Here is a 72,089-nt window from a genome sequence, read left to right as displayed (position 1 = left end):
TCTAATATGAGATTTAATGTTCATAGATTGCAACAATAACTTCACCTTGCTTGGTTGCTGCGGAGGGAATGGAGTATATGGTTTCTTCTCCTTAGCCTTTATTTTCCTTTGAACATTCTTCCTTGATAGTGATCTTCAAAATTATACTAATTGTCATGATGCATGCTATAAAATTGTTCAAACAATCACTTTTTACAGATAGTTTATCTGTAAAAAGAACTAAACTCCAATAATAAAGCTAACTTAACATGGTAATTGGTACTGAAAGAATTTCTTCTATAAAAGAGCTAAACTTCAACAATAAAACTAGCATACATGACAATTGGTATAGAAAGAATAATAGAAAAACTAAATCTCCAGCATGTTGCATTAAATACTAAAGGCAGTTTTCTATTGGATCAGAATTAACTTTAGAATGAAGAACCACATAACTTTATATCTGCTACTAAAAGAGCTAAAAGTGAGGTTGATGATTCTATCAGTACTAACATTCTAATTGGTGCAAAGGAAAGATAAGTAAAACAACTAACAATTAACTCTCAATAGTAGAAAGAACAAACATTCTTCCTCCAAAAGCATACGTTCACACTAACTAACAATTAACTTTTAAAAAATAAAGCAATTCATATTGTCATTTCTTTGGACATGTTTGGTTCCAAACTATAAAAATAATAATAATAATAATAAAGTTAAAACAATTAAAAATAAGACATTCATAGAATATCCATATAGAAATAATTTGAAATAACTAAAATATAAAGTGAATTACATTAAAAACAGAATGTTGCCATCAATTTGTGTGATATCTGATATTGATGACCAAATCAACAATCACCCAAAAGCAATTTTGTTCATTTTGATGAACCATCAATACATAATAGAATTTACTACTTTTCTTAAGAAATGGTTTCTTTTGGCAAAAGAACTGTAAAGAAATATACACGAAGCAATTTTACAGTCTACAACAGACATGAATTTTTAAGTTCAACATGTTGACTGTTTTCCTACCAAATACTAGAAAATAAATCCAACTAAATTGATGGGTGGGCGAACTAACAATTAGCTCCCATCAAGCATGAGTATTAATAAGGAACCAAAAGAATAGTTGACATGGCTAAATAATACCTTGTTAAAAGATAATATTTTTTCCGTTGTTCAAAATGTTTAGTAAATCAAAACAACTTTCTGTTTCATTGGTTAATGCTTCATGGTCCATGCAGAAGAAGCTCAAACATTTTAAATATTCGATGAAAAAATTTAGGGCAGACTAAATACCCTACCTAATATTTAAATATTTATTGGTTATATTCTGTAATTTTGATGCAAAAGTCAAACCACAGACTACAATAGCATATAGTAAAAACCCTAGTGAGATTCTCCCACACACAACCTAGAAACAAGTTGAATACCAGGCAGTAAATGAAATCAGGGAAACCAAGTCACAAAATCCGAAGATGGATACTCCTCGAGGGATCTGACAATACCTTATCTTTGATTCCCTGGATGCGATTGAAGACAATCGCACGGTGACCACCCTCGACGTTGTAAAGGCTATTGAGGCCAACATAGACAACGGTGCCGCCGATGAGAGCAACCTTCACCAGTGTCCCGGCAGCCCCGGCCCCAGGAACGTTAGGAACCTTCACGTTCCTAAAGTTCATGGTTTCCTCTCCTTCCCCAATCCTACAAACACAAACAAAAAAAAACCCGATCAAAACTTAAAGATCAAGTGAAGAGATGAGGATCTAACGACATTCTGAGAATTTAAGAAGACACACCGGCGACGGTAGCGACGGCGGCGACGATTTCAGCGATGAGGAAGGGCAAGATTTTGGGTTTGGGGACAGTGAATAGTCTGCTTATAGGAAACTAGGGCACGGGAGAGGGGAAAGGGCGGTGGTGACTGGGAGTAACCGGCAGCACCCTCGACGGCTGGCGATGGCTGTGGCTTCGGGAATGTGAGGGCAGCAGCGGCTGCGTCAGAGGTCAGCAATGAAGAGGAGATCGCGGTGACGGTGAGATTGGCAGGAGAAGAGAAGGAAGGGGAAAAAACATGAGATTGTTTAGATTTATATGTGTAGGTTATTAAATAAATAAACTCCCACTTTTAGGATTCAACAACATTCAATAGACAACAGTTTAATAAAACTGTTGTATATTATCACATAAAAAACACTAAAAGACAATAGTTTTTTAAAATCGTTGTCTTTGACACACATTAGACAACGGTTTTTTGAAAAACTATTGTTATTTAAAAAATATTATAGTGAACAACAACAGTTTTTATTGAAAACTGTTGTTAAATGGGAAAAAGACAACAATTTCTTGAAAAACTGTTGTCTATTAGGTGTGGTTAAATCCAAAATTTCTTGTAGTGTCGGTGAAGGATGGTGTGGAAGACATCCGAGGGATTGTTGGACGAGGAGCAACAGAGTGGAGTCGAGGGAAGCGAACTTCAAGGCAACGTGAAGAATGACACGGAGAGGAGTCGCGGGCTTGAGTGCATCTGAGGGACGAAGGCCAAGGAAGAGGGCTTCAAGAGGGTGACTTCAGAGAGAATGAGTGAAAGTGTGTAACCGGGGCAGTTGACTGCTAGAAGTTGCAGTCGACTGGTGCAGTCGACTGGGAGTGAACAGAAGCATTCTGGTAAAACTACCAGTCGACTGGTAAATGATCGTTGACAAACTGCTGGTGCTACAAAGTAGTCGTTGGCTACCTCTAATGGTAGCACCAGTCGACTGATGGTTTTTCCTGTCGACTGGTGTCGAAATGAGTTGATATGATGATGAACTCTCTCCTCTTATTTATATGAAGCTTTGGGGCTTGAAGGAGGTGACTGATTATTGTTTAATCACTCATTATCATTGTCCAAAGCTTCCAAGTCATACTCTCTTCCTCCAAAACCTAAGTTCATCTTGTAAGAGGAAGAAAGCCTTTGTGAGAGGTTGTACTCCACCAAGAAGGAGTAAGCTCTAGTCGGAGATTGCCGAGGATTGATCCACCGAAGGATCAAGGGTTCGCCCACCTCAAGGACACGCCGTGGAGTAGGAGCAAGCAATCTCCGAACCACGCAAAGGAATCGTGTTAGTGTTTGTATTCTTGCTTTTCTTTCATTATTTTAGTTTTAGTATATTCCGCTTATGCACTAACCTTGTAGAGAAGAAATCGATTTGGGGGTGACCTAGCTATCCAACCCCCCTTCAAGCCGGCTATCAATCCCTTACAAGTGGTATCAGAGTGAGGACGCCCTTCAACAGACTAATCGCCGAAAAGAACACTTCATCAAAATGGCCGATTCAAGCATCCATCCACCCAAGTTTGAAGGAGAATTCTCTTGGTGGAAGAAGAGAATTGAGGTATTTTTCGAAACCGATTTTGACATTATGCTAATCATGAAAAATGGTTTCGAAATGCCTAGGGATCAAACCAATGAGATATTAGAGAAAATAAGATGGAACAAGAAGCAAAGGGAAGAGCATCTAGAAAACTCAAAGGCCTTACATCATCTACTAAATGTCTTCCCCCAACAAGAAGTAACAAGGGTTGGAAACTACTCAAGCGCCAAGGAATTATGGGAAAGGTTAGTGGAGCTTCATGAAGGGACATCGGAAGCAAAACTAGCAAGAAAGGATCTTCTCCGAACTCAACTCAACAATATCAAACTCGAAAAAGGAGAAAAGGTATCAATACTTCATGCTAGGATTAAAGAAATTTTGAATGGACTAATAAGTGTAGGTGAGAAACTTTTAAACCGAGATATCTTGATGAAAGCCATCAATGTCTTCCCAAGAACCTCGACATGGAGCTCCATTGTAGACTCGTTCTACATTTCAAAGGACCTAGAGAAGAGCTCTCTAGATGAATTCTTTTCAACTATGGAGCTTCATGAGACACGAGTTGAAGGGCTAGATGGAGAAAGATTAAGAAGAGTAGCCCTTGCGGTAAACAAAGGAAAGGGGAAGAAGAAGAAAGCTCCATCTCAATCATCTTCCGATTCCGAGGAGTCAAGTGCCTCAATGGATAGTGATCAAGAGGCATATATGGTAAGGAAGATGAGAAAAACATTTAAATCCTTTTCTACTAACAAATCCCATGCTAGGAAAAATTCAAGAAGCAAAAGTAGGACAAGGAAGATCATTTGCTACAATTGCCAAAGAGAATGACATATAAGAGATGATTGACCTCTCTTGAAGAAGAAGGAAGGAAAGAAGAAGAAGGAGAAGAAGACAAAAGAAAAGGGGAAGAAGACTCATAATCTAAAAGCAACATGGGATGATCCATCGTCATCAGAGGAAGAAGAGCATCATGTGCCCCATTTTGCTCTAATGGGAATTGATGATGTAGCCTCCACCTCATCCGAACAAGAAGATGGAAGGAGCTCAAGTGAAGGGGGAGGTCAAACATCGGAGTCAGACTTCTCGGTAAGTGAGGTACATAATCTTCCTCCCCATGTTTTAATTAAAATTATTACAAGTACAAATGATGATTTGTTTAAGGCAAAAAGAATGAACAAATCTTTGAAAAATGATATCTGCATGCTTAAGGAAAAATTAGAATCCATGTGTTCTAAGGACAATGATATGCATGTTTCTTCTATAATTTCAAATGATTCATGTTTATTAGAAGAAAATAAGGCCTTAAGGGAAAGGGTAGAATATCTTACCAATGCCCTTAGAAAATTTGGAATTGGCTTTAAAACCCTAAATATGATTATTGGGAGCCAAATGGCAAGTTTAAGAAAAATGGATTAGGATACAATGAACCCAACAATGAAAAGACCTATCATTGTCTACTTGATAGAAAATGGATCCCCAAGGAATATTTGGTTAACCCAATTAGAAAAAATTTCTATTGGGTATTAAAATCAATCCTCAAGGGTTAGAGGATTTAGGGTCAAGTCAACCATAGAAATCATAATTCTATTTTTTTTATATATGGTTGACTTGAGACCTTAAGGGGGAGCACTTAGCCTTGATAGAAATTTATGAGGGCTAAGTAGAGGTTACCTTTATTTTATCTCACAATGACTTTTGTTATTTTCTAAACATAGATGTGAGATGATAGGATGATACAAATAATTCACTTATACTTATAGCATTTTGATGAATATGAAATATATCAATTCTAGTGATCATAGGCCAACTATGGGGAAAGTAAATGTTTAATTAATAGACATTGTGCCCATAGATCATAGTTGGATATTTTCAATGTTTTTAAAACAATTCTATATTTTACTTACTGTGGTATAGTTATTTTGAAACATATGAATTCAAAACAAGTGTTTAAATTGATACAAACTTGAGTGATTTTCAAGGTGTTTGAGTTTTTGTCAAAACTTCAAAAATATGATAAATTTTCATGAAAACATAATTTTCCTTGTTAAAGAACATTATAATAAATATGTGTTTAAAATTTCATGATTTTTTGAATTTTTTGAAATTTTTTATGCATTTCTGAAGTTGACTTCAGAATGCTGAAAATCAGTTTGGGTTTGTGCCAATCGACTGCGACAGTTAGCAGTCGACTGGTAGCTATTTTCCAGCACTATCAAGAATTGGTTTTGGGTATTTTTATGTCCACTTTGATACCTTAGTATATGTACGTGTTTGGTATGATTTTTGATGGTGTCAAAGGGGGAGAAATGGGAAGGTTTAAGTTAGAAACCTAATTATGTGCAAAACTTGAAAATTAAGGTTGAAGAGCATATGTTAAGCAGGAGCTTGGGAATTATGCTTCATGTTTACATATTACTTTTAATTTTCATATTGTTATTAATGTCTAACTTAAACATATTGCCACACATCAAAAAGGAGGAGATTGTTGATGATATCGACCTAGGTTTGATCATGGTTTTGATGTGTGTGTCAAAGAATTTAAGTTAGACTTTTATATATGTTTGATATATGTGTTTAAGTCTTGCAGGACTTGGTGAAACACACATGAGGAGCTTGGTGTAGCTATGCTTAGGAAGCTCATCCTAGGGCTCAGATCCTTGAGTCGGTAAAGGATGGTGTGGAAGACATCCGAGGGACCACTGGACGAGAAGCAACGGAGTGGAGCCAAGGGAAGCGAACTTCAAGGCAACATGAAGGATGGCACGGAGAGGAACCGCGAGCTCGGGTGCATCTGAGAGATGAAGGCCGAGGAAGAGGGCTTCAAGAGGGCGACTCCGGAGAGGATGAGTGAGAGTGTGTAACTGGGGCAGTCGGCTGCTAGAAGTTGCAGTCGACTGGTAGAGTTACCAGTCGACTGGTAAATAACCGTTGACAAACCGCTGGTGCTACAAAGTAGCCGTTGGCTACCTCCAACGGTAGCACCAGTTAACTGATGATTTTGCCAGTCGACTGGTGCCGAGATGAGTTGATATGATGATCAACTCTCTCCTCTTATTTATATGAAGCTTTGGGGCTTGAAGGAGATGACTGATTATTGTTGAATCACTCCTTGTCATTGTCCAAAGCTTCCAAGTCATACTCTCTTCCTCCAAAACCTAAGTTCATCTTGTAAGAGGAAGAGAGCTTTTATGAGAGGTTCTACTCCACCGAGAAGGAGTAAGCTCTAGCCGGAGATTGTCGGGGATTGATCCATCAAAGAATCAAGGGTTCGTCCACCTCAAGGACACGCCGTGGAGTAGGAGCAAGCAATCTCCGAACCATGTAAAGGAATCGTGTTAGCGTTTGTATTCTTGCTTTGCTTTCATTGTTTTAGTTTTAGTATATTCCGCTTGCGCACTAACCTTGTAGAGAAGAAATTGATTTGGGGGTGACCTAGCTATCCAACCCCCCTTCAAGCCGGCCACCGATCCCTTAAACAATGAAGAGGGGCACATCAAGGATGACTGCCTAAAGATGAAGAAGAAGGACAACAAGAAGGGACCAACCACAACAAAGCACAAAACCCTGAAGGCGACTTGGGACGAGTCGTCATCAGAATCAGATATGGAGGAGTACGCTGGACTTGCATTGATGGCAAGCTGCCAGGAGGAGAGCATAGATGAAGGGGGAGACTCCTCAGAAGAAAGTTATGTTGGGACCGAAATGTAGCTAGAGGGGGGGTGAATAGCTCGTCGCGTGCTTCGTGGTTGGCGTTGCTTATTTCTTCAAAGATATGCAACGGAAATGTACAAGAAACAAAATACAACGCTAACAAATGGATTTTACTTGGTATCCACCTCACAAGAGGTGACTAATCCAAGGATCCACACACTCACGCACCCTCCACTATGAAACACACTCCTCTACGATAACTATCGAAGGCGGAGAAGCCTTTACAAACTCTCAATATAAGAAGAAAGGAAAGGATATGAAATAAAAGCAAAAACTTACAATAAACCCTAACCCTAACTTCTCTTCTTGCTTTTGATCCGCCTCTTGACTTGGAAGAACCTCCAAGAATCTTCAAGAACTGGCGATCTGAACTTGAGAGAGAGTTGTGGAGTCACTGGTGAAGATCGGAGATGAATCGTGTAAGCACTGCTGAAGGAAATGCTCGCCTGCAGTTAAATACGACGCCAACGGTCGGATCCTGATCGATTGGATTGCTCCTGATCGATTGGATTGCTCCCAATCGATCGGAGAGGCTTTGGATCGATCAACCGATCGATCCAGAGTGCCTTTGTGCTCTCTGGAATAGCCTGGATCGATCGGCTGATCGATCCAGGGCTTATCGTGCACAAACAGCAGCTCCCAATCGATCCACTAATCGATTGGGACCTCTGGATCGATCCACAGATTGATCCAAAGGGGTTCTGTTCATGGGGACTCACCCGATCGATCAGCTGATCGATTGGGCATGATCCAATCGATCGGCTGATCGATCCAGATCTGCTGGATCAATCGGCTGATCAATCCAGATCTTGGTTTTTGCCCAAAAGCAAGTCTAAAGCCCCTAAACCAACATCCAGTCAACCATGACTTGTTGGTACATAAAACCTAGCATCCGGTCACCCTTGACCAGCTAGGACTCTCTCACCAAGTGTCTGGTCAATCCCTTTGACCCACTTGGACTTTTCTCCTCTTGTCAAGTATCCGGTCAATTCTTTTAACCTACTTGGACTTTCACCAGATGTCTGGTCAACTTTGACCCATCTGGATTTCCCCGTGCCTGGCTTCACTCACCAGGACTTCCCTTCTACCTAGCTTCACTCACTAGGATTTCTCTTCTGCCTGACTTCACTCACCAGGACTTTCACCTAGCTTCACTCACTAGGATTTCCTTCTGCCTGGCTTCACTCACCAGGACTTTCACCTAGCTTCACTCATTAGAATTTCTCTTCTGCCTGGCTTCACTCACCTTCACCTAGCTTCACTCACTAGGATTTCCTTCTGCCTGGCTTCACTCACCAGGACTTTCACCTAGCTTCACTCACTAGGATTCTCAATCAAGTATCTAGTCAACCTTGACCTACTTGACTCTCCTTCACAATCTCCCCACATAAACAATTGCACCTGCAATATTCATGTGTTGTCTACAAGTATTGTCAAACATCGAAACTAAATCATCAAGACTCGAGCTTGACTCACTTCAAGCCCAGTCAAACAGGTCAACCTTGACCTAGGGAATATTGCACCAACAATCTCCCCCTTTTTGATGTTTGACAATACCACATGTTAAGTTAGGAAATTAGGCTAATCTCATAGCCTCAACTCCCTTCATGCCAATATCTGAATGATGGTTCCCTCCATTCTTCTCCTTTTCTAGAGGGCAAACTCCCCCTTTAGGTACCGAAGGCCTAACTTAACCATGCATTCTCCCCCTATTGACACACATCATAAACATGCCCCCATCTTTGGGCACACATCGACCACAACCTCTCCCCCTTAAGAGTTACTTATCGTTGTTCACAACTTCACTCGTTGTGATCAACACGATAATAAAGATCTCATACCCTTCATTATCATCAATGTTTACCCTTGAGCATTAACCACTTGAACAACCCAAATGAAGGTCCCATATCCTTCATTTTTATCAAATGCTCATCAATGAGCAAACTCCACTTAAACAATGAGGATATCCACTCCCCATTAATTTCAATGCCCAACCTTGAGCATTTTCTCTAAAATAAGGTTAACCACCTCCCAAGGTGTATGAAAAAAAATAATTTTCATGTCCTTAAAGAGTAACTCCCTCTAAAGACATGGTCGTACCTTCTGTCATTGCACTAACAATGACTTGGAATCCCTAAACCTTTAGGAAGCCCAAATTTAGAAGTTTTGAGGTTCAAACATTCAATATTGAAACCAAACCTCAACCTAAACTTCAATTTAGTCTTCCCCAACCAATCCATCTTTGTTTTCAACATGAAAACACCTTTTTTATGTATACAAATGTATTTTGATGTGTTTGGAATGGTTACCTCGACTAAACCTGGTTTGGAATGCTGAAATCAGGCTTTCCCGGCCAAAATCAGCTTCCTCAATCGATTGGAGTTGGGTCCCAATCGATTGAACTACTTTGAATCGATCCACTGATCGATTCAGCCAGTCTGGATCGATTGACTGATCGATCCAGCAAGCTTCTGCTCACGAGAATAGCCTTCTCAATCGATCGGGTGATCGATTGGAGTTCTGATAGTTGCTGAAATTCCATTTCAGTCAACTTCAGAAACCCCTAGAAAAATCTACAAAAATCCAAAAATTGTGAAAATTTGTGTAGACATTATTTAGGGCATATATTATCATGGAAAAATAATTTTATAAGAAAATATTTCATATTTTCCAAGATTGACACAAACTAGAGAACTTGCAAAAACTTTAGTGTTTTCTTCTAGTTTGTGCTCAACTATTCAATGATGATTACTATCAAAAGATGATATTCATCAAGGTTTGCCAAAAGCATTTTAAAATGATTTTCAAAACCAATATCCCACCATGTTCCTTGGGCTTAATGCACATGACTTGTACATTAGCTTTCCCAATGATGGGAAAACACATACCTATGTGTTTTGATGAACTTAGAACTCAAAAGAATGCACTAAATCAACATCTTGAGTTTTGTTCATCATCCTAACATCTCACTTGTATCTAATGTGCACTAAACCACATACAAGTCACCTTATGGGTCTTTGTGAGATGTAAAGTTTGGTTTTTCCCTAATATAGGGATCGTGCATATCTATCTAGGCATTTTTGAATACTAAACATCCATCAAGGATGCTACTTGTTAATTAATACCATTAGTCCTTAATAAACAAGGAATTTAAATGATGCATGATGATGTTATGACATACATCAAAAAGAAATAATTTTTAAAAGAAAATTTCTTATAACTATATGAAGTATTGATGACATGACATGGTATTTTTGTGTTTTTCATAATAAGGCATGAGTGTAAACACAAATAAATAAATATGATGTCATGGCATTTGATGGGCAAACAAAGCATGACAAGTTAGCATAGATAAAATACCTAGATTACCTACCTAAGTATTCTTAACCCCATAGCTAATTTTAAATCTAACCTAGATTGCCCAAAGTGCTTCAAGACAATGTCAAAGTCTAAATTGACATTTCTAATTCTCTTGATTAATTTATGCCAATTGAAATTAATCATATTCCTCAAGTGTTGGCATATTTCATTTTTCCACAAGAGTAGCACTTTAAATTAAAGCCCGGATTGTCTTTTATCTCTTAAGAACATACCAAACTCTCAACTTGGTAGTTCTTATGATTTTCCTAAATTGTGCCAATTATGATTAAAATCATTATTTTCAAAATTTGGCACATTTTACTCTTCCAAGGAGTAAATGATATATTTATTTTATTTTCAAAGGTTAATAATAAACTTGAAAATGCTCCTTGAGTGTCAACTTCAACATGATTAGGTTAACTACCCTTTCACTTAGAGTTGACACTCTCTAACCCATCTATGGGGTAGAGAAGATGCTCCTAGGAACCCAAAACCTATTGGTGCTCCTTGGATGCTCTAGATACTCACTAGGGATAACCTCCCTAGATACCTTCCTAGTGACCTTGTTTGGCTTCTTAGAAGCCTTTGTCATATTTTCTAGGCCAACCCTAGGAATTGCTTCCCTTGTGACCTTCTTTATGACTTTCTTGGATTTCTTAGAAGTTTTAGTCACATTTGTTGCAAAAATACTCTTAGGGATGACCTCCCTAGTATTCTTTACTTGACCACTAGACCTAGGGTTTGTTCCATAACTATATGAAACTCTATGATAAGTAGGTACATCCTTTTTGGTTTTAGGTTTGTATCCCAAACCTCTATGACCCTTGGATGACCCTTGTTGTCCTAAACTTAGATTTTGACTCTTGGACCCTTGTGTCATATTTGTTATTTTTCGAAGAGTCCTCTCTAATTTGTCAAGTCTTGACCTCAAGACTTGATTTTCCTTCCATAATTCTTCACCCTTAGGTTTTTCACTAAAACCTTGATTTTTCTTCTTCTTAGGCAAATACCTAGAATCCTTAGGGTTCTTGCCTAAATTCCTATCTACCTTTTTAGGCCTAGGTTGAGAGGTTTTAGCATGATAAGCTACATGATTTTCCTTAATCTCATCATGCCTTCTATTTTCATGGTAAATAGCATTAAAATGATATAGATTAGAACTATCATGCTTTTTACCATTATTAAAGGGGGTAGGTTCAATGAACGATACCTTCCTTTTTACCTTGGAGGCTCCCCCTTAAATTTTGCTTCCTCCTTGAGCCTTGACCGCCTTCTTTCCCTTAGGGCATTGACTTCGGTAATGCCCCTTTTGATTGCAAGAGAAGCACACAATGTGCTTCTTGCTCTTCTTTATTTTGGGAGTGGTCTCCTTAGGCTTCTCCTTATCATTTTGTGCCATTTGGCCCTTCTTCTTGACCAATTTAGGGCATTTGCTCTTGTAATGCCCATGTTCCCTACATTCAAAGTATATGATATGATTTTTATTATTAAATGAACTATTTATACCTTCTTGTGTAGGGGTGGCTTCTTCTCCTTTGGATCTGGATGCGGAGGCTTCCTCTTGATCCGATGATGATTCTCCTCCAATAGATATGTCTTGATTTATGGAGGTGGAAGCTTCTTCATCCTCTTCTCTTCTTGACTCGGATGTGGAGACTTCTCCTTCTACTTGATCCGGTGTCACCAAAAGTTGCTCCCCCTCAATCCTAGAGGTGGAGATTTCTTCATCTTCATCTTGTACATGGAACAAGGAGTATGCTCCCTCCTTGCCTTGTTCATTGCATCCTTTTGAAGATGAAGCTTCTTCTTGGACTTCTTCTTCAGAAGTTGAGGATCTCTTAACTTCGGAGTCCTCCTCTTGGTCTTGATCCAATGAGTTACCCTCTTTGGATTCCTCTTGATTCGATACAGTAGAGGGGATCTCATAGATTGATGCCAATTTGCTCCAAAGCTCCTTGGCATCCTTGAACTCTCCAATTTTTCCAATAATGTGGTTATGCAATAGATTGACCAAGAGCTTGGTCACTTTATCATTGGACTCACATCTTTGGATTTGCTCTTGGCTCCAATTGCTTTTCTTGAGGACTTTGCCCTTTGAATTTCTTGGAGTCTCGAAGCCTTCCATTAGAGCAAACCATTGCTCTATCTCCACCATTAAGAAGTTTTCGATCCTTGATTTCCAAAGATCAAAGCTAGTAGATGTGTACGGTGGAGCCACCCTTGTGTCAAATCCAAGTCCATCTTGGAATTGCATCTTAAAGTTGAGCTTCTTGAATTCTTTGACTTTGATGAATTTGCTCCAACTTCTTCACCCTCTAGCTTTGCTTGTTTTGTTTGCCCCTTCCGGCGATGATTCCGGTGAAGAGTGGTCTTGCTCTGATACCACTTGTTGGGACCGAAATGTAGCTAGAGGGGGGGGGGGGGGGGGAATAGCTCGTCGCGTGCTTCGTGGTTGGCGTTGCTTGTTTCTTCAAAGATGTGCAGCGGAAATGTACAAGAAACAAAATACAACGCTAACAAATTAATTTTACTTGGTATCCACTTCACAAGAGGTGATTAATTCAAGGATCCACACACTCACGCACCCTCCACTATGAAACACACTCCTCTACGGTAACTACCAAAGGCGGAGAAGCCTTTACAAACTCTCAATACAAGAAGAAAGGAAAGGATATGAAATACAAGCAAAAGCTTACAATAAACCCTAACCCTAACTTCTCTTCTTGCTTTTGATCCGCCTCTTGACTTGGAAGAACCTCCAAGAATCTTCAAGAACTGGCGATCTAAACTTGAGAGAGAGCTGTGAAGTCGCTGGTGAAGATCGGAGATGAATCGTGTAAGCACTGCTGAAGGAAACGCTCGCCTGCAGCTAAATACGACGCCAACGGTCGGATCCCGATCGATTGGATTGCTCCCAATCGATCGGAGAGGCTTTGGATCGATCAACCGATCGATCCAGAGTGCCTCTGTGCTCTCTGGAATAGCCTGGATCGATCGGCTGATCGATCCAGGGCTTATCGTGCACAAACAGCAGCTCCCAATCGATCCACTAATCGATTGGGACCTCTGGATCGATCCACGGATCGATCCAAAGTGGTTCTGTTCGTGGGGACTCACCCGATCGATCAGCTAATCGATTGGGCATGATCCAATCGATCGGCTGATCGATCCAGATCTGCTGGATCAATCGGCTGATCAATCCAGATCTTGGTTTTTGCCCAAAAGAAAGTCTAAAGCCCCTTAAACCAACATCCAGTCAACAATGACTTGTTGGTACATAAAACCTAGCATCCGGTCACCCTTGACCAGCTAGGACTCTCTCACCAAGTGTCTGGTCAATCCCTTTGACCCACTTGGACTTTTCTCTTCTTGCCAAGTATCCGGTCAATCCCTTTGACCTACTTGGACTTTCACCAGATGTCTGGTCAACCTTGACCCATCTGGATTTCCCCGTGTCTGGCTTCACTCACCAGGACTTCCCTTCTACCTAGCTTCACTCACTAGGATTTCTCTTCTGCCTGGCTTCACTCACCAGGACTTTCACCTAGCTTCACTCACTAGGATTTCCTTCTGCCTGGCTTCACTCACTAGGACTTTCACCTAGCTTCACTCACTAGGATTTCTCTTCTTCCTGGCTTCACTCACCAGGACTTTCACCTAGCTTCACTCACTAGGATTTCCTTCTGCCTGGCTTCACTCACCAGGACTTTCACCTAGCTTCACTCACTAGGATTTTCAGCCAAGTATCCAGTCAACCTTGACTTACTTGACTCTCCTTCATAATCTCCCCACATAAACAATTGCACCTGCAATGTTCATGTGTTGTCTACAAGTATTGTCAAACATCGAAACCAAATCATCAAGACTCGAGCTTGACTCACTTCAAGCCCAGTCAAACAGGTCAACCTTAACCTAGGGAATATTGCACCAACAAGTTATAGCGAGAAGGAAGAAACAAACTTCAGAACAGATCTGGTAAGTGAGGTATGTTTACTACCTGGTGTCAAACATTTAGCATGTCACTTGGCATACAAAATTGATAAAGATTGAAACTCATTAAAATTAAAACAAGTGTTGTAGTAACGAGTCCCAAGTCGTATTTTTCCAAGGATAACTATTGAGTGTGTGTAAATCCTAGAATTGGTTCCAATCAAATTTTTACATCACTAAGGACAAGAATATAATCGAAGGAAACTCATTCTCAACTAAACATGATTAAACTTTTACCTCATCAAGTTCTCAACATTTAAATTCGGATATTTAAGTTTCATCTAATCAAATGAGTCAATTAATTTACCTTCCATTCAAATTCACAGTTACAAAACATTCAAGCATTCAAAGTCACAGTAGTCATTAAACTCAAAAACTAAAGTCATTTGCAAACCGAAATCAACATTGCATTCACCATTACAATCCACTTCAATACTCAACTTAATTTCCAAGTCTTCTATACTCAATCACAATCAACACTAAAACTCAAAAGCTCATTCACAATAATAATGAACAGAGGTAAACATTCAACATTTCAAATTAAGTATCCAACAATTAAACTTCATTACACTCACAACTAATCTAATGAATAGAACTAAAGGTTCTCCTAATTTCTTGAATTGCAACTCCACAACCTTGTTAAAATCAGAACACCTAATTTAAATCAAAGTCTAAATTGTAACTAAGTTAGTAGCTAAACATGGTTTGGATTGCAAACGTTCAAATGAAAACAAACTTGCAAATAAGAAATAAGAAATCAGACACAGAATTGTATATAAATATTAAACTCAAACAAAATGAAATGGCAAGAAAATACATCAGATCATTAGATCTGAGCATATTCATGGATAATTCAAAAGCAAAATGCAAGTGAAGTAAACAAGAAAACGTTCCTTATCCACAGATCCTTGCCGCAAGCTTCTTCTCCCTGCTGTCACTACAGAATTGCCTCTGAGAATACCCTTCGGGCAATTGACTTGAATCTCGAACTACCAGCTAATCCACCCGGATGTTCATAGCCTCTGAGAACGCCCTTCGAGCTCACACCCGAGTGGAATCCTCAACGCACAAGGAAACAAAGCATGAATTCTAGATTTACGCACGCCACTCGATTGATCAGATCGGCTGGAGTCGCTGATGGAATGAAGAACGGAAATGCGATCGGAGCTTCTGGGAACCACCCTTCGAGGTCTGTTGGCTGATGAAAATCTAGATCTGGGAATGCCTCTTGCCTGGATTGCGAACTGGGATAGAGCTCAACTTCATGGATTGGGGAACACCCTCTGCCGCTCTCTGTGTCCTCGGACGGAGAACGTTGGAGCTCAAGAATCACCGCCGATGAAGAATGCTAGCATCCGGATCTGGAATGGAGAACGGGAACCTTGGCGTCGCGGAGAAGAAGAAGAAGGAACAGTGATAGCGAAAACGCCAAGTCCAAGTCACTGTAGCTTCTCGTGAGGCTTTTAAATCCTCCTCAAATCTGATCCAACGGTCTAGAACAATCCGGGGCTCGATCAATGGCTGGATTGTCTCGGGTCTAGATCAAAATTCCTGGATCTTCATCAATAGATGTGATCTGCTTCTCATTAGGTCGGATGGTTCAGATCTTCAATGGATGGTGTAGATCTCTCCGATCTTCAATGGACGATCCAAATCGCTCCCAAGCTTGATCGCTTCGTTTAGCCCTAGATTTGAACCCAAGTGTGGTATGATCTTATCGGGTCCAAGACCCTTTTGATGCCTACAAAATAATAATCAAATATTAGCATCAAATACCATGATAACATGCTAATTTACAATTAGGTCCAAGATCACATGCAATTTATGAAATATAGAGTAAACATGAATTTAAGCTATGATAGACCATTAAAAACATGCATTATGAATCAAAATAATGTAGCAAAATCATGATTATCACTACCCCTAACCAGTTATATTCAGGTATTAAATCCATGACCAGATCGCTATGTAAACTAAAAATAAAAAATATTAATTTGAAAAAAGAAGTTTTTGAATTAGGAGCAATCCTAGCAAATACATGCCCCATAAAAATGGATGATAAATTGAAAGATGAAAATAAAAAATTGAACGACCAAATTGAAAAATCAAGAAACTTTGCATATGATAATCAAAATACTTGGAAAATTTATAGAAACCTAAATTGGTATCTTAAATAATATAAGGGTCAAATTAGAAGAATATCATAGAATTACTCTCCTAAAACTTTTTTGATAAATCGGTAGAAAGGAATCTGTTTTGGGTTTCAAAGACATGTTTAAATTAAAATTATCTTTTTGTGCATGACTTGTTTTAAGTTAGACCTAGGGATTTTAGAAAGAAAATTAAATATTTAATGTCTTTAAGAGACTTTGTCTAGAAGTGGTTGTTGTTCCAATAATTAAGAAGGTCTAGTGCCTCGCCACATCCTGAAAGTCAATTACTGAAATGAATTTTAATTGACTAACTATTAAGCATTTAAGTATTATAAAACTATCTAATACTTTCAAATAAATTGTGTTACAAAATTTCTGATTGAAATTAGTCTGATCTTAATTTTTCGGAGAAAAAAGAGTTCGATTTAAAAATATTTTTTTCAAAATTTGATTTTTTTGAAATTTACATTTTTCTAATTTTTTGGATAATTTGTCAATTTAGACTTTGTTTCCCTTAGATTTTTTTTTAGGACTTATTTTCAAGTCATTTTAAAGTACTCCATTTTTAATGTGATCAAGGGAGAGAATTAAAGGTAAAGTCTAGGGGGAGGTAGGTTTTTTTAAAACAAATGCAAAATTCATTACTATTTTTGTTTGGTTTACCCTAACTTAACTTGGGGTTGCTCACATCAATAAGGGGGGATTATAAGTACCCCGTGGAAGTTTTAATGTAATTAAACCAAGACAAGTTAGATCCTATTATGTTTTGATGTCCTGTGTCTAAGTGTGCAGAAATTTAGGAGCACAGGAGGTTGAGCGAAAGATGCAGCTAGCGAGAAGGACAGTACGGGAGAGAGTCAACGGGCTCGGTGCGTCCAAGAGACGAGGTGTTGCGGAAAAGTACACTGACAGATGAGAAGGAGACGCGCGACATTTCTGAGGGACGAGAAGCCAGAGCGGAAGGTTGCTCGAGAAAATCGGAAGATGAGTTCTGGTGAGTCCGATTTCGGATGGCTGAAATCACCTAAGTGAGCAGAATTAGAGCGGAAGACCCAGACCAAAAAGTCAACAGTATGTTGACTTTTTGGTTCCGGGCACCTGGAGTTGAAAACTTAGCCAAACGCGACATGGCGCCAGCTGTTACAACGGGGATAAAATTTTATCGCCCTCCAGGCGCTTGGAACCCTTCCAGGCACCCCGAACAGGGCTATAAATATAACCTTGATCGCAGTAGTCTAGAATCACTTGTATACGAGTTTGTTTAAGTGTTCTACTACCTTTTGTGCTTCCAACGTTTGTAAGAGGCTTCTCCGCCTATGACGAAAGGAGAATTTGAGTAGTGCTTCGGAGTCTTGGATTAACAACCTTCTCGATTGTAACCAAGTAAAAATCGGTAGCATCTTTATTTTTTTAATTTATCAATTCTTTTTATACAAGTGTCTTATTATTTCAAAAGATCGAGAAAGGTTCTATTTTTATTTTTGAAGGGCAATTATCCTCTCTTACCGACCACATGAGTTATAATAATTAGTATCAGAGCGAGGTCGTTTTTCATCGGACTAACCGTCAAAAGAAGTACGAGCTAAAGTCATGATCCAAGATCGAATCATATGGGTGAAACCTTGAATGAAGTAGGGAGGCTTTAGTATGTCAGTGACCTGATGCTTGATGAGAAACCTTGAGTAGGTCAAGAGTGACCCGATGCTCAAGGAGAGGCCCTGAGCAAAGTCAAAAGTGACCCGATATTTGAGGGGGATCCTGTGGTCCTTTGTTTGAGGAGGGGAGATTGTTGGGGTTGCAAAGTCCCATATTAAAAATATATGAAAAATATCATGAATTTATAAGAAAAAATATATCTCCATTGACATGAAATTTTTTGGATAGAACTCAAGAGTAAAAGAATTTAGGTCAAAAGTGAATAATATCTTCTTTAGAGATATCTAAATTTCGTTAGATCCTTGATTTATATTTAGGATAGTTGTTTAATTAATAAACTTTTCTTTAAAAAAATTTCTCTAAAACAGTGTGGTATATATAGATGTTTGTTTTTTAATATTCTATTGAATCAATAAATTTTTAGAAAATTATTTTTTACGTTCGTGTCTGAATCAAATCAAGGATTCAATAGTTGGCTGCGTGAAAAACCTTTGAGATTTCTTGCCTTTAGAATCATTATACACTCTCATTTGTAATGTTTAGATTCAGTTGTTTTAGCAAAAACTAGTAAATTAGACCTCTAGTATTCCTTGTTGACCTTTCGTGAGTTCCCTATTCAAAATAAGAACCAAACAAAATTAGACCTCTAGTATTCCTTGTTAAATCATTATACACTCTCATTTGTAATTTTGTTTATGACTTTCAATTAGATTAGGTTTACCAAACAATTTTGACCATAAATGCTAGATGATGCTTCTAAAATTAATCACACAAAAACATAAAAAAAAAAAACTTGTTTTTTAAATGTCAACTAATCCAAATCCATTTAACAAATTTGACCAAAACCAAAACCAAAACCTAAATCTTATTTTACAAAACTAATTAATTTAAATTGTAATTTAAATCAAATTTATGATCTTTTAATTTTTCTCTTCTGAAGAAAGAAAGCATAGATTTACTTAAGATTAGACCATGCGCTCCATTGCTTGGACATAGAGAGCACGACTAATATCCGATAAAATATATGTTAAAGCGCAGGAAGAAAATTTCTTCTAAATTCAAGAGAGGATTTGATATTCCATCCGAAATAAGGAACTATAAAGGAACTATTAATATTTGATATCTGATCTCCGATTGAATTATATATATTAAAGATATTTTGTTTCTAAACTTATTAATTATTTTTGTTGATGTTAAAAATTAGGTTATATAGATATTTAAATTTTTGTTAATTATATTTTATTTTTTAATGTGTTGTTAATTCGTATTAGTATATTTGATCTTTTAATAGGTATAGGTACCAACATGAATATCATATAGGTATGTAAACAGAGGATATAAAATTCGATTTAAATCCTACTCATTATAATGCTCAGGTTTACTGATCCTATCAAATACGGCACTAACTAAAATGCTTCTCTAATTTATAATTTAATCTTCTTTAATAATTAAACTGGATCACAACTATCTGCATTTGAATGAGGATACCTAATCTTTTGTCTCCAGATTTATACCGACTTTGAATGAGGACTCAACAGCTGTTGCATTTGGTCATTAATTCGTCTCTTGTGCCAATATCTATCTATCTATCCGTTGACCGAGAACTCATTAGCAACCTGGGCTCCTATTTTTTATTTTATTTTTCTCTCAGGATTGATTGACGTAGTTAGCTCATACAAAAATATTGGTGTCAACAAATTCAGGATCAATTCTCAGTAGCTTCGAAATGTCCCGATTAATTAAGTTGGCTCAATCTCTTTTTTTATACGCCGCTGAGCGAAACTCTTTATTATTTATCTATCTCTTAAAAAAATGGGACCATCTTGGAAGCCGTCGAGACGACAATTTCATTTTTCTGCCGCCCATCAATCCCTTGACCATGGACTCATAAGCAAGCTGGGCTCCGGTTTTTTGGCTGCAGTCTCCAAAAGCGTTTTTCCTTTGTTTTTGTTCCCGGTCAAAAGTCCGATCTGCGGCGACAGTTCCATGCCGCATTATTTTCCAAGCAAAGATGCCATTTTTCAGGCTGAGCAGTAGTCAAACCCTATGTTAATGAGCTAGCCGCGCACGAAGGCCATGCCCCAGTGCTCTAGGGCTGTTACAGTAAACCCGTGGCAAACGGTAAAATACTAAAATCATCGTCTCAGCAGTCTTTCTGAGACGGTCTGACGTATTCTAAAATGAGATAAATAATAAAGATTTATTCAGAAATTTAATCAGTACCCTGTTTATAGCGAGTCCTGCTCGGCTACCAACTATGGCTGTCATAGTGAGCGAGCAGCACCAATCTGTACGAAGTCCACATCTCTGCTCAAGCTTTGGCGCGGCATTCTAAGGAAAATGAGAGAGTCTTTGTGTTGAAAATGATAAAGTTAGAACGAGTTGAATAGTTGAATCAAAAGCTCCGAATTATAAATCTTTTTCAATTCAACCACGTATATATTATTTTCTTTCATCAAACTGTACAATTTCTAGGAAACTGTTACTAATGAAAAATAGCATCACGATGGTAAATGTGTTAAGTCGGATTAAATTTTATGATATTTAAATTTATTTTAATCTTCAATAAATTAAGTTGTTATTTAAGTTGGATTTGAATTTTTTTATAAATTTATGTTTGATTAGTTATATAGTATAAGAGTTTAGGTTCTCTTATCCACAATTTCTAAATTTTTCTTAGCCTTTTCCGTAATTTAGATGTCGGATCATCGTCTGAATCCGATCAAAATTGACTATGATCTTCCTTGAATTTACCTTCTCACTCACATTATAATTTTGATTAAACCAAACAATAAGAGGTTGCTGGCAGTTGGACTGACTGTATGGCGTTAACCAAGGGACGATCCGCCCACAAACAGAGGCCTCAAACTACTTGACTCGACCCAAACTATAACATAGGTAGAATGATAAATCTAAAAAAAATCACAATTAATTTTAATTAAATTTCAACCATAATCAAATGTACACACTATGGAATTGATCAGGAGGGGATTAGTGATTAGATGATATTATAGAGTTGAAACTTATTTAATTGGTTATTCACTTATTTGATTGTTTGAATTATAATTATTATATTTGATGATATAAATTTATTTATTTATATTGATGAAAATTGTATTGATTAATATAATTCGTATTCATAAATAATTTATAATTTTTTCCATAAATATTAACGTATAATATATATATATATATGTATATTCAAGTGTATTTTATTTTATTAATTATTAAAGTTATTTATTTAATTAAATTTATATATGATTTATTTATACTTATTTTAATCGAAAGTGAAAGAATTCTGTTACAATAAACAGAAAGTATTTATTAATGTTTGCGGTTGAGTTGGAGAGTTTTCTAAACCGGAGTATCTTTCTTCTCGTCCGCCAGACCGCTGCTCTTCCTTCTCCCTTCGCCTTCCCAACCAGCTCACATGGCCTCCCTGCCGCTGGGGCCCCATCATCCGCCGGAGCACGACGCCTTCCTTGCTGCTACCGCGCCTCCCCGGAGCTCTCAGGTGGGCGAGGGCAACGTATTGTCCTCTTGATCCTCCTTTTTTTCTTCGTCCTCCTTCGTAATTCTTCACCTTGTCTACCGTTGGGTTTCCTGCTTCCATTTGCTGCTGCTCCAGGTGATTCGAACTGTGTTCCTTGATGTGAATAATTTTTTGCTCCTTGATTTTCTTTTTCCGATCCTCCTTGGTCCATTATTTCGTAAGGCTGGAGGGTGGATCTCAGATAGATAGTCGCGTTCTTTCTGTCTTATTTGTTCTCTTAAACGGCCCCAGTTTTTTCTGGTAAATTTTTAGAGAGCGTAACTTTACTTGTTTTGTTCGATCTGTTCATCTCTTATATGTAGTTGTGCTCTACCCTTTTTCAATTTTCATGATTCTCAGCTTTTCATTAGCTTTTCTTTTTTTAAGATCTCACGGTTTTATGCATTCTAGGTTGCGGATTTCAGCTCGGGTCTTAATCAAGGAGAAATCCCCCCTTTTTTTTTGCAAGACGTTTTTTTTTGTCGGATTCCTTTTTTTTTTTTTTTGTTGCAAGACGTTTATTTTTGTCGGATTTATGTTTTAAACATTGCATACTCATTTTTCAAACTTCTTTTTCCTAGAGTCTTCAATGTCAATTACGAGATTTTATACACTCTTATGGTCCTTTTTGCGTGATATGGAGCCTTGAACCATTTGATGCCCTACCCAAGGTCTTGGTTTTGTCATTCAGATTAGGTTCATAACTTGGATTTGTTTGTGCCATTCACCAGGGATATGTTTTCTCTCAGTTTACCGAGCTTCTATGTTAGTTGCTAACTCATGCCTGATTGCAAGTATTCATGTTCCTTGAGTAACTCTAAGTATTGACCTTGATATTTATTGTTTTACAATTTTCAGTTGTTTTGCTTTTTTTGGTTTTTGTTTTTGCATACATGTTACTACCAATTATGTAAATCAAACTTCTTGTTCATAATGAATCTCAGCAACCTTCTGTTCCCGAGGGAAATGATGCAGTCACTGGTCATATCATCTCCACCACCATTGGAGGCAAGAACGGTGAACCCAAGCAGGTAAGAAGCTGCTAAGTAGTTGTGTATGGTATCCAAATTTATACCATTCTATCTTCATATTTTCAGTCCTTTTATTTGATATGCAGACCATTAGTTACATGGCAGAGCGTGTTGTGGGAACTGGCTCATTTGGTATTGTATTCCAGGTATTTTTTTTCCCATTTCCAATAATATGAGTCTCACTGGTGCTGCTTGTAACATGTTCGGATTATGGCAGGGAAAATGTTTGGAAACAGGGGAAACTGTTGCTATAAAGAAGGTTTTGCAGGAAAGTAAATATAAAAACCGTGAGTTGCAGCTGATGCGCTCAATGGATCATTCAAATGTGATATCTTTGAAGCATTGTTTTTTCTCCACCACAAGCAAAGACGAACTTTTTCTTAACCTGGTAATGGAATATGTACCAGAAACTTTATATCGGGTTCTAAGACATTACAATAGCATGAATCAAAGGATGCCACTTTTCTACGTAAAGCTATATACATATCAGGTAAATCTCCTTTCTTTTATAATTCTTGTTACACAAGCATGATGATATGTATCAACCTGTATTTTTTTTTTCAGTTATTTAGAGGTTTGGCTTATATTCATACAATTCCTGGTGTCTGTCATAGAGATGTAAAGCCACAAAATGTTTTGGTAGGTCCCTGTTCTTGCAAAAGTGCAACATTTCATCAACTTTGATTGATTCAAACTTTTGTAATAAGTTAAGCTTTCTGCAGGTAAATCCTCACACGCACCAAGTCAAGTTATGTGATTTTGGAAGTGCTAAAATTTTGGTATGTGTTATTTCGAATAAAACCATGGATGCCAGTTTTATTTATGGCCTACCTTTGTTTCTATAAAAGGGCCTGTTTGTCTTTTTCAAAGAACTAATTGGGAAAGTATTTAGCTGAAAAGATTCCTCAGCAAGGTTTTGGCATGGTTGTTTTGGAATGAAGCAATAGATGTCTGTTTTATTTCTGGCCTAATTCTTCTTTTTCATAAAAAGTCTTGCCTGTTTTAAAGAACTATTCGAGAACAATAATTATCTGTATTTAGCTGAAAGTTTCCTCAGTTAGTTGGCATCTTACTTTTGCAATTTGGGTTTCTTGCAGTGTCTCCACTGTGATTCTGTTGATTTTATCTGATCTTTGCTTGAAAGCTTTGAACATTTATACCTATAACGTCAGCTCATAGTCTATTTTGCCAATTTCTAAGACGAGAAGACTAAGAAGAGACTAAGAAGAGTTAATTTCATTTTAAAATTTTAGCAGATGTGAAGGATCATTATGGCTAGATGATGCCTCCTTCCAAACAAATAGAGAAAATCTAACAATAGTAGGCAATTCTTTCCAAATCCCAATATCTTAATGATTTATGGTCTAGTCAATGCCATTGTCCTTGTTACAATAATGCTGGTTTGTTGCCATGACTTATTTAACTTGTAGCATAAATTGAATTCGCTCATGGGATAAAGCCTGAATTCTATAATGATTAGTCGTTTGACAATAAGGTTAGTTCTTAACACATGATGATTCTGAACAATGTAAAATGTCAAAAAGAATTACTCGTTCCAATTTATTAATTAGCTGGACACTTGATTCATTCAAAGAATCTGAGAGTTTTAATGCGTCAAATATTTAGGTCAAGCTTCCATAAATTTGTCTTTTTTAGAGCTGTGGCATAGTAAAATACACTGACTGTGAGGTGTGTGTTCCATGATTGATGAGAACTATCCTATTATACAGGCTAGTGTTCCATAGTAGATCTCTCCTGGAAGTAACAAAGGACTAGGAAGATAATTGCACTAGGTGCTTATTAAGTAAATTTAGACTTTTTTTTAGAATTCTTTGACCTGAATATTACATTTGAACAATCTTTTTGTAATACTTATTTTTCTCTTTCTCCTACAAAAGGATACTGATTTTCTTGAATGATGTTGATTGGTTTTCATTATTGCCATTGGCTTTTTATAATTCATCTTGCCCTATCAGGTGAAGGGTGAACCCAACATTTCATACATTTGCTCTCGCTATTATCGTGCTCCAGAGCTTATTTTTGGTGCCATAGAGTATACTACCTCTATTGATATTTGGTCATCAGGATGTGTCCTTGCTGAGTTGCTCCTTGCTCAGGTACTACTTTTTTTTTTAAAAAAATTTCTCTTATGACTTCTTTGGTTATCCTTCAATGAGGACCCTCTATCATTGATTGCCGTACTGGGTAACAATGTAGCATAAATTTCTTTTATATATTTTCAGCCGTTGTTTCCTGGAGAAAGTGCAGTAGATCAGCTTGTCGAGATAATTAAGGTACAGTTTTGCTGCATTTATGATATTGGTTCTTGTGGTTTTAAAGAATAAGTTCACATGTCATAATTATAACTTTCCTTTTTTTTTTAGGTTCTTGGGACTCCAACTCGGGAGGAAATCCGGTGCATGAACCCTAGCTATACGGACTTTAGGTTTCCACAGATAAAAGCTCATCCATGGCATAAGGTTAGTTAATTCCACTCTTTTCATGTCAACTTCAAACCTTGAACTAGTTATGGAACTTCATAATACGTGAAAGAGGACTTGGATCTTCTATCCTGACAGTTTGATTCTCGTAGCAGTTCATATAATTTGATTGACTTCCTTAACACTCTATTTGGGAGGAGGTGAGGGAAGGGGAGGGAAAGGTAAATAAGGGGAAGGGGAGCTTTTACCTTGTTTGGGAAGGAGTGAGATAAGGAGGTGAAGAGGAAGGGTAAGCTTTAACCTTGCGAAGGGGAAAAGAGGCCGAATTCCATATGCCCCAAATCTGAGTGCAATGAAGGTGAAGGGGAACCCAAACAAAATTTATTCCAATTTTATCCTCGAGCTATCAGAGCTTGAGGAGGAGGACATGGTCGGGGCTCTCTCGGCCAGCAGTTGGAGGAGGCGGCCTTGGCAGTGAGAAGATGTCATTGGCGGCTGTTCTCCAACTGCTCAATAGGGAAGAGGGGCAGCAACAACGAAGGAGACGCGTGACGGCGTGAGCATGCTCTAGGAGGCGGTGCTCCTCGCCGCCGCGATGCCGCAACGACATCGAGTGCCTCGCACGAGCGAGGGGAGAGGAGAAAGGGGCACACCGAATTGAAGTTAGGTTTTTAATTAAAACTTTAGTTAATTATTTATAGATTTTTTCAAAGCCTAATCGAATTAATCTATATATATATATATAAAATTATTTATTTATTATATATATTTTTAACCTATTAATAATAATAATAATATTATTATTATTATTAATTGATTTAATTTATTCTAAAATACATTTTTGATGATTTATTCACTAGAGTAATTTTGTAACTTTGTTTATTTAACCTTCTCTCCCTCCCAAACGAGGGTAACATGAATACTTTACTTTCTCTCTCTTTCCATTCCTTCCCTTTCCGTTGATAAACCCTCATCCCATTGTTATATTTATTTTCTGATGCTGCTTATGGTAAATTAAGAATATCCAATTTGCCTTTCAAGATCTTGATATGGGGAGGCTGCTAAATTTAATTCCTTGACAACTATTACTAAATATTTTGTTTTTTTGGTATTATGAAATTAGTGATGAGAATTACGACCTCTAGTTTTCTACTGCATGGTTTCCAACACCCAGGTCCCGGTGCTAATTTTTCTAAATTAACTTATATAGAAACATAGAAAAAAATTATTGATTTGAATCATTGTAAAATTTGACCTTAAGTTCCAGTCAAAATGTGTACAGCACGAAAGTGCTTGTGTAGGGGAAATATTTCCTCAGCACCTTCCTTCTGTCCTGCTGTTTCTGCCCAAGGAAATGGGAGAAAACAACACCTGGGAAAGCTATTCCCTGTGTACTTTTGCTTCAGCCGGTCCTTCTGGCATAGTAATCACATTACTCTTTAGGCTTGAAAATGAAAGATGCTATACTGGGCCTTCTGTCTGTTTACTTACAAAAATTTCTTGCTATATATATATATATGTACATATATTATTTGCTTTTTTTCAGGAATCTGATAGTTTCTTTTGATTTTACAGATATTTCATAAAAGAATGCCTCCAGAGGCAATAGACCTTACATCTCGCCTTCTCCAATACTCTCCAAATTTTCGCTGTACTGCTGTAAGTTTTTCCATCAAGTGAATGATACAGTGACAGCATACAGCTACTTCATGTTTTTGTAAATTTATGTGACATATACTACTTCCCTGTACTGAAAAGTAAAAAACAAGATGGGAAAATGCTATTCACTTGTGAAGGCTTGGTTTCCTCTATGTCGGTCAATTAGTATTTAAATTCATTCTAATGTTGTCCAGTGAGTTTATTTAGTTGAATTCTTCTTTTACAGTTGGAAGCATGCGCACACCCATTTTTTGATGAACTAAGAGAACCAAATGCAAGGCTGCCAAATGGTCGACCTCTGCCTCCTCTTTTCGACTTCAAGCAGGAAGTAAGCTGAGCATCTTAAGACCGTCTGCCTGTAGTATAACAAAATGAATTTTGGGACCTAGGATGAATGCTTTGCTGGAAAGTTCTTTGCTGATTAAGATAATTTGTGTTCATCTACTCTGATTCAGCAATTTACCTCCTACCTGATTTGCTCACATTTAAAAACGAACATTAGGTTGTCTTACTTTACAGAGAAAACAACTACAAATTGCTTGGATAGGTTACATAAATTTTCTACTACCATGAACTTTATGCAAGTATATGAACTCTAGTATCCAATCTCATATGATAAAGGTATGATCTTTTGCTATTTGGATGCACATATAGTTTGCCCTTTTATCAAGTTATTAGAGCATCCATATCAAAATCCTCGTCCAAAATTTAAAATTTAGAGTAGAAGAACTACTTTATTAAATTTAGATATTTACTTTTCACTACACAATACATCAGCTCCCCTATAATTGATCATATATTTATTTTTTTATTATCTTTTCTCTTTCCTTCATATTTTTTATTATTAGATGGATGAGAGAGAAAATTTTTATTATTAGAAGGAGGAGAGAGAAATACTATTTTAATATTTAGGAATGAAATCTATTCCTTAAATTTAGAGAATTACTATTTATAAAATGTATATTTAAGAAATAGATAGGGTAGTTGATGTAGATATTTTTTTATCCAAAATGTAAAATTTAAGATAAAAGTTTAATTTAGGGTAATTCATGTACATGCTTCTTCGATCAAGAGAAGCTAGATATTGACAATTTAAATATACCTGTGTAACAAATAATAGGATTTTCTTGATAAGATTGATCGATCATTGTCTATACCATTTTTTCCACAGTTAGCAGGTGCATCCCCAGAGCTCATCCACAAGTTGATTCCTGAACATACGAGACGGTAACCTGGTCCTGGAAGCTTGCAAAATGTTCTACTTAAGATGTTATTATGAAAAGCAAGTAATCGACAATGCAGTATTCTTACCATGGTAAAGTCCGTTAAGACTTAAGAATACTCGCAGCTGCTCGGTCTTATGAAAGATTCTGATATCTTACCTTGCTTTTCATTCGTAGTCTGTACAATAGTCGTTAATACAGCGAATATGGTAATCTAGACTATGGTTCCAGCATTAGCTGGCTTGTAGATTGGTGTAAGCTTAAACCCTGTTTATTTGATAGTCTCGATTATTGGTTAAGGTTGGAGAGTCGGGTGTAATTTAAAGCTTCTTGCTTCTTTTTGGTATTGTATAAATGTATTAATGCAGTTTGAAAACATCTTTGTAAATTGTAATGCCTAGGGTTGTAAATAAATCAAGCATTCGTGAACAAACTTGATGTATGATTTGGTAAGAGTTTATTTATGTTCGTTCAATATACATAAAATTAATTAAACAAATAAGTTTGAATAGTTCGTTAAGCTAAACAAACAAGTTTAAATATATTTGTTCAGTTCATTAATGTTTGTGAACAATATTCGTGAATAATATTTATGAACAATGTTCATGAATTATATTCATTAATAAATCTCTTTTCAATATGTTAAATAAATTAAAAATTTATTTGGATAGTTAAGAAAAAATTAAAAATTTCAAAAATAAGGTTTCAAGATTTTTTAGATTTTAAAATAAAGTTTTTGGTAAATAATCCATAGGAACTTTATTATTTATCAAAAATTTATAAAAATATATTTTTGAATAGAAATTCAATGATTTTATTATTAAAGAAAATTTGGATAAGAATTTCTAATAAAAAAATTATACAAAAAATATTTTGACCAATTGTGATTCTTTTCAAAAATAAATATTCAAAAATAATTTTATTAGTTTAAAAATTAGATTGATTTTTCTATGTTTTCAAAATATAACGGTAATTTTCTAAAAAATCAAGTTTTTCAAAATACTTATTTGAAGAATTTTGAATTTTAAATTATAATTTTTTAATCAAAAATTTAAAAAATATTTTAATCGAAGAATTTTTTTGAAAAATTTAATAGTAAGAGATTTTTATCTTAGCAACAGAGGAAAAACTTTCAGAAATAAATATTAATAGTAATCATAAAACTTAATTTTACAAATAAAATTGATATTCCAAACATATAATATGCATAATCATTCGTTTAGAATAAGAGAAATTTTAGGACTCAAACTAAATTTTTACCTATAGGGTTAATAAGAAATTTCTTTGGAACATATTTTTGTGATATTTTTCTAATTTATCTCTTATGATATTTAAGATACCAATTTAGATTTCTGTAATTTTTAGTTTGATTAAGATAGGTAGAATTTTTAGATGTTTTAATTTGATCCTTCAATTTTTCATTTTCTTTCTTTAACTTATGATACATTTCTAAAGGGCAGGTTTTTGCTAAGATTGTTTTTAATTCAAAAATTTCTTTTTTCAAACTATTATTTTTTGATTTTAGCTCACATAATGATCTAGTTATAGATTTAATACCTGAATATAACTGGTTAGGGGTAGTAAACATACCTCACTTACCAGATCAACCCTGAAGTCTGTTTCTTCCTCCTTGTTGCAGCTTTCTTCTGAGGATTAAGATATGCAGAATTTATTCTCTTACGATATTTAAGATACCAATTTAGACTTCTGTAATTTTTCCAGATAGTTTGATTAAGATATGCAAAATTTTTAGATGTTTTAATTTGATCCTTCAATTTTTCATTTTCTTCCTTTAACTTATGATACATTTCTAAAGGGCAGGTTTTTGCTAAGATTATTTTTAATTCAAAATTTTCTTTTTTCAAACTATTATTTTTTGATTTTAACTTACATAATGATCTAGTCATAGATTTAATACTTGAATATAACTGGTCAGGGGTAGTAAACATACCTCACTTACTAGATCGATCTTGAAGTCTGTTTCTTCCTCCTCGTTGCAACTTTCTTCTGAGGAGCCTCTCCCTTCATCTATGCTCTCCTCCTCCTGGTGACTTGCCATTAGTGCAAGTCCAGCATACTCCTCCAAATCAGATTCTGATGACGACTCGTCCCAAGTCACCTTCAGAGTTTTGTGCTTTGTTGTACTTGGTCTCTCCTTGTTGCCCTTCTTCTTTATCTTTGGGCAGTTCTCCTTGATGTGTCTCTTTTCATTATAGTTATAGCATCTTATTTTTCTTGCTTTGCCTTTCTTTGCCTGCACTTGATTACAATTATTAGTTCTAAGAAATTTCTTAAATTTTCTTACCATATAAGTCGTGTTTCATCATCATCCAAGGAAGTGTCGGTGTCTGATTCATCCTTCATAGCTTTTAGAGTAATGTTGTTAGATTTTTCTAATTCCTTATTTTCTACACAACAAAATTCGTGAAGTTTGAAAGTTACAAATAAGGTTTCAAGAGTACTTGCCTTGAGGTCCTTAGAGATGTAGTAAGCATCTACTAACGCTGACCACTCTTGAGTTCTCAGAAAGTTGTTAAGTGCGTACCTTAAAGAGTCACGATTTGTTACCTTTTCCCCGAGGTTGTTAAGCTGAGTGATCAAGTCTTTGATTCTTGCATGGAGTTGGACTACCTTTTCTCCCTTGTTCATCCAGAGGTTCGTCAATTGGCTTCGGAGGATGTCCCGCTTTGCTTGTTTGGCTTCAAAAGTACCTTCGTGAAGCTCCATAAATTTTTTCCAGAGATCTTTGGCGGAGTCGTAGCTTCCAATCCGGCTGACCTCCTGGGGCAGAAGAACATTAAGTAGATGGAACTCTGCTTTTCTATTAGCCACGAAGTCGACTTGTTCCTTCTTCGTCCATGTGCACTCTTCTTTCTTGTCTCCGTGTTGATCCTTAGGTGCTTCAAAATGATATTTTATAATTAGTAAAATTTCAAAATCAGTCTTGAAGAATACCTCTATGTGCTTTTTCCACGTAGCAAAGTTTCCCTCAAATTTTAGTGGGTAGATGCTAGATTCGGCCATTTCTTTTACTTCGGATGACGATTAGTCCTTCTGAAGTGAGCCTGGCTATGATACCATTTGTTAGGACTCGTGCGACCGGCAAGGGGGGGGGGGGGGGGGAATTGCCTGTAAATTAAAAATAGACTCAAACAAGATTAGTAGTACAATTAAACTAAAACAATTTAACAACTAATAAAATAAAGAGGCAAAGAAAGTTACTTGGTTACAACCTAGGTGGTTGTTAATTCAAGGCAAAAAAAGGCACTAAAAATCTCCTTCAATGAATGCGGAGAAGCCTTTTACACTCGTTGAACGCTTAGAAAGTTACTAGGAAATGAATATTTGAGTTATTAAATATTTCCTAGCTCTAGGGGTCTTTTTATAGTCTGTGAAAAATTATATCCGAGGCTGGAAGGCGCATTCAATAGGCTTGAAGGCACCTCCAGCATGACAAGTCTTATCCGTGCGAAGATAAAACTCTATCTTCGCTAATGGTTACTGTTTGCCCAGTGCAAGGCGCCTTCAAAGGGTTGAAGGCGCCTTCTATAAAGGCACGAAGGCACCTTCAAGGGATTGAAGGCGCCTTCCATAAAGGCACGAAGGTGCCTTCAAGGGATTGAAGGCGTCTTCCACCAGAAAGGCGCGAGGGCGCCTCCAACATCATTGGAGGCGCCTTTAGTAGCTCCGCAACTCCCGTTTACTCTTCCACTGTGTCGATCACCTGGGTGACTTCGTCCATCCGGAATTGAGCTCACCCGGACCCATCTTCCGGCCTTCTCCTCGAGCAAGCTTTCGCTCCAGCTTCTCGTCCCTTGAAAACTCTGCACGCTCCCTTCTCGTCCGCAATGTACTCTTCCGCAGCACTTCATCCCTCAGACGTACCGAGCCGGTCGGCTCTCTCTCGTGCCTTCCTTCTTGCTAGCTGCATCTTTCGCTTGACTTCCTGTGCTCCTAAGTTCCTGCACACTTAGACACAAGACATCAAATACACATAGTACTTAACTTAAATCGGTTGACTACATCAAAAATACCTTGGGGTATTAACAATCATAGGTTATACAACACATGGGATAGTGCATGAGTTGGCAGAGTACGTGGAACAATATGATTATATACATACTAAGGAGATACGATGATGGGATATCTTTCATACCGAGATATGACGTCTAATTAATGAGAACGATATTCTTCCTTCTCTAGCAATACTATAAAAGGAGTCAGTTCTCGTGAGCAAAGTATTGGTGCAATTTGCACTAATGATCTAACTCAGGTTTTGATCAATGACAAATGGATTAAAGTTAGAATATTTGTGATCTAATTGCTTAACCAAGTGTGCAGGAGTTGACAAGTCTAAAGGACCTGACGCCAGGCTGAAATCCAGCTAGGTCAACAGGACCCAATAGTTGGTGAGAAGTCCAAATAGGATTATGGGATCTGATATCTAGCGGGAAGTCCGGTTGGGTCCGCTAGATTTAACAACCGACAGAAGTCCAGTTAGGTCTGTAGACCTGACAACTGGCGGGAACACCTGGTAGGTCAAAGACAAGTCAAGCGACTGTAGTTGGTAAGTAAGAGATAAGCAACTGGAGGAGAGATCCAGTGAGGACGCGTTCCTGGTCGAGGGAGTTGTAGGCGTTGGTCCAGCTTAGGTCTATTTGGAAAATCTAAGCTGAGACCTTAATTAGATTCTGGTCTCGAGAAGACAGAATCTAATTACTACTCCTATCTTATTATGTTGTGCAAATTCTGTTTTGTAGGATAACTATATTTTTATTTGTTTGGACTAACTCTTTTTTTGTAAGAAGGAGAAGTGCAAAAAAGGGGAGTCCGGGCGCCCGGACCAGCTTGCCGGGGCGGGTGCCTATACAAGCACCCGGGTGGTCCGGGCGCCCGCAATTGGTCCAGGCGCCCAGACTAGAAAAGTTATCCAGGAGCTAAGTTGGTGCATGCCGACTGTCCGAGCCCACATCAACGGTCCAGGCGTCCGGAGGTGGATAAAATTTTGCCAATGAAGTTTCGATAAGAGGTCACCATGTCAGCATGGTCCATGCATCCGGAGGGGTTCCAAGCACCCGAAATGGGTCTATATAAGGGCCTTTAACCAACAACTTCATAACATCAATTGCTACAACTTTCGTACTTACACGTTGCTCCAAAAAGGTTTCCGGGATACCTAAAAGCTGTATCGACAACTTGCGCTCAAGTTTTCAAAGTTGTATTACTGGTATAATTTAATTTTTGTAATTATACTTAAATTCTGTAATTGTTTCATGATTATAGTGATTGCCCAACGAAAGCATTTAGCGAGTGTGGATCTTGGAGTAGGAGTCGTCGAAGATTTCAAACCAAATAAAACCACCTGTGTTAGTATTTGCTTTTCGTCTCTGTTCTTTTCCTCTACATACTCTTTATTTTCGATTTTTGACAATCACTATTCACCCCACCCCCCTCTAGCGTCTTTATGATCCAACACAAAGGTACACATATAAACACACATGCTCAATCACATTCTCCATACATTCACTGTTCTTCAGTCTCTCCCTACCGAAGACTAACTTAAGTGTCAGAGTGGCTGAGTCAGGACACCCTTATCTACCATTTTAACTCTCATTTTCTCTTTAGACCTCATAGGTGCTCTAGTTGATTTGGCTCTCTCCTCCCTTTCCTGCATTCCTTGAAGTCCGACAACTTTGTCAACACCTCAGACAACTCAATAATGACTCATGTGTTGATGATTTTCAACCGGAACCTGCAACAGAACAAACAAGAACAGAACAGTCAATCTCAGAGATGGAGACAAACACATATTTATTGTCTTATTCCGACGAGAATTAATTGGTATCCTTGCATGTAGCTTCCTCAGGCAGTTAATACATTAAAATCTCCAAAAATTACATCATGTTTGGAGCACAAAGAGGAGTTGGTTGGGGCGATAAACAATTCATGTGGTGCCTACCTTGTGTTCTTCTCTTACATCGTGTAATTAAAAAAACATGAACACGCGATTTAAATTAAAAGAGTTCTAATGAATGAATTATAAGTAATCCATTTGATTAATTTAATGACAGACAACAACATCTTAAGCATTAGGGCATCTCTAATGGTTAGAGCTCTAAATGAACTTTTTTTCAGGATTCCAATATGCCACATCAATAATATGAAAGCTCATTGAAATATCTTCAATGGTTAAAGCTTTAAATGAGCTTTCTTATGATCTAATTCATAACATATGTTGCATGACTTCATGCATATTGCATCAAATTCGAGACAAAAGAGCAAGTTTGGATTTTCACTACTACTCTTAAACTATAAACCTCAAATCTCACCTCTACAATGGTTCAAGACTTTTTATTCAACCTTTTAGATTTTACAAACCTCTCATAAACCTTGCATTGGAAATGCCCTCAGTCGTAATGAAGTCAAAGCCCACCAAAGTGTGCGATTGATAAAGGTGCTCCCTCTCCCGGAGACACCCATGGCAGTGCCACCCGCCGACAACTATGACGAGGCTAGCCAGTGGCGCTCGATCTGGTACCTCAGGTGCGCGCTGTGGTGTTGCGGGTGTTGTGGCACCATGACCATGTGTCCTTCTCGGCCTCACCATCCTCATCCTCTCCCTCACTGTACTCAGGGTCAAGGACCCCATGCTGAGGGTCAACTGAATCTCCCTCCTCCACTTCAACGCCGTGCCTGGAGACTTTGCAAGCGACAACCTGGTGTTGCTTAATTCCATGCTGCTGCTAGTCTACCCGTCTCTCAAGAACCAACGTGGTAGCATTCGGGTTCTGCCGCAGCACCACCAACTTCTACTACGATAGGGAGACGGTGGGGGTTGCACACACATTGGTGGGGGAGGTTGGGGCGAGGCGGACCGCATCGCTGACCGTAACGGTGGATGTGATGACCGACTGAGTGGCGCGGAAGATGAACGTGACAACGGAGATGGTGGTTCGGGGAAGGTCTTCATGGAGCTCACCAGCTCCATTGATGTTGCCAGGAAGGTAAGCATGCTTGGCGTGTAGTGCATGATTGAGATTAACGTCAACTGTAGCTTGACACTGTGCACCTTCCCCATAAACCAGATCCCAGTCCACAAAAAAGTAGACTAGGGGATGGACTGGATTGTGGTCGTGATGTGATCACAATTGATTATGATTCCTCCTTATTGGATTCACTATCCTAGGTTGTAGTTTGGGTTAGTACAGGTGGCTGAAGGCCGCTCGAAGGCCGACAGCGGTGGGCAAGTGACTAGGTTGTCGGGCGCCAAGTAAGGGACGGCGGGCAGCAGGCCATTTGCCCCGACCCGATCCAAACTATAACCTGGGGGACGGTGAACTCAGAGAGGGATCACAACCAATTGCGGCCACGATCCGGACGTAATTACAAGTGGTCCATCTCATAGTGTACTTTTATGTGAACCAAGGGATCTGACCTCTTCCCCAGGCCTCGCTTACCACCAACCAATGCTCTGCAAATGTCAGTTGAAAAAAAATTACTTCCATTAATAGCAATACGACACAAACACCATTATCTCGATCTGATATATGCTCAAACTTCGTGACTGTAATTAATTAAGGGATGCATATTGGATCGAGATTGAATGATTTATTGTTAGTTTTTAGTATTTTATTTACATTTAGTTTATACCAATTAATTCTAGGATGACCGATTTAGTTTCACATAAATTTCTTATTGATTGATTCTGTTTGAATTGGAAAAAATGATGTATTGGTAGGTGATTTCGATGTTGACCATGAGAAGACTTTAAGCTAGAAGAAGAGGGCGTCGAATGATCTTGCATGCGAAAAAAAATGTATAGGGAAGAAAACGTAACAATTGAGCTAGGGATGAATCTCTAGTGAAGTGTACTTTGACTCTCAAGTCAGACAAGTGATCGAGAGGAAATAGAAGACAATGAACAGTAAAAAATGAATAATGGACTCTGAGTGTATAATCTTGCCTACCTGCACCTTTAGTAGGAAACCCCTTATATAATGTTACTTTTCCTTTATGCATGAACATCGATGTATTTCCAAAAAATGACCGACTATACTGACATTTTGACACTTTTTTGAAAATAGACTTACCACTTTTGTGTTTTGCAAGGTAGAAACTTCTATCGTATAGATTGCACAGGGAATATTTCTTTAATTTTCTGACAAACGTTACACAAAATGTCAAAAGAGAATATTAGGCTGTTGGGTTGATGGACCATTAACATGCTTTGATGGTAGGCCGAACGAGTCCCCTCTATGGTCCGATCGAACCTCGTTCGTAGATGAGGTAAGATTAGCTAAGGAATGATGACCTTCTCTAGGACTTAGCTTCTCTACTCTGTCAGTCTGATTAGGTCGTACACCTATCATATCTAATCAGACCAAAATGTCTCGGCTCTAAATTCTACTAATACAGCTCGAGGTTTTGTCAAGTCGAGGGGACTCAGGATCCAATCGGCCAAAAGGTCCAATCGACCGGAGTGCTCAGCCGACTACACAATTATGCTAATTCTGAGTATTAATCTTTTCTTAATTTTAACTATCACATCAATTGACTTTCTCGACTTCCATCTTATTCACGGTATCATTTTCCATCAGACTAAATTAGAAACGTCTCATAACCGAAAATCTATGGGTCTAGCATTTTTAAATTACCTACTTTATGGACTCGAATTTTAAGTACCTATGAGAGCACCTCCGCTGCTGTCAGAGGGCAACGATTTATTGTTAGAGCATCCACAATGGTTAGAGATATTTCAACCAAGTATTTATGGACCATACTTCTACATCACTCTTCAAATATCCCACTATTCAATATCCCAAATCTCACAATAAAATCTCCCACCAATTAAATATTTATGGGTCTCATTCATCAAATATCTACTGTCAAATATCTCTAATTTTATAATTAAATATCTCACTAATCATAATTTTTATCTAGCGTTCAAAGTTCGTCTGTTTTATTTTTTTTCCCAATTCTTGATTTGGTCAAACGTTGGATTTTGACGTTTTATTATCTAACGTTCGTTTTTTATGTTCTCTAACGTTCATTAATTTTTTTAACGTTATGTTTTCTTTAGTTTAATCAAATTTAAAAAAAAAAAATGGATAGCCCACCATTTTTATAGGCCCCACAAGAAGGACTTGTGTCCGGTGATTTTTAATCACCTAAACAATATCCCCTTTCAATAAGGGATATTTGAGAGAACAGAGATATTTAAAGAAATATTCCCTTTAAATATTTCCTATTGGTGATATCCTTAATTGTTGAATACGAGAGTTGAATCAGTAGGTGGAGATTAGTTCGAGTAGGTCACCGATTTGGACTCCTGAAGGATCAGATTTTGGAAGAAAATGGGCTGATAAGGCCCAGAAAAGGTGTACCATGAGGCCGTTAGGTCCAGAAATCAGTTGGCCTATAAAGTGCACTCGGGAACCCTAAAGCTCCTTCTCTCTTATTTCCTTCTCCTCCCCTAGCAGCCTCTTGAGAAGAAGCGGAATCGTCGCCGTCCTCGCCTCCTCCTCCTCCTAATATCTCCTTTTCTTCTCGACGGAGGATGCAATGATGAGAAATCGTCCTCAACGCAGATCGCCAGTTCGAATCCGTTTCAAACTCAGCGACATGAAGCCTTATCTGGTTCATATTCTCTGAGCTTTCTCCTGATTCCTTCCCGTTTCTGTTCTTGATTTTCGATCCACTTCCCGCTCGAAGGGATCCGAGTAGGCATCGCCTTCTCGTAGGGCGCGTTGTTTCCTAAGTTTGCCGTCGCAGAAGAAGCGAGTTTATACGGGCAGCCGTCAATCGATTCCCTGCGAGACCTGGCAACCCACGGACCCGCTTGGTTGCCCGTTCTTCTTCGCACTCGATTTTCCTTGTTTTTCCCCCTAAAGATTGATTCCGATCGCCGCGTTTTCTGGAAGTTCAATTTGTTCAGATGTTTTCTTTCTTTGTAAATAGCAAACTGCTGCTTCATCACGGTTAATGGACATAGATCTACTTCTAGTTCTACGGTCCATAGGAATTTATGAAGCATAAATCACAGTGCTCCCTCGCTATCCATCGCAGTCAAATCCATGCTGCATTTGGACGTTGGCGAGCCACATTCTCGTTGCATTTGAGCAGTGATGCAATGTGTATGAACTCAATCTCTCTTAGTAGAGTTAGAAATTGTGTTTTCCAAGATCTCTCACGGCGTCTCACAATGCTAATGCTCATCGAATTCATCATGTTTTTTTCTCCAGAAAATTCATAAATCTTTTCAGGAGTTGGAAACTTCGGATTCAGGGAGATAGTTTTTGCAGTTAAATTCTTGTAATCAATAAAGTTTAACAACGAGTATACAAAGTTTTTATACTGCTACACGGTAAGCATCTGCTAAGAAACTCCATGTGTTGCGATAGCATATCAATTTGTCTCGAATTGATAAAATTTAGGAAGAAAATCTTAGCAAATACTATGTATGGATCATGGAGTGGATATTGAAGATGGCATTGTGTTCTAACTTTTTTTTTTTATCTGAGAGTCTTGGGTATTCAAAAAGCTTTCTATTTTTTTTTAAATTATTTTTTATATCAGGTACTCCTGTCTTACAATCTTGGAGTTAGACAGACGTTGTGCTCAATTGTATTAGTAGTTCAATTGTCAGTTTTCTAAAACTCTGGGAGGTGCCCCTTAATTGACTCACAATCATTTATAAGTCTAAGCTAAGTTATGAGATTGAGCAAGTAAAAAAAAAACTTAAATTCTTTTGTAGGCAAACACACATTACTAATTCACTACAATTATTTTGGTGAGCTATAAAAAAAAATTAAAAGGTTATATTTACTATATAATGGCTCATAATTCTTGTGTCTCCAAGTTTTACTTGCTAAATGTATGTCGTTAAGCCATAAATCATATTGAATTTATTCCAGTTTCAACCAGCAAAACAAAGGAATTGCTTGCTTGACTGATATTTTAAACACATTCAAAACATGTGATTAAACTCAACTTAAAAAAAAAAGTATTGTTTCACTAAAGAAACACCTTCATTATTTATATAGGTTGTTGCTGTTCATTTTCAAGGATTGTGGTAAAAGGCGAATACGTTCGTTTTCAACGTCCTAGTCAATTCATTTTATGGTCAACATGGAGGAGATAAATCATGGGCAGTTATTAATTTTTGAAATAATGATTAACACATAAGAAAGTATTTATCTCTATTTTGTCGAAATTCGAATTCTAGATTTTATTGTGATAACACATCATCTGAGAGGATTGTTCATTCTCAAGGATGATACTAGTGGGGGTGGATTTACATGTGCTTAAATTTAATTTTAAATCTGTTTTTTTTTTTATCTATTTTGCTAAAAGGATGGCGATGCGCCTGTTGTAAGGCGAGGCAGCCTTCTGAGTGAGTGAGTGGTCACCGCATTGCTGCTGACAAGGCAGCCTTGCAAGCGGCTGTTGTATGGTGTGGCAGCCAAGCATCAATGCGACCGCTCATGAAGTGGCTGTTGTTCTGCAAGGAAGTGATGTGGCTGTCTTACGAGGAAGCCATTTAGTAAGATATATTTATAATATTTCTAGTCAATTGTGTTTCAACTTTTCCCTAGATGGAGGTGCAAGAACATTTTATGCTATTGTAAATGTTATTTGTTGTCATTTGCCATAAATTATAATAATACACAGTTTTATGTTGATTTTATGATTTATCTTATTTTATATAATTTGAGGGCAGTTTATGAAGGACGTATGGATGAGTACATTTTGTTATGAAAGATATATCCTTTTGTAATATCAAGGATGGAGCTATTACTACTAACTTGCTTGTCGGCTTTGTCTTTTAAGTTTAGTAGATTATTTTTTATGGCTATACGTACCTTTTATAGTTTCTTGTTTGATTTTCAATGGCTCTAGATAGGTCTTCTTGGTAAGTTGCTGCGGCAGACAACAATAAATTTTATATGTAACAAAGGTATGACCTTCTGTTGGGTGCGCCATAGCTAGAGTGAGTTGATAAGTTGCTGCGGCAGACAACAATAAATTTTATATGTAACAAAGGTATGATCTTCTGTTGGGTGCGCCATAGCTAGAGTGAGTTGATGCGGCTGTTCGTGAAGTGGTCGTTGCCCTTCAAGGCAGCAACGTGGTCGTCTCGCGAGGAAGCCATTTGGCTGCTATGTACAATATATTTGTAATATTTCTAGTCAATTGTGTTTTTTCCTTTTTCCTAGATGGAGGTGCATGAACATTTTCATGCTATGGTAAATGTTATTTGTTGTCATTTGCCATAAATTGTAATAGCATATTAATCCAGGAGGGATTCAAAATATTCAGATTTGTATTTTTGAGGTTTTTAAATTAGTTATTTGTTTATTAAATTTAGTTTATTTTTTATTAATTATATTTAATTTTATCTTAAAGTTTAGAGAATTAAGTATGGTTGGTTAATTTTTCGTTTAATTTTTTTTTTTGAGAACTTTAAGAGTTATATAAACATATACTTAGATGATATTTAGGACAAGTTTTTTGGATATTGAATCAATTTATTTCGTTTAAGTTATATTACAACTACATCTCTATTTTTCTTCTATTCTGACTCTTGTTTTCCTGAGAAGATTTTTAAATCTAGCTTAAGTTACTTTTTGTTTTGTTATCTCTATTATTTTTTTGTTAATCTTTCAGAAATTTCATGTCCCATAATAATATATATTACGCTCGACATCAGTTAGTATCAGAGTTCATTAAGATATAATGGATGGGCATCATGGACATGGTTGTGATTGCAATAGATAGATTCCAAATGAAGAAGTCCAGCATCGTGATCGTAACATCTAAGATGTAATGATGATTGAGGGTTTACAGAAGTAAATTGCAAAATTAACCCAACGTCTGACAACACATGATTTTGAAAATCGTGAGATCTCTGATCGTAACTCTGAGTCTACCTTTGAGAATGCATATTACTATCGTACTACGTATCGGGAATACCGTGGTCGAGAGGAACAATATGAGGACTTTGGTTTCGAGTTGATCTTCTTAATTTTTTTGGCACATTACAAGCAAAAAGATTTATTGATTGAATCAATGAAATAGAGAGGATTTTTTTAGTATAAGGAAGTATCTAATCATGTCAAAGTAAAATTTGTTGTTATCAAGTTCAAAGGCTGAGCCTTAGTATGGTGGGAGCAACTTTGGCGATCATGAGAGAGACAAGGTCCATCCAAAATTGCCGATTGGGAAAAATTGAACAAATGGATGAGAACTCATTTTCTTCCCTTTGGCTAGGCGCCAACGTTGTTCAATGATTCCATACATTGAGCCAAAGGGTTAGCATTGTCGACAACTATACAAAGGAATTTTATCAGCTTATTGTTCGGAATGATCTATCCGAGATCGATGAGCAAGCGGTAGCACGATATTTAGGGGGGTTACGACAACCCTTGCAAGATTTCCTGAGCCTCCACTCACTTTGGATTATTTTGGAGGATTATCAGTGAGCCTTGACGGTTGAAAAATAGTTAAATAGAAGACCAACAAATAGGAGTGATCAAAACAATCGAGATGTTCGCCATTAGGGGATATGCCCTTCCCAACATCCACCACAAAGTAACCCTAAGACCTCTATTAAGTGCTTTTGAAGTGGTGAAAGGGGCATCGAGCTTCATATTGTAAAAGATTCCTAAATAAAAAAAAACCTTGTTGGTTGAAGAAGACATGGAGGATGAACCTGAATAGATTGATGAGTCGATTTACGACGACGATATTGATGACAAGGTTATTTATGTCGATGATCATGAGATTCTAATCGCACACAAGAGCCTATTGGTCCCTAAGGAAGAATTAGAAGATGATTGGTTGAGAACCAACATCTTTCACACAACTTGCACGGTTATGGACAAAGTTTGCAAGATGATCATTGATAGTGGAAGTTGTGAAAACCTTGTATCTGAAAAAGCTGTTCAAAAGCTACAGTTGAAGATAGATCGTCATCCAAAATCCTACAAGTTGTTATGGCTTAGCAAAGGAAGCGAGGTAACCGTGGATAGACATTGCTTTTTTATATTTTTCTATTGGCGACAAGTATTACAACCAAACATGGAGTGATATTGTGTCACTGAATGTATATCACATACTGTTGGGGCAACCTTGACAATATGTCTGCAGCGTCATCTATAATGGACGTAAGAACACCTACACCCTCAGCATCAAAGGGTGGAACATCATATTAGTACATCGACGAGAAGGAACCCTTCAAATTTGGTAACCAATAACTCTAAACTATTTTATATTTCTAGATTTTTGAACGAGACGAAGCATGAAGATGTGGTATATGCTTTGCTTCCTTGTGAAAGCAATGTAATAGACATATATTCAGAAGTACTAGCTGAGGTGCGACAATTCCTATCCTACTTCATTGATTTGATGGGCAAATACCTTCCTCCAGGACTCCCACTTATGAGAGACGTTCAACACCATATTGACTTTGTGCTAGGGTCAAGATTGCCTAACCGACCGGTATATTGTCTTAGCCCCTAAGGATGCCAAAGAATTACAACGACAAGTTGTGGAGCTATTGAGATGAGGTTGTATTCGTGAGAGTATGAGTTCTTGTGCAATCCCTGCCCTACTCGTATTAAAGTAAGATGGTTCGTGGCGCATGTGTGTTGATAGCCGAGTTATCAATAAAATCACGGTGAAGTATAGATTTCCTATTCCTCACTTAGAATACATGTTGGATCAATTTTTCGATTCTAAGATCTTCTCCAAGAGCGATCTTAGGAGTGAATACCATCATATTTGAATCGAGCCCATAAATGAATAAAAGACCGCCTTTAAGACATAACATGGGTTAAACGAGTGGATGATCATGCCTTTCTGACTATCCAATGCACCCGACATGTTTATAAAATTTATGCATAAAGTCTTGCGACCTTTCATGAGAAGATTCATGGTTGTATACTTTGATGACATTGATAACTAGTAATTTCGATAAGGAAACTTGGTGTAACTAGGCTTGATTTGGATCTTAGTTTTGGTTTTAACGCATGTGAATGGTTTGATTTGCTAAATGGATATATTTTGGGCTATTATGTAAATTTATCTTTAATTGTACATAAATCTAAGGGTGTGAAGGTGAATTATGCAGGAAAATAATTGGAGTCATTAATTAAGATCTAAAGATACTAATTGACCAACTGGTTCCATATGATCTTAACCTTCACTCAGATTTAATCTCATTCGTTCACCTAGATCTAGGATTATCCTGGTTGTCCGATCAGATCTGAGGGGATTCAAAAGACTGGATAAGCTACAATAGAGGGGGTTTGCAATTGGGAGAGGAGAGGGAAGAGGCGACGATGAAACGATCATCAGACACCATCCTCCACCGCATTCCGTCATTAAACTCTAAGATTTAACCGCGAGAGGAGGAAGGGGTTTGCCTCCTCTAGATCTGAGTTTCAGACTACCTCTATCCATTTCTAGCCACTGGTTCATTTTCTCATCTCCGCCAGACCTACTGCCGCAAGCCGCTTCCTCGTCATCGCTAGAGCTACAAAAGCGTAAGAGGCTTCCCTACATTTTCTCCAGATCCTGTAATGCACTCCAGTCATTGAATCCAGATTCAATTATCAATTGTCATTGTGCCATTAACGATCGCAATTCTGTCAACTTGCTCTTCTCTAATCTCTTTTGGGTTGAGTTGCCTAGACGTGCTGTAAATCTTAATCTGGTTGTCAATTCCTTCATTGCTTGCTATATAGAAGATTCCATGTTAATTCTATAATTCTTGTGTGCCGATCAATCCTTGTTTCAGTTTGCTTAGTGATAAAATGTCTTCACGTTTTTGATTAGGTTTAATGGATAGCTTACCCTTGTTCAATAGATGGACCAATTAGGCTTCATTTATGTAGTTTACTTTCCTCTAGATCTGATTGTTGGTGCAATATCCCTCAGGTCAAGGTTGACATGGGTAACCAAGCTGAGTCTTGGTTTGGGTTTAGATGTTTGACAATAAGATATTGATTGAAGAAGAGTTAAGTAGGTCAAGGTTGACCGGATACTTGACTGGGAAGTCCTAACTGGGATGTTAGGCAAAATGAAAGACCTAGTGAGTGAAGCTAGGCAGTAAGAAAAGTCCTGGTGAGTGAAGCCAGGCAGAAGGAAGTCCTAGCGAGTGAAGCTAGGCAGAAGAAAAGTCCTGGTGAGTGAAGCCAGGCAGAAGGAAGTCCTAGTGAGTGAAGCTAGGCAGATGAAAATCCTGGTGAGTGAAGCTAGGTGAAAGTCCTAGTGAGTGAAGCTAGGCAGATGGAAATCCTGGTGAGTAAAGCCAGGTGAAAGTCCTAGTGAGTGAAGCTAGGCAGATGGAAAACCCTAGTGAGTGAAGCTAGGTGGAAATCCTGGTGAGTGAAGCCAGGTGAAAGTCCTAGTGAGTGAAGCTAGGCAGATGGAAAACCCTAGTGAGTGAAGCTAGGTGAAAGTCCTGGTGAGTGAAGCCAGGCAAGGGAAAATCCAGATGGATCAAGGATGATTGGACATCTGGTGTTGGGAAGTCCAAGTAGGTCAAAGGATTGACTGGATACTTGGCATGAAAGAAAAGTCCAAGTAGGTCAAAGGGATTGACCGGATACTTGGCACAGAGAAAAGTCCAAGTGGGTCAAAGGGATTGACCGGACACTTGGTAAGGAAGTCCTAGCAGGTCAAGGAAGTGACTAGATGCTAGGCATGACATACCAACAGTCAAGGTTGATCGGATGTTTGTTTGGGAGGTTTGGGACTTGGTTTTGGACAAAATCAAGTCGGATCGATCGATGGATCGATCCAGCTTCTGGATCGATCGATCGATCCGTGCCCGAACAGAGAGCCTCTGGATCGATTCGTGGATCGATCCAGAGGTCCCAATCGATCAGTGGATCGATTGGGACGCGGCTGCTTCGCGCGATAAGCGCTGGATCGATCCGTGGATCGATCCAGGCGCGTTTCCAGAGCACAGAGGCGCTCTGGATCGATCCGTGGATCGATCCAAAGCCTCCCCGATCGATTGGGAATATTCGAATCGATCGGGATCCGACCGTTGGCGTCGTTTATAGCTGCAGGCGTGTGATGGCTGCGGTATCTCTTCTCCGATTCACTCCAGATTTCTCGCCAGCTCCTCCACAGCACTCACAAAGCTCAGATCGCCAGTTCTTGAAGGATCTTGGAAGTGTTCCAAGTCAAGAGGCGGATCAAAGCCAAGAAGAGAAGCTAGGGTTAGGGTTTATACTCATTGTAAGCTTGTAAGCTTGTATTTCTTGTATCCTTTCCCTCTCTTCTTGTATTGAGTCTTGTAGGGCTTCTCCGCGCTTGGTAGTTACCATAAAGGAGAGTTTTATTTAGTGGAGGGTGTGTGTGTTGGTGTGGATCCTTGGATTAGTCACCTCTTGTGAGGTGGATACCAAGTAAACCAACCGTGTTAGCGTTGTGTGATTGTTTCTGTATTTTCCGCTGCACATCTTTGAAGGAACAAGCAACGCCGAGCAACGAGCGAACGCGACGAGCTATTCACCCCCCTCTAGCTACTTTTGGTCCTAACAAGTGGTATCAGAGCGAGGCCGCTCTTCCCCGGAATCATCGCCGGAAGGGTCAAGCATAACAAGAAAAGCTAGAGGATGAAGAAGTTGGAGCAAATTCTTCAAGTTCAAGATTTTATCAAGCTCAACTTCAAGATGCAATTCCAAGATGGACTTGGATTTGACACAAGGGTGGCTCCACCATATTCATCTACAAGCTTCGATTCTTGGAAATTAAGAATCGAAAATTTTCTTATGATGGAGATAGAGCAATGATTTGCTCTCATGGAAGGTTTTGAAGCTCCCACAAATTCCAAGGGCAAAGTACTCAAAAGGAGCAAGTGGAGCAAAGACCAAATCCAAAGATGTGAGGCCAATGACAAAGTGACCAAGCTTTTGGTCAATTTATTGCCAAGCAACATCTTGGAACAAATTGGAGAGTTTGAAGATGCCAAGGAGCTTTGGAGCAAATTGGCAAGAATTCATGAGATCCCCTCCACTGTATCAAATCAAGGAGAATCCAAAGAGGGCGACTCATTGGATCAAGACCAAGAGGAGGACTCCGAGGTTGAGAGATGCTCAACCTCCGAAGAAGAGGAAATCCAAGAAGCTTCATCCTCAAGGGAATGCACCGAAGGGAACAAGGAGGGAGCATACTTCTTGTTTCATATTCAAGATGATGAAGCCTCCACCTCTAGGATTGAGGGGGAGCAATCCTTGGTGACGCCGGATCAAGAAGAAGGAGAAGCTTCTACATCCGGGTCAAGAGACGAAGAGGAGGAAGTAGATTCTACCTCCACAAGTCAAGAAAAATCAAATGGAGGAGAATCAAGGTCCAATCAAGAGGAAGCTTCTACCTCCGGATCCAAAGAAAAAGATGCCACCCCTACAAGCAAAGGTATAAATATTTCAATTAATAATAAAAATCATATTATATGCTTTGAATGTAGGGAACATGGGCACTACAAGAGCAAGTGCCCTAAATTAGCCAAGAAGAAGGGCCAAATGGCAAAAAGGGGCAAGGAGAAGCTCAAGGAGACCACCCCCGGGACAAAGAAGAGCAAGGAGCACATTGTGTGCTTCTTGTGTCAACAAAAAGGGCATTACCGAAGTCAATGCCCCAAGGGGAAGAAGATGGTCAAGGCTCAAGGAGGCACTAGTCAAGGGGGAGCCTCCAAGGTAAAAAGGAAGGTAACTTTCATTGAGCCTATTCCCTTGCAAAATGGTAAAAAGGATGCTAGGTCAAATTTTTATCATTTTAATGCGATTTACCATAAGAATAGGAAGCATGAGGGCTTTAAGGAAAAGCATGTGGCCCTACATGCCAAAACTACTATCCCTAAGGCTAGGAATGTAGGTAAAACCTAGGCGATAACTCTAAGGATTTAAGATACAAGCCTAGAAACAAAAATGCTCATGGATCAAATACTAAGGACTTAGTGAGAGAAAATCAAGTCTTGAGGTCAAGACTTGATAAAATGGAGAAGACCCTAAAAATGATGGAAAATATCCTATTAGGGCAAAGTGAGCATAACTTAGGTTTAGGAAAATCAAAGCCATCCAATGGCCATAAAGGTTTGGGATACAAACCAAAAGCTAAGAAGGATGTGCCTAGTTATCATAGGGTTCCATATAGTTATGGAACGAACCCTAAGTCTAGAGATCAAGTCAAGGATACAAGGGAAGATATCCCTAGAAGTATCTTTGCAACCAAAGTGACTAAGACTTCTAAGAAGTCTAAGAAAGTCACGAACAAGGTTACAAGGGAGGCTATCCCTAGAATTGACCTAGAAAATGTGACCAAGGCTTCTAAGAAGCCCAACAAGGTCACTAGGAAGGTATCTAGGGAAGTTATCCCTAGTGAGTACCTAGAGCATCCAAGGAGCACCAATAGGTGTTGGGTTCCTAGGAGCATCTTCTCTACCCCATAGATGGGTTAGAGAGTGTCAACTCCGATTAGAAGGGTAGTTAACCCAACTTTGAGGAAATTGACACTCAAGGAGCATTTTCAAGGTTTTTTTTAACCTTTGAAAATGAAATGGAATTATTATTTACTCCTTGAAAGAGTAAAATGTGCCAAATTGGAGAAGTATTAATTTTATTTTAAAGTGGCACAAATTTGAGAAAACATAAGAACTACCAAGTTGGGATTTTGGTATGTTCTTAGGAAATTAAAAGCAAAACTAAGCCTTAATTTAAAAGTGCTACTCTTGTGGAAAAATCAAATATGCCAACATTTGAGGACATATTTATTTTCAATTGGCATACATTAATCAAGGAAATTAGAAATGCCAATTTAGGTTTTGGCATTCTCTTGTAGCACTTTAGGGCAATCTAGGTTTAAGTTGTAAGTTTAGCTAAGACTTTAAGGATACTTAGATAGTTAATCTAGGTATATTTTATTTATGCTAAATCTTGCCATGATTGTTTGCCCATAATATGCCATGACATCATGTCTAGTTTTGCATTCATGTTTTATTATGAAAAATCCAAAAATACCATGTCATGACATTCAGACATCATGTAGTAATAGGGTATTTTCTTTTGAAAATTATTTTCTTTTGATGTATGCCATAACATTATCATGCATTAGTTTAATTCCCTTGTAATTAAGGACAAATGACATTTAACAACCCTTATTAACAAGTGACATTCTAGGTGGATGTCTAATATTTCTAAAATGCCTAGATAGATATGCATGATCCCTAGATTAGGGCAAAAACCAAAATCTACATCTCACAAAGACTATAAGGTGACTTGTATGTGTTTTAGTGCACATTAGATACAAGTGAGATGTTAGGATGATGAACAAAACTCAACATGTTGATTTAGTGCATTCTTTTGAGTTTTAGGTTCATCAAAACACATAGTTATGTGTTTTCCCATCATTGGGAAAGCTAATGTACAAGTCATGTGCATTAAGCCCAAGGAATGTGATGGGATATTGGTTTTGAAAATGTTTTTAAAATGTTTTTGGAAAACCTTGGTGAAGGCTATCTTTTGATAGTAATCACCATTGAATAGTTAGACACAAACTTGAAGAAAACACTAAAGTTTTTGCAAGTTTTCAAGTTTGTGTCAATCTTTGAAAATATGAAGTATTTTCATAGAAAACTATTTTTCCGTGATAGTAAACGCCCTAAATAATGTCTACACGAAATTTCATAATTTTTGGATTTTTGTAGAATTTTCTAGGGGTTTCTGAAGTTGACTGAAATGGAATTTCAGCAACTATCAGAGCTTCGATCGATCCATGGATCGATTGGAGTTCCTGAATCGATCCATGGATCGATTCAAACGGCAATTCCCGCGAGCAGAAGCTCGCTGGATCGATCAGCCGATCGATCCAGGGAGTCTGAATCGATCAGTGGATCGATTCAGAAAGGTTCAATCGATTGGAACCCAACTCCAATCGATCCAAGTTGCTGATTTTGGCTGGGAAGGCTTGATTTCAGCATCTTTGAACCTATTTTAGTCTAGGTAACCATTCAAAACCCCTTAAATACATTTGTATACATACAAAGGGTGTTTTCATGTTGAAAACAAGGATGGATTGGTTAACGAAGACTAAGTAGAAGTTAAGGTTGAGGTTGTTTCAAATTTTGAATATTTGAACCTCAAAACTTCTAAATTTGGGTTTCCTAATGTTTTAGGGATTCCAAGTCATTGTTGGTGCAATGACAGAAGTTACCACCATGTCTTTAGGGGGAGAGACTCTTTAAAGACATGAAAATTATTTTTCATGAACCTTGGAAGGTGGTTAACCTTCTGTTGTGAACTTGCTCAAGGTTGAGCATTTAAACTTGAAATGGGGAGAAATGGGGAGTGGATATCCTCATTATTTCAAGTGGACACTCAAGCGGTAGATAATGCTCAAGGTTGGGCAGTTGTCTACATTGAGGGAGAAGTTAAGGATAAATGAAGGGTATGAGACCTTCATTATCGTGTTGATCACAACGAGTGATGTTGTGAACAACGATGAGCAACTCTTCAGGGGGAGAGTCTTCAACAAATGGATTTGTTGAAGTGTGCCCAGAATTGGAGCATAGGTTGATGTGTGTCCAACGATGGGTTGATGTGTGCCAATAGGGGGAGAATGTATGGTTAAGTTTAGGCTTTCATTACCTATGGGAAGGTCATAGGGGGAGAATGAAAGGACTCATGAAAGGGAGTAAGTTAGGCTTTCATTACCTAGAAGGAGTTTGCCCTCTTAGGGGGAGAATGAAGAGCTTAATTTATGCTTTCATTACCTAGTGGCATGAAGAAGGAGGCTATGGGATTAGCCTAACTTACATATGGGATTGTAAGTGTTATTGTGGTATTGTCAAACATCAAAAAGGGGGAGATTGTTGGTGCAATATCCCTCAGGTCAAGGTTGACCTGGGTAACCAAGCTGAGTCTTGGTTTGGGTTTAGATGTTTGACAATAAGATATTGATTGAAGAAGAGTCAAGTAGGTCAAGGTTGACCGGATACTTGACTGGGAAGTCCTAACTGGGATGTTAGGCAAAATGAAAGACCTAGTGAGTGAAGCTAGGCAGTAAGGAAATCCTGGTGAGTGAAGCCAGGCAGAAGGAAGTCCTAGCGAGTGAAGCTAGGCAGAAGAAAAGTCCTGGTGAGTGAAGCCAGGCAGAAGGAAGTCCTAGTGAGTGAAGCTAGGCAGATGAAAATCCTGGTGAGTGAAGCTAGGTGAAAGTCCTAGTGAGTGAAGCTAGGCAGATGGAAATCCTGGTGAGTAAAGCCAGGTGAAAGTCCTAGTGAGTGAAGCTAGGCAGATGGAAAACCTTAGTGAGTGAAGCTAGGTGGAAATCCTGGTGAGTGAAGCCAGGTGAAAGTCCTAGTGAGTGAAGCTAGGCAGATGGAAAACCCTAGTGAGTGAAGCTAAGTGAAAGTCCTGGTGAGTGAAGCCAGGCAAGGGAAAATCCAGATGGATCAAGGATGATTGGACATCTGGTGTTGGGAAGTCCAAGTAGGTCAAAGGATTGACTGGATACTTGGCATGAAAGAAAAGTCCAAGTAGGTCAAAGGGATTGACCGGATACTTGGCACAGAGAAAAGTCCAAGTGGGTCAAAGGGATTGACCGGACACTTGGTAAGGGAGTCCTAGCAGGTCAAGGGAGTGACTAGATGCTAGGCATGACATACCAACAGGTCAAGGTTGATCGGATGTTGGTTTGGGAGGTTTGGGACTTGGTTTTGGACAAAAATCAAGTGCTGGATCGATCAGTGGATCGATCCAGGCTCTGGATCGATCCAGACCTGTCCCAGCGAACAGAGAGCCTCTGGATCGATCTGTGGATCGATCCAGAGGTCCCAATCGATCAATGGATCGATTGGGACGCGGCTGCTTCGCGCGATAAGCGCTGGATCGATCCGTGGATCGATCCAGGCGCGTTTCCAGAGCACAGAGGCGCTCTGGATCGATCCGTGGATCGATCCAAAGCCTCCCCGATCGATTGGGAATATTCGAATCGATCGGGATCCGACCGTTGGCGTCGTTTATAGCTGCAGGCGTGTGATGGCTGCGGTATCTCTTCTCCGATTCACTCCAGATTTCTCGCCAGCTCCTCCACAGCACTCACAAAGCTCAGATCGCCAGTTCTTGAAGGATCTTGGAAATGTTCCAAGTCAAGAGGCGGATCAAAGCCAAGAAGAGAAGCTAGGGTTAGGGTTTATACTCATTGTAAGCTTGTAAGCTTGTATTTCTTGTATCCTTTCCCTCTCTTCTTGTATTGAGTCTTGTAGGGCTTCTCCGCCCTTGGTAGTTACCATAAAGGAGAGTTTTATTTAGTGGAGGGTGTGTGTGTTGGTGTGGATCCTTGGATTAGTCACCTCTTGTGAGGTGGATACCAAGTAAACCAACCGTGTTAGCGTTGTGTGATTGTTTCTGTATTTTCCGCTGCACATCTTTGAAGGAACAAGCAACGCCGAGCAACGAGCGAACGCGACGAGCTATTCACCCCCCTCTAGCTACTTTTGGTCCTAACACTGATGAATTCCGTTACCAAGATAATGTAGGGTACATGTTTTGTTTCTTAATTTCCAGCTTTTAGCTTTATGTTAAAGAAAATCCGGAATTAAATCACATCAATTTAGAAATCATAAGTCATTCATGAATTCATGATTGTTCTTTGGAGACAATCTGGGCCCTTCTTTATACTACGCTAGCATTGAAAAGGGTTTGGATAAATAATTGACATTTGTGAAATGACACACTAGTGTTATCAATTTTGGTGCCGTTGTCGAGGAACACATTGTGGGATTTGTGATTCTTGGATTGTTTATTTTCTGCATTTACTATTGTGATTTTATTATTTTGTTTTGTTTTTATTGTGTTGGTGTAGTGTGCAGTGTATGCCCATAACTTCTAAGGATGAATTACTTGAGTTTAATCCTAAAATTGAGAGGATGTTTCACACTTTACAAAGAGATCAAAGGACTTTGCTTAGCAGTTCTGTCATGAGATCTTCAGATTTTGTCAGTGATATGACACACAATAATAATAAAACCCTCAGGGAACTCGTAACACTAGATGAAGCATATCAATCTCTTTGCATTCAGTATCTTGAGTGGGAGGTGGATTTTGAGATGAGATCTAGGAACATTTATTTACACCCAAAGTTTCATGGTCTAGCTTGTGAAGATCCGAATAGACATTGAAGGATAAAATTTTTTTTAGATATTTTCATAATGGTATAATATTGTCCACTTTGAGCCTAAGTCCTCATGATTTTATTCTTGGGCTCTCCCCAAAAGGCCTCATTCCAATGGAGATCTTTTTCTTATAAATTCATGATCTTTCCCATGTGTTTTCAATGTGGGACTATATTTGCAAGCTTGCAACCGCAACAATCCTCCCCTCAAACAAAGGACCACATGATCCCTCTTAAGTATTGGGTCACTTTTGACCTGCTTAGAGTCTCTCCTCGAGTATCGAGTCACCTTGACTTGCTTAGGACCTCCCCTTACTTTGTTCAAGGTTTCACCCACATGATTCGATCTTGGATCATGACTCTGGCTTGTGCTTCTTCCGGCGGTTAGTTCGGTGAAGAGCAACCTCGCTCTGATACTAATTAAAGGATCGAAAAGAATTTAGATATCTCCATAATATTATGATATTGTTCACTTTGGGGCTAAGCCTTCATGATTTTACTTTTGGACTTTCCCTAAAAGGCATCATGACAATGGAGATATCTTTTTTTTTATAAATCCATAATTTTTTCCATGTGTTTTTAATGTGGGACTATATTTGCAACCTTACAATCCCATCAGACACTTGCAAGAATTTCATATAGTATGCTTAACATTGATATTGCAAGGTATTTTAGAAGAAGATATTAATCTCAGAGCATCTCTATTCTCATTAGCGGATGCAGCAAAGGACTGGATCTACTATTTACCACTAGGCATGGTCACATGTTGGAATGACATGAGGAGAGCCTTCTTGGATAAATTCGTTCTGACATCCAAAATTGTAATAATCAGGAAGAACATCTGTGGAGTGCAACAGTCGACAGGAGAGACTTTGTATGAGTATTGTGAGTGCTTCAAAAGGTTTTGTACTAGTTGTCTCCATCACCAGATTGGTGATTAGTTACTGATTCAGTACTTATATGAGGGATTGCTTCTCATGGGCAGGAGTATGATTGATACTGCCAGTGGAGGGACACTAGTTAACAAGACACCTGCTTATGCTAGGAAACTCATTGAGGTTATGATTGTAAATTATCAGCAATTTGGTACTAAATCAATGGTTCCAAAGGGTATTCATAAGATCCAATCATCTAGTTTTTAACAACCTAAGATGGAGAGTAGATAGGATGGGATTGAATCTCTCCTCAAGCAATTAGTACTCAATTAGACCCAACAACCTATTACACAATCAGTCCAGGCAGCGCAGACTTGTGGAGTTTGTGCTAGTTCATCACATTTTACATATGCTTGCCCTTCTTAGCAACAAGATGATGGATTTCTTTCTATGGATCAGGTGGTTGCGGTTAATGCATATTCAACTAGACCCCGGTAATATCAGCCGTAAAGTGGGTACGATCCCATGACAAAAATCTATAATCCTGGGTGGAGAGATCATCTGAACTTAAGGTATGGGAATGCATTCCATCATACATATCAGCCCCCATCAGCATTTCAGAGGTCATTGGGATTCCAGAATAATGCAATTCCAATCAAATCACAACAATTCCAGTAGTACACTCTAATTCCTGGCTCTAGCCAATTAGATTCTTCAGTATGAGAACTAAAGGAGTTGATGCAGCAGATGATGCAACAATAGATGAGCATGCTACAACATCAGAAAAGGAATGATGCAAATATGTAGAGTTTAGAGAGGCAGATTAGTCAGATGACATCCACTGTCAGTCAATTACATTCACAACGGTTGAGTTATTTATCGTCACAGACTATTCCGAACCCTAAGTGAAATGTTAGTACTATTTCACTTTGGAGTGGTAGATTTATTTCAGATCCTTCATCTCCAATTCTAGTTTCAGCTCAGGACTTAGGATGTGAAGATCAGGACTTAGAGGAACACCCATAGCTCAGAGTAGATTCATCAGTTCCATTGTCTTTTCCATAGAGACTAGTGCAGCCTAGGAGGAGTTCTGATACATAAAAGGCTAAAAAAGTTCAGGAGCTAGTGAACGTTTTTAGTAAGGTGGAGGTGAATATACCCTTGTTAAAGATTATTAAGCATGTTCCAAAATATGCTAAGTTTTTAAAAGATCTTTGGGTGCACAAAAGGAAGCTAAAGAGAAATGAATTGGTGAGCATGAGTAAGAATGTATCTACACTCATTCAGACAATGCCTCAAAAGTATAATGATCCAAGACTGTCATTATTCCTTGCATTATTGGAGATAGCATGTTCGACGATTCCATGTTGGACTTGGGAGCTTCTAAGAATGTTATGCCTAGATCTGTGTTTCGATCACTTGGTATTGGTCCTTTGCAGATGACATGAGTGGCGATACAATTGGTTAATAGGAGCTTTGCATGACTTGCAAGAGTCAGTGAGGATGTCTTGGTCCAAGTAAAAGAATTGATTTTCCATGCAGATTTGTATGTTCTTGACATGGAGGGGGATTCTATTTCGAGTCATACTCCGCTTATTCTTGGAAGACCTTTCCTTAAGATGGACAGAACAAAGATAAATGCTCATGTAGGAACCCTTTATATAGAATTCAGGAATACAGTGGTACAGTTTAGTATTTTGGGTGCCATGAAATACCTTGTGGAGGATCACTCTTTACTTAGTATCGATGTATCAAAGGATTTGGATCATGAGATTTTTAGTGACTTAGTATCAGATCTGCTATAGTGCTTGATTTTGCTCAGGATGATACTCTGAGTCAGATAATGATGGAGGAGATTCTATGACGGATCACATTGATGCCTTTATGATGGATGAATGTACATAGGTTTGTCTAGTAGAATCAGGTCATAAAAATTTGCTTCCCTCAATTTTGCAACCTCCGCAATTGAAGCTAAAGGTTCTTCCTTCCCATTTGAAATATGTACACTTGGGGCAAGACAAGAAACTACCAGTTATTATTGCTCAGCACCTTATGCCTAATCAAGAGAAGAGATTATTAGGACTTTTAAAGCAATATCAAAAAGCTAATGGGTGGACAATTGTGAATATATCTAGTATTAGTCCTTCCATTTTCATGCATAGGATTTTCCTAGAAGACAATGTGAGACCAACAAGACAACCACAACGGAGACTCAACCCTTTACTCTTGGAAGTGGTAAAGAAGGAAATCATGAAGTTGTTGCAGGTGGGTATCATTTACCCAATCTCATATAGTAGTTGGTGAGCCCAGTCTAGGAAGTACCAAAGAAATTAGGAATAACTGTGGTTGCAAATAAGGATAACAAGTTGATCCCTACTCGAATTTAGAATAGTTGGAGGGTGTGCATTGATTACAGAAAACTTAACCAAACCACTAGGAAGGATCATTTCCCACTACCATTTATTGATAAGATGTTAGAGAGATTAGCAGACAGATCTCATTATTGCTTCTTGGATGGATACGTGGGATATTTTCAAATCCACATTGCCCCATAGGACTAGGAGAAGACGACATTCACATGCCCTTTTGTAACCTTTGTATATCGGAGGATGCCTTTTGGATTGTGTAACGCTCCAGATACATTACAACGATGCATGGTAAGTATTTTTTCAGATCTTTTAGAGCATTGCATAGAAGTATTCATAGATGACTTTATTATTTATAACTCCTCATTCAATCCATGTTTAGATAGTTTATCTCGAGTTTTGCATGGTTGTGTAGAGGCTGACCTGGTATTGAGTTTTGAGAAATATCATTTCATCGTTGAGCAAGGGATAATACTAGGTCATATAGTATCTAAGGAGGGCATAAAAGTATATCCTACAAAAATTGATGTGATTTCATCTTTGCCTTACCCCGTATGCGTATGAGATATTTAATCTTTTCTTAGCCATGTAGGGTTCTACGAGCGCTTTATTCACGATTTTAGCAAAGTTGCTCTTCTAATCTCACGCTTGTTGCAAAAGCAGGTGGATTTCATCTTCGATCAACCATGCAAGGAAGCTTTCAACCCATTTAGGGAGGCTCTTACCTCCTCTATTCATGTCATCCAACCTCCAGTTTGGTTATTGCCTTTTGAGATTATGTGTAATGCCTCTTATTTTACAATGACAGCAATTTTGGCGCATAGAATGGACGGAATATCTTATGTCATTTATTATGCCTCCAAAACATTGGATGCTACTCAGGCCAATTACACTACCTAAGAGAAGGAGCTTTTAGCAATTGTTTTTGCATTAGAAAAATTTAAATCATATTTGCTTTGCTCTCATGTGGTGATTTTTTCTGATCTTGCAGCATTGAAGTTCCTTCTTAGGAAGCCGGATGTGAAACCACGATTAATCATATGGATGCTTCCGCTCCAAGAATTCGATATAGAGATACGTCATAGGAGCGAGAAGGAGAGCATGGTGGCTAATCACCTGAGCAAAATGAAGAGGAGTGTTGAGCTTACACCGATAGCAGATTCTTTTCCGTATGAGCAACTTTTACAGCTGCAAGGTAAACTTCCTTGGTATGCATACATCATTAATTATCTTGTTGCACAAGCTTTACCTATATATTTCACACAAACACAAGTCAATAAACTAAAAAGTGATGCTAAGTATTATGTTTAAGATGATCCATACTTGTGAAAATTTTATAGTGATCAGGTGATTAGGCGATGTATCTCAGATGATGAGTTTCATTCAGTACTTACATTCTGTCATTCTTTATCATATAGGGGCATTTTGGTCCACAAAGAACTACTAGGAAGGTCTTCGATTCAAGATTGTATTTGCCTAGCCTATTTCGTGATGCCTTGGAGTTTTATAAAGTGTGTGGGTGTTGTCAAGGGTTGGAAATTTAGGGCATAGGAATGAGATGCCCCAACTATCTAAGTTATTTTGTAAGGTGATTGATGTGTGGGCACTGACTTTATGGGTCAATTTCCTCTTTCTTTTGTGTTAGCGTACATTCTTTTGGCAGTCGGTTATGATTCAAAATGGGTGGAGGCTATCTCCACCAAGATTGATGATTCTTCAATTGTTATGGATTTTATCAGGTCTCACATCTTTTGCAGGTTTGGCTTACCCAAGGCGATCATTAGCAATCAAAGGCTCCACTTCTGCAATAGACAAATGAAGATTCTACTTAGCAAATATGGTGTTATGCATAGAATATCTACTCCCTATCATCATCAAACAAATGGACAAGTAGAGGTTTCGAATAGGGAGATTAAGCAGATATTTGAAAAATAATAAGGCCAGACAGGTAATATTGGAGGATGCTTTGTGGGCTTATTGAACTGCTTTTAAGTCACCAATTGGAATGTCATCATACAGAATTTTTTTCGGTAAAGCTTACCACTTGCCAATAGAGATAGAGCACAAAGCATATTAGACGGTGAAGACTTGTAATATGGGCATGGATCAAGCTGGGATTGAGTGAAAATTACAGTTGCAAGAATTGGAGGAGCTTTGGCTCAAAGCCTATGAGAACTCTAGAATTTACAAGGAGAAAATAAATATTTATCGTGAAAAGCATATCTTACGAAAGGAGTTTCAAATAGGTGACAAGGTGCTGGTATATAATTCTCGTCTCCAACTCATCCATGGTAAGTTGAGATCTAGGTGGGAAGGTCCTTTTTGTGTTACTCATGTTTTTCCCTATGGTGTGGTAGAGATATAAGAGATTCCTAATGGAAGGATTTTTCAAGGTGAATGAGCACCATCTAAAGAAGTTTTATGAAAGAGTTGAAGAGACGATGGTGGAAAGAGTGAAGCCTCACGATCCTATCTATCCGATTTAAGGGGAGTTTGTTCCTTTTCTTTTCTTTTGTTTTTTTACATATATCTGTTTATTTTTGCTAGTTTGGGTAAATAGTTTTGTTTCATTTGGTTTTGAATAAAATGCCTCCATAAGTGTCTTCATAGTGTCTTGAGAATCGTAAAGGTAGTTAAATGTGACCATCAAATTTTGGATATTGTTATACAAATGAATCTCTTATTTGCACTTGATCATGTGTATGATGATGGATTCGAACTTGAGAGATTGAGTATGTTTGACAAAATTTACTAGTAAAACCACCTTCGTGCCTATCATTAATTCTTTTTGAGTGATGGTGTTCATGATAATTGAACTCTAGGGTTTGCTTAGTTGCTTTCCAAAATTATAGTAGTATGTGTGTGCATGAACATGATGAAGCTTGTTGGTTCTCATTATTTCTTATAATTTCCTCTTTTCTTTCTTTTAATTTCCTCTTTTCTTTCTACATTCCTAGTTGAATAACTTCCATAGTGAATTTTGCTACCTTTGCTACCTCTTTGAGAGTTGGGTGATAATTTGGTGAGTTATTCTATTGTGCGCATGATGATGGGGTTTTCAAATATTGGCTTGTGATGTATAGATGTGCTGAGGTTATCTTTGAAGATTTTATATTTGATGTGATTTGGAAACAGGGAGTTTGATTTTAGCTGGTGTACTGCTGGAAAAGAAACACATAATAAGAGATGGAATTTTAAAAAAACTGAAATTCTCAGAGCTGTTTGGAGAGTTTCATGTTTAAGATTGGAACTCATTCAGAGACTAATGAAAGATGGGAATAGATCTAAGTAATAAGTGTAAGGATCAATTGGATTACTACATGATGTCGTTTGATCCTTATTGGCAGCCTGTGGTATAATTCCTTGAATATGATGTCTGAACCTTTTGGAATAGTTTCTTAGTGGCTAATGCTTTCCAATCTATGATTTTGGTGTTACAATGTTATGTGATGTTTCTTTTGTCTATGAAGCTACACTTTATTGATGCAAGAGCCTTAGAATGTTTAGGATTTGAAGTGTTGGGGTTTTAAAATCATTGAAATTATATTGTTTAGGATGAAGTCAATAATTTAGATCATGCATTGTTCTTTGCTAGCACTATAGGGAGGCATTTCCCAAAGCTTAGTGGAAGCTGTGCCAAGTCTTGATGCAAATTTCTTATCAGTGAAAATTCTAAAAGAAACATTCAATTTTCCAATGTTCATTGGTGTTCTTTTCTTTAAGAACCTTGTGATTCAAAACATGAGATCTTATTGGAAAATTTTGAAACTGCATAATTAAGCTATAGGTCAAAATTGAGAATATGGAAATGTTTGAATGCTGAATCTGTGATAGTTTTGGAATTCTGTGTTATGAATCTTGAAATTGTATTATGAGTGTTTGAACTATTTCCCTTGGATAAGTACTTTGATACACATCCGATCGGGAAACATCAGATTAATTCTTCCAAAACTCTCGTTTTCTTTGTTACTCTCTTTTACCTTCAATAATTTCATTTACTTTCTTTGATTCTTTGACTCCATTTTAACCTTTAATAGCAGCTTTTGATTCATGCATGCTGTGCATTTATGGTAATGGAGATTAGGAGATAAGCAAGCCTATAGTAGGGAGATGTTATGAATGCCCTTGAGTAGAACTCCATTGTTAATATGCTCTAGAGAGTGAGATAGGGACTAGTACCTAGGGATGATCTTACATGCTTAGTCTACTTGAGTAGTTTGAAATTACCATGCTTATTGACAAGTGCAAGGGTCAAATTTATGAATGTTTTGGGTCCTTGTAAATTTGATGTTCCTAACTTATTGCCTCTTATTATTTTCAGGGTATTGTGAGGAAACTATTGGGAGGGTAAGTCCTAGGTTTTTGTATTTATTTGCCTAGGACAAGCAAGAATAAGTGTAAGGGAATTTGATAATTAGTAATTTCGATATGGAAACTTGGTGTAACTAGGCTTGATTTGGATCCTATTTTTGGTTTTAATGCATGTGAATGGTTTGATTTTCTAGATGGATGTATTTTGGACTTTCATGAAAATGTATCTTTAATTGTGCAAGAAAATAATTGGAGCCATTGATTAAGATCTAAAGATATTGACCAACCAACTGGTTCTAGATGATCTTGACTCTTCACTTAGATTTAATCTTATTTGTTCACCCAGATCTAGGATTATCCTAGCCCTCCGATCAGATCTGGAGGGAATTCAAAAGACTGGATAAGCTATAGTAGAGGGGGTTCACGATCAGGAGAGGAGAGTGAAGAGGCGACGATGAAGCGATCATCAGACACCCTCCTTCATTGCATTTCATCGTCAAACTCTGAGATTCAACCACTAGAGGAGGAAGGGGTTTGCCTCCTCCATATCTGAGTTTCAGACTACCTCCATCTATTTCCAGCCACTGGTTCATTTTCTTATCTCCGCCAAACCCACTGCCGCAGGCCACTTCCTCGTCATCACCGGAGCTGCAAAAGTGTAAGGGGCTTCCCTACATTTTCCCCAGATCTTGTAACACATTCCAGTCATTGAATCTAGATTCGATTATCAATTGTCATTGTGCCATTGATGATCGCAATTATGTCAACTTGTTCTTCTCTAATCTATTTTGGTTTGAGTCATCTAGACGTGCTGTAAATCTTAATCTAGTTGCCAATTCATTCCTTCATTGCTATATAGAAGATTCCATGCTAATTCTATAATTCTTGTGTGCCGATCAGTCCTTGTTTTAGTTTGCTTAGTGACAAAATGTCTACACATTCTTTATTAGGTTTAATGGAGAGCTTACCCTTGTTTAATAGATGCAGCAATTATGATTCATTTCTGTAGTTTACTTTCCTCTAGATATGATGAATTGCATTACCAAAATAATGTAGGGTACATGTTGTTTTGTTAATTTCTAGTTGTCAATTTTATGTTAAGGAAAATCCCATATTAAATCACATCAATCTAGTAATCATAAGTCATTCATGATGGTTCTTTAGGGATAATTCGGGCCCTTATTTATGTTAGATTTTGAGGGATGCCCTAAAGGTAATCGTCTTACGATTTTTACTAAATATAGATTCACTATTTGAGTTTATATTATATGTTTAATTGTCTTAAACTCATTTACTCAAGTCCACAATACAATTTATATCATGAGAGAAATTGTGATTGGATCATAACTAGTGATTATCTCTACATGTACAATTATGAACGTATTGGAATTTTCCTAGTCGTCGAATTGATGCATTCGAACATCATCATTTCTATAAGACTAGCATGGGCTATACTCATTGATTCACCAAGCAACTATTTTCTCACTGGTTGGAGACAATAAGATGTCGAGAGTTAAACGTGGATGCTAGTTATGATAACTAGTTCATTGGAGTGACTTGTTGTAAGACTTCATATGGTTATATATATATATGAATATGTCTATGAAGCTCTTATTGTAGTTCGAGTACAAGTTTTCTTCGACTTGAGATATATAAGTCATCTTGGTTATGAAAACTTATACTTTGACATCTTAAGCAAGCACCTCATTGAGATGTGGACCCAGGATGATTGGGTATAAGTTGAAATACTCGAAGATGTTTGGATAGCCCACAGAGGATTCACCACTCTTTGTAAGGAGATATATATCCTATGACCACTCATTAGGATTATTACTCAAAGTCTTTGGCCAAAGCATCACATGTTAAGAGTACGAGACTCTTGTACACATGTACGAGTAATTTGAAACTATAAAACAAGGAAGTATTACTTGAGATAGGTGTAACATAGTCAGTCTAGTAGGGACAGTCACATAGACCATACCCTGAACCAAGTGGGTATAAGATGAGTGAAAGGAACAAAGCACAACTCACTGTAGCTACTGAAGGGTTTAGAATTAGTTCTAAGATAAACTATGATTTTTTTGACTAATTGGGGATCATGATATACTACTAGGTGCCACTCATGATCGTTCTATAATTAGTAGTCAATTATGGACTACCAAGATAAACCAGGAACCTATTGGGTCACACGCACTAATGAGTCTCTAAAAGATGTAAAACAAGTTAAAGAATAGGATTCTTAAATCAAGAAATAAATTTTTGGTTGTACCATATATAAAATAAATATGAAAATATTTGTCATGATAAAAGTACAGATGTGTTACATCTCTTATAGTAGAGTTGAACCATATTTGGTTTAATTATGAATTAGTCATGAACCAACTTGGTTTAGTTATGAACCAAACCAAGAGGTTAATGGGCTAATTTTTGGTCTCCCTCTCCTCTCTCTCCTGCCACCAATAAGAGAGTTCTCCCTCTTGTTGTTGTGACCACCACAAGGGAGAAAAATTCTCCCTTGTGTGCTCCTCTTCTTCTTCCTCTTGATCTCTCTTTTTCGCTTATGGCTAGTAACTTCAGAAGGAGAGGCTTGTGCTCAAGGAGTTGTCTTGAGGAGCTCGACATGAATATGATAGGAGCGAGGTTCGACAACATCGCCACGGTTGATACTTTTCTCATTACAGGTCATCCGTAAGGTATACTTAGTGTAAATTTATTTTTCATAAAATTTTAATTATGTGTTCATGTTTGACATGTTGTATTCTTGTATACATGTGGTGTGTGTGATGTAATAATTAGAAATTATTATTGTTTTATTTTTTGTTGCGCATATTTCTGAAACGTGTTCTAGTATGCACCCGCATCGAGCATATCCCAACACTTTATACTACATTAGCATTGAAAAGGGTTTGGATAAATAATTGACATTTGTGGAACGACACACGGGTGTTATCATACATCCTTATTTATAATTTGACATGACCTTTGTACCTTGATCACCTCTGAACTATTTTTGAGAAGCTAAAGACAGAATACTTATTCGTCAACAAAAGGAAGTGTTCTTTCTTCACGACTACAATTTCTTTTCTTGGATTTATTGTGTCTACTGATGGTGTCTATGTAGATCCATCAAATATAGATGCAATCTTAGAGTGACTGCAACCAAAAACTAGTCACAACATCCAAAGTTTTCATGGATTTATTTCTTTCTATCGCCGGTTCATCCAGAGCTTTAACACCTTAATTGCTCCTATTATTGAGTGTTTTAAGGGGTGCGAGTGCAAGTGGACTAAAGTGGCTATGACTAATTTTCAACTGGTATATTAAAAGATGACTGAAGCACCTGTTCTAACACTTTTAGATTTCGACAAACTATTTGAAGTAAACTATTACGCATCTAGCATTAACATTAATGGTGTTCTAAGTTAATTGGGATGCCCTATTGACTTGTTTAGCGAGAATCTATTTGGTTCCAAGAAAAATTACTCTACCTATGACCTAGAATTCTATGTTATTGTATAATTCTTGAAGCATTATCGTCATTATCTCATGCAAAAGGAATTTATTTTATTCACCCATCATGAAGCTTTGAAGTACATCAACGGCGAACACAAGCTGAGTAGTCGACATGCAAGTGGGTACACTACTTGCAGGAGTTCATCTTCACGTTGAAGCATCAATCTAAGAGTTTTAATCATGTTGTGGATGCTCTAAGCCATTGTTCTTACCTTCTTACTACCATGAGCATTAGAGTTGTCGACTTTGGATCTTTCTCATATATATATACAGTTGATCTCTCCTTCGGTAAAATATTTTAGGAGATAAGTAATGGGCTTCATAATAATTTTATTCTGCATAATGATTATCTATTTCATGGACTACGATTATGCATTCTAGACTGTTTCTTAAGGCATCACATTATCAGTGAATTACATAATGAATGACACCTTGACTGAGATAAGAATTCACCCTCATATCTTTCGACTTCTATTGGCCCAAGCTAACCAATAGCTCATTTCGTGGACTATTGCTTTATCTGTCAACAATCTAAGGAAACTCTCACCAATGCTGGTTTGCCCCTTGGTGTAAGGTTAGCGTAGATTTTGTATTGAGTTTACCCGCATCCAACGCACCGCAAATTCTCTTCTAGTTGTGGTGGATCAATTTGTTGAATTGAGACACATGTAAGAGGGGGGTGGGGGCGGAGTGAATCATGTGGTTTTTGAAAACTTATTTTTACATTTTTTAAAACTAAAAGCGAAGTACGCAACATAAAAAGAATTTAGAAAGTGAAGTAAAAAGTAGGCAAAAGAGCACGTATTCGATTTTACTTGGTTCGGATCCTTCAGCGACTTCTACTCCAAGACCCAGGCCCTGCGGACCTATTGATGGGTAATCCACTAAAATACCTCTTCCGGTACCTCCGGAAGAGGGAATCAAGTACAAAGAGAAGAAATAGAAAAGTGTAATAGGCTACACTTTCCTTTATGCAGAATTAAGTATAACAAAATAGCTTCGTTACTGACAAGTAAGAATTGAAGTCTGAATGATTGTTTGTCGATGTTGGTCTGCCATCCGTGATCGAAAGTGCTCGAAATGGATGTCAGGCACAACAGCTTCATAGCACAGCAGGAGGACGAAGTAGTAGCACTTGGAAGCCCAAAGGATTGCGTGGAAGCTCGTATAGAAGTTTTGTTGAAAGCTTTGGGCGAGTACTTCTTCTATAAGCTGTGGAAGGCGCTTTCCATAGGGTTGAAGGCGCCTCCAATGTATAAAATTTGATCCTGAGAATTGTTGGTGCTTATCGCCGAAGAGGTCAACATTTATCCTACTGAAGGCGCCTTCCATACACTGAAGGCACCTTCTATGAACAGTGTCAAAGCGCCTTCAATGCTTGAAGGTGCCTTCCATGAAGGTGCCTTCCATCCCCTCGAAGGCACCTCGGGTACAGTTCACCTGAGGCTTTTTGTGCTCTTCTTGCCCTACAAAGCGTGTTAGTCTAATACACCAAATAATAACCTGTAAGATAAGTGTTAGCACAATAATATGAGTAGTAATTAGACCCTGTCTCCCCTAAGACCAGGATCTAGTCGAGATCTTAGTTTAGAGATTCGAAATGGAGCTAAACTGGACCGACGCCTACTGTCCCTCAACTGGGGTGCATCCTCACCGAGTCACTCTCCTCTAGTGGCTTACCTTTACTTACCAACTTACAGTCGGTTGACTATCCTCTTGACCCACCAGGTCTTCATGCTAGCTGTCCGGTCCACAGATCCAACTGGACTTATACAGGCTATTACATCCCTTAGACCCAACCGAACTTTCTGCCAAATCTCAGGTCGATCCGATGACCCATCTTGACTTCATACCAACTATCCGGTTCCATGGACCTAGCTGGATTTCTACCTGATGTCAGATCCTTTAGACCATCAATTCCTGAACACTTGGTAAAGTAATTAGATCACAAATACACCTAACTTAACTTACTTGTCATTTATCAAAACCTCATTTAGACCTTTAGTGCAAACTGCATTAACAATTCCTCTCTTTTTGATGTAATGATACCTGGGTTAAAGTTAGGAAAATATATGCAAAACATATATGATAAAATGAAAAATGATTTAAGAGTAGTCTAAGTTAGTTTTTTTGATCATTTTTAGGGTTAAGTTCTTCAGATTTTCTTCGGTTCTCTAACTTTCCTTTTTGGTTCTCTAACTTAAACTCTTACCCTCCCCCTTTGACATTCATTAAAAAATTTCACAGAGAAATTAGTCAAGTGAAGAAAAGTGCAGTAAGTTTGGCAAATGAGGCATGGAAAGTAATAAAATTTTACCAATATGAAGACTTTCAGGTTTATAGGAGGTAGGAGGAAGTAGTCAGTGTAACCAATTTCACTTGCAAAGCTATAAACACACCATTTTCAAAGCTAGATTTTGCAAAATAAAATTTTCAAAGATTTTATAAGTTATTTTTGAAATGCTAAGAATTTGTAACTTAGAAATATTTTTGAAATACTTCAAAATATTTTCGAAATGCTAAGAATTTTTAACTTAGAAATATTTTTAAAATTCTTCAAAATATTTTCGAACTGCTAAAAGCTAAGAAATATGTTCAAAATGTTTTTCAAATACAAATTTCAAAATACTTTAACTATTAATTTTTTAAAATTTTCAACTATTAATTTGCTAAGCAATTTAATATGTGGGATATTTAAAAAAAACTTTTCAAAATTGATATTTTTGTTTTGTTTTAAAGAAGGGTTGAAAAGTTGGTTCTAAATTACTTCCCCCCATTCTTGGTATTTATTTAAAAATATTCATCTAGAAAATCACTCTTAAATCTCTAACCGTTAGTTACTGATTAACTACCAAAAGATAGTAGTGTTCACTTTATTAGTCAGGTTAAGTAAATGCATCCAGTTAGTATATTAATAAAAAATAGATTACTTAACTTGATCACTGTATTATTTGGTGTTTCACGCCCAGACTCGTGTTGATACACCGATATAAGCATCTTAAGTTCAAGTAATCTGTCTATGGATCTCACTCCGCTCTAGGTTTTGGAATGCACAATTAAGGAAGTCCTAGTGTGTTTGTAAGATGCTCAAGCCCTAGATCTATAGGATCATGTTTCCTATGGATTGGATCTAGTCTAAGGCTTAAATCAATTTTGAAATTCTAAGGAAATGGGAAAAATATAAGAAATTTTACTAGAATTTGTAAACTATTTAAAAATGTTTTGAAAGTAGAAAGCCTAGTCTATTATCCAAATAAGATGACAAAAAGTGGATAACTATATAGATCAAGTCAACCAAGCATACAAAGTATGATAGTCTACTAAGATGATCAAGTATAGTCCTCATCAGCTGGAGGGGGTGGAGATTGCTCAGGTACTCGCAAGGCTCAAAGGATCTGTTGTAATCCGGTGGTCATCTCCTCCTGGATTGAGGAGAATCCAGTGGTCATCTCTTCCCGAAGAGTGCTAAATCCATCCAAGACTGACTGCCAGAGTTGTGCGGAAGACTCCTCAAGTTGTTCTAATCGGTCCTCAATGGATAGTGAGGTGGAGGATTGTGTTGAGGTCGAGGACTGGGTTAGAGTCAAAGGATATCCAAAGAGCTCCTCAGCCGTGAATGTTGGCATCTCCTCTCCCTCGCTGGGAATGATGGGTAGAAAAACATCCTCAACCTTGCCTGGTATATTTGGCTGTGGTCCGACTCTCCAACCTTGTCCCCACTAAGCAGTGATATCTATATACACTAATGCAAGTGTGGCGACGTGCACGAACTTATATATATAAGCTTGGGGGCCGGTTGACCGGAGCCGTCCGATTTAGGTCACAGAAACCTAGGCCGAGATCTGACAGTTGAATTTAAATCACCAAATATCACATTGGTATCCTGTCACGTCAAGCGTGCGGGGACAGGGGCAGGACACGTGGCGTATCACCACGGGTAGGCATTTAATGATGGCATGGGAGCGCGCTCAGCCTTAATGCACAGAGATTTTCATGATTTTCTAGAAATCTGGGTGATGCCAGCCTAGCTTGCGCTCGCCCAAGACAACCCAAGGAAAGATTTCACAAGTGTAAACCTTCATTGTATCGATCGGATCGAGGGAGCATGCCTACGCTCGAATGACAAGCTTCAACAGGCCGATTGGCGAGGATAGATCTTATCCCGATCAGAAACCACAGTGTCGAAGGCCGATCGGAAGGAAACCTATTCAGACAATTGTCCAGTCAGTCGGGCTTACAACCTCCTTCGACTAGACTTGAGGGGGAGACTTGTGATATGGTGATGATGAAGGGTCCCACCCCGCTGCCACGGTGGAGGTCAAAGGAGGTCAAAGTCAAGGCGGGGATGACATCGGTTGGTCGGACGAGCCATGCCCTGATCGGGGAGGTGGCTCCAACCCGTCGTTTCCTTCGATACGGGGAGAAATCAAACAGCCGACGCTCAAGGGAGAATGTGCAGAAGTAGAAGTCGAGCGGCTATCTCGCTCGGCCAGACAACAGAGATCAATGTGCAGAATTCAACTTCGGCCGAGCGACTATCCCGCTCGGCCTGGCAACAAGCTTTGACCGAGCGGCTACCTCGCTCATCTTGGCATCAGGCTTTGACCGAGCGGCTACCTCGCTCATCTTGGCATCAGGCTTTGACAATAGCAAAGTGAACCTTCGGTCGAGCAGACACACACTAAAGAACAATAAGGTTTCGACCTACCAGACGAGGCACTAGGGCGGCGGAGTTCAAGCTAAGCGGTCAACCCGCTTGACCTAGCAGTACACTCTTGATGATATCCAGTGATATCCTTTTGGGAGTTGGTTCCACCGACACCGGGCATGGGCTACCAGAAGATCGTATGACAGAAGCTTCCATTGTCACTTCAGATATATGTTCGATCCGTTAAGGTACTGTGTCGGAGACACTTTACTGACATATCTTTTCAAGGAAAGCTTTGAGAAGCGTGCTCGCCTTGGGAAGCGTGCATGCACACTGCCAGAGCATTATATAAAGGGGGGTCAAAGCATCAGCGGAGGTATATGATATCTACTGTTTGTGCTACAGTCTTCTTATTGCTTCGCTTTCCACTTCATCACCGGTGACTGACTTGAGCATCGGAGGGTCAACGCTAGGGGACCCCTTCCCTGGCTCGGCACTGATGTAGTCTGTGTTGCAGGTCCGCACAGAGTCCACAGGAGGTCAGCGTGAGCACCACATCCCCAGCTTTCCGTCTGCTCGACTTTCGGACAGGATGACTAAGTTTGCTAAAATAACTCTTAACAAATATGATTTTTATTAAATAAGTTTTAATGATCAAAATTTTTCTAATAAAAATTTTAAAAAATAATTTAAAGTATTAGTTAAGTGCTTCATAGTAAGTCAATTAAATATTTATTTTAATAATTAGCTTCTAAACTGTGATGAGGCATTAGGCTTTCTTGGTTATTAGAACAATAATCACTTTCTAGATAAAAGCCTTTTAAAGAAATTAAATATTTAACTTTCTTTCTGAAAGCCCTAAGTCTAAAAAAATCAATCTAAATATGATTTTGGAACCCAATATAGGTTCATTCCTATTGGGTTAATTAAAAATTTCCAAGAAATATATTTTCTAGATAATTTTCTAACTTTCCCCTTGTAATATCTAAATTATCAATTTAATTGTTTATAGTTCCTGAAAGTTGAAGCAGCCAAATTTAAACATGAAGAATTTTTTAAGTTTTCTATTTGATCCTTTAAATTTGCATTCTCAATTTTCAATTTTTCATTTTTAGTTTTAATCTTGTCAAGATCTTCTAATCGACAAGATATAGCTAAGGTTGCTTTTAACTCTTTATTTTATTTTTCTAATTTTTAGCAATTTTTCGATAAGTGTTTTATAAACTGAAATGATTTGTTAGGAGGAAGAGACCGTACCTGATTTACCTTGTCGATCCCATAATTTGAAGCTCCCCCTGAAGTGTTGCTTTCTTCCGATGTTGCTCCCCTTTATCGATGCTCTCGATGCTCATTTGGGATGAGCTTGCTTCGTCTTCGTCTTCTTGGTGACTTGTCACTAGTGTAAGTCTGGCGATGACTTCGATCTCTGACTCGGATGACATTTTGTCTCACATCGCCTTTAGATTCTTGTGTCTTTTCTAGGTTGGTCTCTTGTCCGTGCTTGTGTCCTTATTCTTGTCCTTGCTTTTTAGTTTAGGGCAATTATCTTTTATGTGTCCTTTATTGCAGTGGTAGCATTTTATCTTTCTTTTTCTTTTTTTACCCTGCACTTGATTAAACTTATTGGATTTAAATAATTTTTTAAATCTCCTTACCATTAATGCCATTTTGTCATCATCAAGTGATGTCTCAGAATCTGGTTCATCCATCTTAGCTTTTAAGGCAATGTTTTGCCTTGATTCCTTCCTTAGACTTGCACATCTTGACTTATGAATTTCAAAAGTTGAAAAAAGTTCTTCTAAAGTGCTTACTTCTAAATCCCTTCTAGGCGTCTTCAGGGGGATAAAACTTTATCCTCATCACAACGGATCACGTTTGACATGATCCAGATAAAACTCTTGGTCCAGGTGCCCGGACCTATTCTGAGCGCCCGGACATCCGGGCGCTCGGACTCAGTCCAAGCGCTCGGACTCAGTCCAAGCGCTCGGACCAAAGTTAACCTTATGTTAACTTGTTTAGTCCAGACTCTTGCTCCGGATCTACTCGCTTGGGTCCGGGTCTTCTACTCCGGCTCTACTTGCTTGGGTGATCTCAGCCATCCGGAATAGGGCTCACTCGAACCCAACTTCCAGCCTTGGAGTAATCTTCCGATCTGGATTTTGGTCCCTCGAAAACATAGTGCACCTCCTTCTCGTTCGCCCGCGTACTCTTTTGCAGCATCTCATCCCTTGGACGCACCGAGCCTGTCGACTTTCTCTCGTGCCATCCTTCTCGCTAGCTGCGTCTTTCACTCAACTTCCTATACTCCTAAGTTCTTGCACACTTAGACACAGGGGCTAAAAATCAACATGACCTTACCTAACTTAGTTGATCACATCAAAACTACCTTGGGGTACTAACAATCTTCTCCTTTTTTATGTGAATAACCCAAGTTAAGTTTGGGTAAATAGGTAATAAATTTGCAACTCAATAAAATAAATAAATTACCTTCTCCTTAGACTTAATCTTCTATTCTCCCCCTTTGATCACATTAAATAGTGTACTTTGAATTGATTTTGGAAAATCTAAATTGAAAATCTAAGGGAAAACAAAAAAATATGAAGGGTTAATCTTCAAAAACTTTGGTTTTATAAAAGAAATTAAAAAAAGACTCCTTTAATTGTTGATAACTTTAATAGGGGTTGAATAGGAAAAAAAATATTTTCACAAAAAGTTGAAGTAAAATTTTTATAAAAAAATTATACTTTGATAACTAATTCATAGAAAATTTTCTAACAGAAAAAATTTAAAAATATTGTTTAGATACAATTTCATAGAAAAATAAGTTTGCTAAAATAATTCTAACAAATATGTTTTTTATTAAATAAATTTTAACAATCAGAATTTTTCTAATAGAATTTTTGAAAAACAATTTAAAGCATTGCTTCACAATAAGTCAATTAAACATTTATTTCAATAATTAGCTTCCAGGTTGTGGCAAGATACTAGGCCTTTTTAGTTATTATAACAACAACCATTTTCTAGACAAAATCTTTTAAAGAAATTAAATATTTAACTTTCTTTCTGAAAGCCCTAAGTCCAAAAAAAATAGTCAAACTAAATATGATTTTGGAACCCAATATAAGTTCCTTCCTACTGGGTTAATTGAAAATTTACAAGAAATACATTTTCCTATAATTTTCTAATTTTCCCATTGTAATATCTAAATTATCAATTTAATTCTTTATAGTTCCTGAAAGTTGAAGCAAACAAATTTAAACATGAAGAATTTTTTAAGTTTTCTATTTGATCCTTTAAATTTGCATTCTCAATTTTCAATTTTTCATTTTTAGTTTTAATCTTGTCGAGATCTTCTAATCGACAAAATATAGCTAAGGTTGATTTTAACTCTTTATTTTCTTTTTCTAATTTACAGTAATTTTTCGATAAGTGTTTTATAAACTGAAATGACTTGTTAGGAGGAAGAGACTGTACCTGACTTACCTTGTCGATCCCATAATTTGAAGCTCCCCCTGAAGTGTTGTTTTCTTCCGATGTTGCTCCCCTTCATCGATGCTCTCGATGCTCATTTGGGACGAGCTTGCTTCGTCTTCGTCTTCTTGGTGACTTGTCACTAGTGTAAGTCTGACGATGACTTCGATCTCTGACTCGGATGACGTTTTGTCTCACATCGCCTTTAGATTCTTGTGCCTTTTCTAGGTTGGTCTCTTGTTCATGCTTGTGTCCTTTTTCTTGTTCTTGCTTTTTAATTTAGGGTAGTTATCTTTTACGTGCCCTTCTTCATTACAGTGGTAGCATTTTACCTTTCTTTTTCTTTTCTTACCCTACATTTGATTAAACTTATTAGATTTAAATAATTTTTTAAATCTCCTTACCATTAACGTCATTTTGTCATCGTCAAGTGATGTCTCAGAATCTGGTTCATCTATTTTAGCTTTTAAGGTAATGTTTTTCCTTGATTCCTTCCTTAGACCCGCACATCTTGACTCATGAATTTCAAAAGTTGAAAAAAGTTCTTCTAAAGTGCTTATCTCTAAATCCTTAGAGATGAAATATACATCTACTAAGGTTGACTATTCCAGAGTCATAGGAAATGCATTAA

General features: G+C 38.0%; 1 protein-coding gene and 2 long non-coding RNA genes across 5 annotated transcripts; all 3 read left to right on the top strand.

Moving 5' to 3' along the window:
• Positions 1–21,544: 21,544 nt before the first annotated feature.
• On the top strand, positions 21,545–28,524 carry LOC122010263 (shaggy-related protein kinase iota). Of its 2 annotated transcripts, none has more exons than XM_042566741.1 (12): positions 21,545–21,719; positions 22,682–22,768; positions 22,855–22,914; positions 22,986–23,258; positions 23,333–23,407; positions 23,491–23,547; positions 24,745–24,885; positions 25,012–25,062; positions 25,153–25,248; positions 26,785–26,868; positions 27,095–27,196; positions 28,040–28,524. In XM_042566741.1, the coding sequence occupies exons 1-12, from the start codon at positions 21,636–21,638 to the stop codon at positions 28,097–28,099; spliced, it is 1,170 nt and encodes a 389-aa protein (XP_042422675.1). In that variant the 5' UTR covers positions 21,545–21,635; the 3' UTR covers positions 28,100–28,524. The 2 variants fall into 2 exon arrangements, with proteins under 2 accessions (XP_042422675.1, XP_042422676.1); XM_042566742.1 differs by lacking the exon at positions 21,545–21,719 and adding an exon at positions 21,780–21,833.
• Positions 28,525–37,546: 9,022 nt separating this feature from the next.
• LOC122010262 lies at positions 37,547–40,408 on the top strand. The gene is made up of 2 exons (XR_006119826.1): positions 37,547–37,727; positions 39,444–40,408. It is a non-coding gene; the product is annotated as an uncharacterized LOC122010262 (long non-coding RNA).
• A 2,991-nt stretch (positions 40,409–43,399) lies between these two features.
• LOC122010261 lies at positions 43,400–58,204 on the top strand. Of its 2 annotated transcripts, XR_006119825.1 has the most exons (4): positions 43,400–43,636; positions 56,507–56,710; positions 57,273–57,806; positions 57,909–58,204. It is a non-coding gene; the product is annotated as an uncharacterized LOC122010261 (long non-coding RNA). The 2 variants fall into 2 exon arrangements; XR_006119824.1 differs by having other exon boundaries at positions 57,273–58,204.
• Positions 58,205–72,089: the final 13,885 nt, after the last annotated feature.

This window comes from Zingiber officinale, chromosome 8A (genome assembly GCF_018446385.1).
Source record: "Zingiber officinale cultivar Zhangliang chromosome 8A, Zo_v1.1, whole genome shotgun sequence".
Classification (NCBI taxonomy): Eukaryota; Viridiplantae; Streptophyta; class Magnoliopsida; order Zingiberales; family Zingiberaceae; genus Zingiber; species Zingiber officinale.
The sequence above is the reverse complement of the archived record's forward strand: the minus strand, read 5'-3'. Positions and strand labels throughout refer to the sequence as shown.

What these genes read in the sequence shown, in the direction of transcription:
- LOC122010263 (XM_042566741.1), top strand. Translation starts at nt 21,636, where the DNA reads ATGGCCTCCCTGCCGCTGGGGCCCCATCATCCGCCGGAGCACGACGCC. An exon ending in CGCCTCCCCGGAGCTCTCAG is followed by an intron (nt 21,720 to 22,681) that starts GTGGGCGAGGGC and finishes AATGAATCTCAG; the next exon opens with CAACCTTCTGTTCCCGAGGG. An exon ending in CATTTGGTATTGTATTCCAG is followed by an intron (nt 22,915 to 22,985) that starts GTATTTTTTTTC and finishes GGATTATGGCAG; the next exon opens with GGAAAATGTTTGGAAACAGG.